At 49.1% G+C, this 70,004-nt stretch overlaps 3 protein-coding genes across 5 annotated transcripts in view; 2 read left to right on the top strand and 1 right to left on the bottom strand.

Annotated features, from left to right (window-relative positions):
- Positions 1-8,071: 8,071 nt before the first annotated feature.
- Positions 8,072-53,595, bottom strand: IQGAP3 (IQ motif containing GTPase activating protein 3). Of its 2 annotated transcripts, none has more exons than XM_070367356.1 (39): positions 53,490-53,595; positions 51,180-51,267; positions 47,232-47,388; positions 46,519-46,596; positions 45,176-45,252; positions 44,358-44,425; positions 44,154-44,267; positions 43,735-43,913; positions 43,204-43,282; positions 42,484-42,647; positions 41,661-41,748; positions 39,934-40,097; positions 38,334-38,491; positions 36,567-36,688; positions 36,301-36,464; positions 34,887-34,977; positions 33,604-33,771; positions 33,371-33,510; positions 33,092-33,262; positions 29,632-29,715; positions 29,396-29,467; positions 29,225-29,294; positions 26,221-26,429; positions 25,335-25,487; positions 24,879-25,042; positions 24,321-24,545; positions 23,331-23,471; positions 21,811-21,895; positions 21,154-21,386; positions 20,658-20,790; positions 20,454-20,556; positions 19,754-19,880; positions 18,426-18,513; positions 17,451-17,663; positions 16,839-17,005; positions 16,445-16,546; positions 15,926-16,034; positions 15,198-15,257; positions 8,072-8,577 (listed from the first exon to the last, which is right to left on the bottom strand). In XM_070367356.1, the coding sequence occupies exons 1-39, from the start codon at positions 53,524-53,526 to the stop codon at positions 8,122-8,124; spliced, it is 5,301 nt and encodes a 1,766-aa protein (XP_070223457.1). In that variant the 5' UTR covers positions 53,527-53,595; the 3' UTR covers positions 8,072-8,121. The 2 variants fall into 2 exon arrangements, with proteins under 2 accessions (XP_070223457.1, XP_070223456.1); XM_070367355.1 differs by having other exon boundaries at positions 43,204-43,291.
- Positions 53,596-58,186: 4,591 nt separating this feature from the next.
- On the top strand, positions 58,187-63,893 carry TTC24 (tetratricopeptide repeat domain 24). The gene is made up of 8 exons (XM_070361758.1): positions 58,187-58,892; positions 59,085-59,288; positions 59,886-60,014; positions 60,150-60,262; positions 60,602-60,700; positions 63,407-63,504; positions 63,640-63,737; positions 63,838-63,893. The coding sequence occupies exons 1-8, from the start codon at positions 58,187-58,189 to the stop codon at positions 63,891-63,893; spliced, it is 1,503 nt and encodes a 500-aa protein (XP_070217859.1).
- Positions 63,894-69,464: 5,571 nt separating this feature from the next.
- Positions 69,465-70,004, top strand: part of NAXE (NAD(P)HX epimerase) — a 6,271-nt gene continuing 5,731 nt past the window's right edge. For both annotated transcript variants that reach the window (XM_070367361.1, XM_005898740.3), the window contains exons 1-2: positions 69,465-69,694; positions 69,829-69,937. In XM_070367361.1, coding sequence (XP_070223462.1) covers positions 69,513-69,694; positions 69,829-69,937 — 291 coding nt within the window. In that variant the 5' untranslated portion in view covers positions 69,465-69,512. The remainder of the gene's footprint in view (positions 69,695-69,828; positions 69,938-70,004) is intronic.

The following is a 70,004-nucleotide window of genomic DNA, read 5'->3' on the forward strand; positions in this document are numbered from 1 at the left end:
TTCAGTAATTATCAAAGAAATGAAGACTAAACAATCATGCTTGAATTTCTAAAGAAACAATGGAGTCAGTTAACCCAAAGCCAAGTCCTTCCATGTCAGGCCAGACGGGCTAAGATGTGGTGCAGTGACGACTACTCCCCAAATCTCAGTAGCTTAACATAATGAGTCTCGGTGCCTGCGCCCGGCTATCTCTCCAGGTTGCCACCAACTGGTGACTCAGCTCATGACACTGGTTAGTTAGTAGGGGGAGGTTCTGCTCTATGCAGTCACTCAAGAGTGATCCAGGCTGATGAAGGCTCTAGCATCTTGTCGCGGCACTATCTGGACTGCAGATAGTGGGAAATGAGGGAAAGAAAGACCAGAGAATCACATGTGGGATTTTTATTTCCTCAACCTGGAAGTGACACATTACACGTCCACTCATGTTTCATCGGTCCAAACTGTTCTTACAGTCCTGTCTAGCTGCAAGGGGCTGGGGAATGCAGCAGAGGAGTTGAGGATTGGGGTGAGCTTGGTCCCTGTCACATCTTGTACAGCCCCAACAAGGCCATATGCGATCCGTCCTTCCACTGTATCTCTCAGACCCTTCCTCCAGACATCCGCATGGCTCACCTCTTCACCTCCTTCAGGTCATTGCTGTGACGTCACCTCCTCAATGAAGCCTCTCTAGATCACCCTGTTGAAAATCGTAGCCCACCCCTTATTCTCTCTTCACCTGTGTTGTTCCTTATTCTACTTTTTCCAAAGTAGAATTACTTCTTTTTCTCTCTTTTCTAAAAAAAATATCTATTTAATTTAATTTATTTATTTGAAGTGTGCTGGGTCTTATTTGCAGCATGTGGGACCTTCAATCTTGGTTGCAGCTTGCGAACCCTCAGTTATGATGTGAGATCTAGTGCCCTGACCAGGGATCAAACCTGAGCCCCCTACGTTGGGAACTTGGAGTTCTAGTCACTGGACCACCAGGGAAGTCCTTACTTCTTTTTTTTTTAACAAGTATAGCTGATTTACGTATTTTGTTAATTTCAGATGTATAGCAAATTACTCAAGTTTTATATATGTATATTCTTTTTTCAATTCTTTTCCATTATAGTTTATGACAAGCAACCGAGTATAGCTCCCTGTGCTATACAGTAAATCCTTGTTCAAAGCACTTTTTGCTTCTAACAGACCAAAATATCTGTCTTTTTTGCTACAATGTCAACACCATGAGGGCATCAATCTATGTCTGCTTTGTTTAAAGATGTCCCGAGAACCTAGGATAGTGCCTGGCACATAGACGGTACTTAATAAATATTTGCTGAAAGACTGAATTTTTAAAAATACTTGCTGTTGGCAAGGTTGTGGTAAGACTAACATTTCTATGCCCTCTTAGTGGGACTCTAAATTGGTGTGATACAGTTTTAAATAAACTTTTAATTTTGGAATAGTTTTAAATGTACAGAAAAGTTGCAGAAGCAGTACAGAGAGTTCCTGTCTATCCCTACGGTTAACCGTTTACATTGCTATGGTACATTTGTTAAAACTAAGAAACCAATATTAACATATTATTATTAACTGAACTCTAGACTTTATTCAGTTTCACCAGTTTTCCCATTAATGTCTTATTTTCTATTCCCGGATCCAGTCCAGGGTACCCACTGCATTTGGAAATCTGTATTTTTTATTTTCATTTATTTTTTTAAGTTCTTTTATTTATTTGTTTCCCTCAGGTTGAAGCACACAGGCTTAGTTGCTGGGAGGCATGTGGGGATCTGAGTTCCCCAACCAGGGTTCGAACCCGCATCCCCTGCATTGCAAGGCAGATTTTTAACCCCTGGACCACCCGGGAAGTCTTGGCAACCTGTATTTTTTAAATGTGTGTTCCTTGCAGAGGAAGGGGCCACCTATGCTGCACTGATGGTGGTAGAAAGGCAACTGAGGGGTCTCACAGTCCCGTGAAGGCAGGTTTAGGTTGACTGGCAAGTCATGCTGGGCTTCATGCTGGACCCAGGACTCCTGGCCCCAGCAAGCTGCACCAGTTTGCTCTCACGTTCCGTGTCCCCTTTCTTTGTTAACTGATACTGATTTTCTGGAAGTCGTTAGGTCACATACAAAAAGTGCCTACCCTTCAACACGGCATCTTTTTTTCTAGGAATATAGTCTGAGAACATAAATCCAGGCATAAAGATTAGGTACTAAGATGAATCAGGAGGGAATCTTTGTAAATAATAAAACATGGCACTGAAGAACTTGAGCAAGCAGGGATTGGCTGGGAGATGCTGAGGGGCACTCAGGGTTGTAAGGGGTTAGGTGACTTGTGCTGGGAAAGGTGACACACTGACCCTTCTGGGGATCTCAGTGCCAGAAACTGGGTGGCTGTCTCTTTACCGTGCTGCCAGCTGTTGACTCAGCTACCACTGGCTTCCCTTCCTGGGTGCCGCCCTCAGAATTCAAATTCTCGTGGCAGACGGGAAGAGAGTCTGTGTCTATTCTAGAACCTGGAGTCCAGTGTCCTGGTCAGTGGGAGGCAGATTCTGCAAATCATTAACCCCATCAGTCATTTGGAGGAAGGGAGGATCAATTCAGTAAAGGAAAAGATCCAGGACTTCTGTGCTAGTCCACTAGTTAAGACTCTGTGTTTCCACTGCAGGGGACACAGGTTTGATCCTTGGTGAGGTAACTAAGATACTAAAAAAAGGAAAAAAAAGACCCAGGGAGAACAATGTCAACAGAGCCCCCTACAAGGAGTTTGCAACATAGCATTCTTTTATATATCAAAACTTAACCCTCTAAATGGTTATTTAATAGTGGGTAGATTAAGTAAATTAGGGTATATCCCATTTAATATGGTGATATGTTTACAGTGTTAAATGGAACAAGCAGTTAATGAAATAAGATGCATAGTGTGATTCTAATTACAAATATGATGCATCAAAATGTTACAAGTAGCTATCATTTAGTGATGGTATCATGAATTATTTTAACCTTTTTTTCTTTTTAAAAAAGATTTATGTATTTATTTTATTTTTTGTCTCTGGTGGGTCTTTGTCGTTGCTCTTTCTATAGTCGCAGCCCAGGGGCTACTCTCCAGGCGCAGTGTGCCAGCTTCTGACTGCGATGGCTTCTCTTCTGGGGAGCACAGGCTCCAGGGGCCGGCTTCAGTAGTCACGGCACGTGGGCGCAGTGGGTTCAGTAGTTGAGGTGCATGGGCTCAGTTGCTCTGTGGCATGTGGGATCCTCTCAGACCAAGGACTGAACTAGTGTCCCCTACTTTGCAAGGAGGACTCTTAACCACTGGACCACCAAGGAAGCCCCCCTTTGTTTTTTGCCTTGTAAATATTTTCTAAATTTTCCAGAAGAACTATATAAAAAAAGATTTTCATAACCCAGATAACCACGATGGTGTGATCACTCACCTAGAGCCAGACAGCCTGGAATGTGAAGTCAAGTGGGCCTTAGGAAGCATCACTATGAACAAAGCTAGTGGAGGTGATGGAATTCCAGTTGAGCTTTTTCAAATCCTAAAAGATGATGCTGTGAAAGTGCTGCATTCAATAGGCCAACAAATTTGGAAAACTCAGCAGTGGCCACAGGACTAGAAGAGGTCAGTTTTCATTCCAATCCCAAAGAAACGCAGTGCCAAAGAATGTTCAAACTACACAAATGCACTCATCTCACACGCTGGCTAAGTAATGCTCAAAATTCTGCAAGGCAGGACTTCAACAGTACGTGAACCATGAACTTCCAGTTGTTCAAGCTGGATTTAGAAAAGGCAAGGGAACCAGAGATCAAACTGCCAACACCCGTTGGATCATCAAAAAAGCAAGATAGTTCCAGAAAAACATCTTCAGTTCAGTTCAATTCAGTCGCTCAGTCATGTCCAACTCTTTGCAACCACATGAATCGCAGCACGACAAGCCTCCCTGTCCATTACCAACTCCCGGAGTTCACTCAAACTCATGTCCATCGAGTCGGTGATGCCATCCAGCCATCTCATCCTCTGTTGTCCCCTTCTCCTCCTGCCCCCAATCCCTCCCAGCATCAGAGTCTTTTCCAATGAGTCAACTCTTCTCATGAGGTGGCCAAAGTACTGGAGTTTCAGCCTCAGCATCAGTCCTTCCAATGAACACGCAATACTGATTTCTTTTAGAATGGACTGGTTGGATCTCCTTGCAGTCCAAGGGACTTTCAAGAGTCTTCTCCAACACCACAGTTCAAAAGCATCAATTCTTCGGCACTCAGCTTTCTTCACAGTCCAACGCTCACATCCATAAATGACGACTGGAAAAACCATAGTCTTGACTAGATGGACCTTTGTTGGCAAAGTAATGTCTCTGCTTTTTAATATGCTGTCTAGGTTGGTCATAACTTTCCTTCCAAGGAGTAAGTGTCTTTTAATTTCATGGCTGCATGAAATTAATCACCATCTGCAGTGATTTTGGAGCACAAACAAATAAAGTCTGACACTATTTCCACTGTTTCCCCATCTATTTCCCATGAAGTGATGGGACCGGATGCCATGATCTTAGTTTTCTGAATGTTGAGCTTTAAAGCCAACTTTCTCACTCTCCTCTTTCACTTTCATCAAGAGGCTTTTTAGTTCCTCTTCATTTTCTGCCATAAGGGTGGTGTCATCCGCATATCTGAGGTTATTGATATTTCTCCCGGCAATCTTGATTCCAGCTTGTGCTTCTTCCAGCTCAGCATTACTCATGATGTACTCTGCATAGAAGTTAAATATGTGAACCATGAACTTCCTGATGTTCAAGCTGGTTTTAGAAAAGGCAGAGGAACCAGAGATCAAATTGCCAACATCCGCTGGATCATGGAAAAAGCAAGAGAGTTCCAGAAAAACATCTATTTCTGCTTTATTGACTATGCCGAAGCCTTTGACTGTGTGGATCACAATAAACTGTGGAAAATTCTGAAAGAGATGGGAATACCAGACCACCTGATCTGCCTCTTGAGAAATTTGTATGCAGGTCAGGAAGCAACAGTTAGAACTGGATGTGGAACAACAGACTGGTTCCAAATAGGAAAAGGAGTTCGTCAAGGCTGTATATTGTCACCTTTTTTATTTAACTTCTATGCAGAGTACATCATGAGTAACGCTGAGCTGGAAGAAGCACAAGCTGGAATCAAGATTGCCAGGAGAAATATCAATAACCTCAGATATGCAGAGGACACCACCCTTATGGCAGAAAGTGAAGAGGAACTAAAAAGCCTCTTGATGAAAATGAAAGTGGAGAGTGAAAAAGTTGGCTTAAAGCTCAACATTCAGAAAACTAAGATCATGGCATCCGGTCCCATCACTTCATGGCAAATAGATGGGGAAACAGTGGAAACAGTGTTAGACTTTATTTTTCTGGGCTCCGAAATCACTACAGATGGTGACTGCAGCCATGAAATTAAAAGACGCTTATTCCTTGGAAGGAAAGTTATGACTAACCTAGATAGCATATTAAAAAGCAGAGACATTACTTTGCCAACAAAGGTCCATCTAGTCAAGGCTATGGTTTTTCCTGTGGTCATGTATGGATGTGAGAGAGTTGGACTGTGAAGAAGGCTGAGCGCGCCGAAGAATTGTTGCTTTTGAACTGTGGTGTTGGAGAAGACTCTTGAAAGTCCCTTGGACTGCAAGGAGATCCAACCAGTCCATTCTAAAGGAGATCAGCCCTGGGATCTCTTTGGAAGGAATGATGCTAAAGCTGAAACTCCAGTACTTTGGCCACCTTATGAGAAGAGTTGACTCATTGGAAAAGACCCTGATGCTGGGAGGGATTGGGGGCAGGAGGAGAAGGGGACAACAGAGGATGAGATGGCTGGATGGCATCACTGACTGGATGGACGTGAGTCTGAGTGAACTCCGGGAGTTGGTGATGGACAGGGAGGCCTGGCGTGCTGCGATTCATGGGGTTGCAAAGAGTTGGACACGACTGAGCAACTGATCTGATCTGGTCTGATCTGAAGCAGGGTGACAGCCTTGACGTACTCCTTTACCTATTTGGAACCAGTCTGTTGTTCCATGTCCAGTTCTAACTGTTGCTTCCTGACCTGCATATAGGTTTCTCAAGAGGCAGGTCAGGTAGTCTGGTATTCTCATCTCCTTCAGAGTTTTCCACAGTTTATTGTGGTCCACACAGTCAAAGGCTTTGGCATAGTCAATAAAGTAGAAATAAATATTTTTCTGGAACTCTCTTGCTTTTTTGATGATCCAGCAGTTGTGACAATTTGATCTCTGTTCCTCTGCCTTTTCTAAAACCAGCTTGAACATCTGGAAGTTCACGGTTCACGTACTACTGAAGCCTGGATTGGAGATTTTTGAGTATTACTTTACTAGCGTGTGAGATGAGTGCAATTATGCGGTAGTTTGAGCATTCTTTGGCATTGCCTTTCTTTGGGATTGGAATGAAAGGAGCTGACTGTGGCTCAGATCATGAGCTCCTTATTGCCAAATTCAGACTTAAATTGAAGGAAGTAGGGAAAACCACTAGACCATTCAGGTATGACCTAAATCAAATCCCTTATTCAGTGGAAGTGAGAAATAGATTTAAGGGACTAGATCTGCTAGATACAGTGCCTGATGAACTATGGATGGAGGTTCGTGACATTGTACAGGAGACAGGGATCAAGACCATCCCCATGGAAAAGAAACACAAAAAAGTAAAATGGCTGTCTTGGGAGGCCTTACGAATAGTGGAGAAAAGAAGAGAAGTGAAAAGCAAAGGAGAAAAGGAAATATATAAGCATCTGAATGCAGAGTTCCAAAGAATAGCAAGGAGAGATAAGAAAGCCTTCCTCAGCGATCAATGCAAAGAAATAGAGGAAAACAACAGAATGGGAAAGACTAGAGAAAAACATCTACTTCTGCTTTATTGACTAAAAGCCAAAGCCTTTGACTGTGTGGATCACAACAAACTATGAAAAATTCTTTAAGAGATGGGAATACCAGACTACCTTACCTGCCTCCTGAGAAATCTGTATGCAGGTCAAGAAGCAACAGTTAGAACTGGACATGGAACAAAAGACTGGTTCCAAATTGGGAAAGGAGTACGTCAAGGCTGTATATTGTCACTCTGCTTATTTAACTTCTATGCAGAGAACATCATGCGAAATGCAGGGGCTGGATGAAGCACAAGCTGGAATTAAGTTTGCTGGGAGAAACATCAATAACTTCAGATACGCACATGACACCACCCTTATGGCAGAAATGAAAGAAGAACTAAAGAACCTCTTGATGAAAGTGGAAAAGGAGAGAGAAAAAGCTGGCTTAAAACTCAACATTCAAAAAACTAAGGTCATGGCATCTGGTCCCATCACTTCATGGCAAATAAATTGGGAAACAATGGAAATAGTGAGAGACTATTTTCTTGGGCTCCAAAATACTGCAGATGGTGACTGCAGCCATGAAATTAAAAGACACTTGCTCCTTGGAAGTAAAGCTATGACCAACCTAGACAGCATATTAAAAAGCAGAGACATTACTTTGCTAACAAAGGTCCATCTAGCCAAAGCTATGGTTTTTCCAGTAGTCATGTATGGATGTGAGAGTTGGACCGTAAAGAAAACTGAGTGCGGAAGAAATGATGCACTTGAACTGTGGTGTTGGAGAAGACTCCTGAGAGTCCCTGGAGTGCAAGGAGATCAAAACAGTCAATTATAAAGGAAATCAATCCTGAATATTCATTGAAAGGACTGATGCTGAAGCTGAAGCTCCAATACTTTGGCCACCTGATGCGAAGAACTGACTCATTGAAAAAGACCCTGATGCTGGGAGGGATTGGGTGCAGGAGGAGAAGGGGAAGACAGAGGATGAGATGGTTGGATGGCATCCCGGACTCGATGGACATGAGTTTGAGTAAGCTCCGGGAGTTGGTGATGGACAGGGAAGCCTGGCGTGCTGCAGTCTATGTGGTAGCAAAGAGTCGGACACGACTGAGCAGCTGAACTGAACTGAAATTTTCTACAATGAATAAGTATTATAATATGGAAAAACCTAATTTTTAAAAATGTTCATAATCTTTGATCTAGCAATTTCTGTCCTAGTATTCTAGGGAGATATTTAGAAATATAAATAAAAATCTTTTTTTTTTTTTTAGAAAAGCACTTAACATTTAATGAATTTCCCAGCATGTGGCTTCAAGCCACCAGGACACAAGCCCCACCTACACCCTTAGTCTTCTCCTCAGCTCTTCTGCTGAAGAATTTGGCCTTCACGATGACAGGCTGCTTTGGGAGCTTTCCTTTGCCCAGAACTTTGTAGTAACCTGATCGCACCACATCAATGATAGGAGCAGCTCCTGTCTTGTTCTTGGCAGCATTTACTTGTGTCTGCTCACTAACCAAGGTCCACAATTTGTCAAGGTTGACAGTCGGGCAGAAACTCTGGTTCCTCTTTAAGTGGTAATGCCTCATACCAACTTTCCCAAAGTATCCTGGGTGATATTTGTCGAAGTTGATCCTGTGATGATGCATGCCACCAGCATTACCTCGGCCTCCGGGGTGTTTCCGGTGTTTGCCGATGCGGCCGTGGCCGTGGCTCACGTGGCCCCTAAGTTTCCGGGTCTTCCTTAGTCTGGATGGCACGTTGGCGGCCTAGACGAAAGAGCAATAAAAATCTTATATTCAAAAACATCCTGGAATGTGAAGTCAAGTGGGCCTTAGAAAGTATCACTACGAACAAAGCTAGTGGAGGTGATCACATTCCAGTGGAGCTATTTCAAATCCTGAAAGATGATGCTGTGAAAGTGCTGCACTCAATATGCCAGCAAATTTGGAAAACTCAGCAGTGGCCACAGGACTGGAAAAGGTCAATTTTCATTCCAGTCCCAAAGAAAGGCAATGCCAAAGAATGCTCAAACTACCGCACAATTGCACTCATCTCACATGCTAGTAAAGTAACGCTCAAAATTCTCCAAGCCAGGCTTCAGCAATACGTGAACTGTGAACTGCCTGATGTTCAAGCTGGTTTTAGAAAAGGCAGAGGAACCAGAGATCAAATTGCCAACATCCTCTGGATCATGGAAAAAGCAAGAGAGTTCCAGAAAAACATCTATTTCTGCTTTATTGACTATGCCGAAGCCTTTGACTGTGTGGATCACAATAAACTGTGGAAAATTCTGAAAGAGATGGGAATACCAGACCACCTGATCTGCCTCTTGAGAAATTTGTATGCAGGTCAGGAAGCAACAGTTAGAACTGGATGTGGAACAACAGACTGGTTCCAAATAGGAAAAGGAGTTCGTCAAGGCTGTATATTGTCACCCTGTTTATTTAACTTCTATGCAGAGTACATCATGAGAAATGCTGGACTGGAAGAAGCACAAGCTGGAATCAAGATTGCCAGGAGAAATATTAATAACCTCAGATATGCAGATGACACCACCCTTATGGCAGAAAGTGAGGAGGAATTGAAGAGTCTCTTGATGAAAGTGAAAGAGGAGAGTGAGAAAGTTGGCTTAAAACTCAACATTCAGAAAACTAAGATCATGGCATCCAGTCCCATTGCTTCATGGCAGATAGATGGGGAAACAGTATCAGACTTTGTTTTTGAGGGCTCCAAAAATTACTGCAGATGGTGATTGCAGCCATGAAATTAAGAGACGCTTACTCCTTGGAAGGAAAGTTATGACCAACCTGCTGCTGCTGCTGCTGCTAAGTCACTTCAGTCATGTCCGACTCTATGCGACCCCATAGACGGCAGCCCACCAGGCTCCCCCATCCCTGGGATTCTCCAGGCAAGAACACTGGAGTGGGTTGCCATTTCCTTCTCCAATGCATGAAAGTGAAAAGTGAAAGTGAAGTCGCTCAGTCATGTCCAACTCTTAGCGACCCCATGGACCGCAGCCTACCAGGCTCCTCCGTCCATGGGATTTTCAGGCAGGAGTACTGGAGTGGGGTGCCATTGCCTTCTCCGATGACCAACCTAGATAGCATATTAAAAAGCAGAGACATTACTTTGTCCACAAAGGTCCATCTAGTCAAGGCTATGGTTTTTCCAGTCGTCATTTATGGATGTGAGAGTTGAGCTATAAAGAAAGCTGAGTGCCGAAGAATTGATGCTTTTGAACTGTGGTGTTGGAGAAGACCCTTGAGAGTCCCTTGGACTGCAAGGAGATCCAACCAGTCCATCCTAAAGGAGATCAGTCCTGGGTATTCATTGGAAGGTCTGATGTTGAAGTTGAAACTGCAGTACTTTGGCCACCTGATGCAAAGAGCTGACTCATTTGAAAAGAGCCTGATGCTGGGAAAGATTGAGGGCAGGAGGAGAAGGGGACGACAGAGGATGAGATGGTTGGATGGCATCAGTGACTCAGTGCACATGGGTTTGGGTGGACTCTGGCAGTTGATCATGGACAGGGAGGCCTGGCGTTCTGTGGTTCATGGGTCGCAAAGAGTCGGACACGACTGAGTGACTGAACTGAACTCAAAAATATTCATTGCAGAATTATATGTTATTGATAATGGAAAACTAACTGATATTGTAGGAATGTTAAATACATGAACTATATGGCCTACATAATGTTTTGAAGAAATTTTAAAGAAATGGAGAATGTTTTTCATGGCTCAAAGAATATAGCAAAATCCAAAATTGCATATATAGTGTGAACTCAGCTACTCCATTCAGTCCCTCTGGTTTAATTCATCAGTGCTAATGCATTCTATGTCAGTTGACTAGAAGTATGCCCTGTAGAACAGTTCTTCTCAAACAGTCTGTAGTAAAGGGCAACTCCTTAAAATTTTCAATCTGTTATCGACTAGTATTTTCATGAAATACGAAAAAACCTAGTTACTAGAAAAATGAAATGAAGAGACCTATAAAATATAATCTCAGTTTTTTATCATTAGAATCACGGGTCAAACTGCAAGCTGTGAGTTTCTAAGTGCTTGCTGTCGATTTCTGCATGTGTCCTAGTACTGACCAGGCACAGGCTGTAGCACCTAGTTGGAGCATCACTGCTCTAGAACAAGGGCCACGCCACTCCTCTGTGTTGCTCACCCCTCAGTTCTAGACGCATAGTGTGTGCTGGCCTTCTTTTCTATAAGACTAGGATAAGCTCACTGTAATAACAGCACAGAAAGATACTTCCTACTCCCCAAAGGTGGACCACTGCCACGTTTCTCATGTCTCATTCCAAATAACATATGTACCATTGACAGCTTTTTACATCAGTACACTCAGAACTAGCTCACCGTTTCTTGTTTTCCTTCTTTTAAAAAAATGTAATTATTTTTGCCTGTGCAGGATCTTCATTGCTGCACGTGGACCTTCCCTAGTTGCGGCGAGCAGGGCTACCCTCCAGTTGCAGCGTGTGGGCCAGTCCTTGCAGTGGCTTCTTTTGTCGCAGAGCAGGGGCTCTAGCACACGAGCTTCAGTGGGTGCAGCACAAGGGCTTCAGGGGTTGAGGCTCGTGGGCTCTAGGGCGTGGGCTCGGTAGTTGTGCTGCATAAACTTAGGTGCCCCCACAGCATGTGGGATCTTCCTGGACCAGGGATCAAACTGGAGTCTCCCACATTGGCAGGCAGATTCTTTACCACTGAGCCACCAGGGAAGCCTGTGTTTGACTTTCACTTAGCATGTTTCCAAGGTGCTTCCATTGTACCTTATATCAGTATTTCCTTCTGATGGCTGAATATTCCATTGTGTGGATATATCGCCTTTTGTTTATCCACTTGTTAGCTGATGAGCAGTGGGATTATTTCCACTTTTTGGCTATTAAGAATCATGATGCTATAAACATTTGTATACAGATTTTTGTGCAGACATATGCTCTCAATTTTCTTGGGATTTATACCTAGGAGTGAAATTGCTGACTCATATGGTAACTCTGTGTTTAGCAAGGAACTGCCAAATTGTTTTCCGAAGTGGCTCCACTATTTTATAGCCTCCTTAGCAATACATGACTTGTAATTTCTCCACAGCCTCACCAACACTTGTTATTCCCTATTGTACTTTAGCTATCCTAGTGGGGGTGAAGTGGTATCTCATGATTTTGATTTGCAATTTTCCTAATGACTAATGATGTTGGATATCATTTTTTCTAATCATCTTGGGACTTTACAGTCTTTTTTTAATACAAAGATTTTATTTGTTTTTGGGTGTGCTGGAGCTTCGCTGTTGCACGGGGGCTCTCTCCAGGTGCGGCGAGCAGGGGCTGCTCTAGTTGCGGTGCCTGGGCCTCTCACTGCAGTGGCTTCTCTTGTCATGGAGCACAGGCTCAGTAATTGTGGTCCAGGAGCTTAGTCGCCTCAGGGCATGTGGGATCTTTCCAGACCAGGGATCGAACCCACGTTTATTGGCAGGCAGATTCTTAACCACTGGACCACCAGGGGAGCCCTGAGCATCACTTCATGTGCTTATTAGCCATCCATATATCTTCTTTGGAGAAATGGCTTTTCAAATTCTTTGCCCATTTAATTGGGCTATCTTTTTGAGTTGTGTAAGAGTTCTTTATACATTGCAGATATAAATCCTTTGTCAGATATATGATTTGAAAACATCTCCCACTTTTGTGGGTTGTTTTTTTTAATTTCCTTGAAGATGTCCTTTGAAGCACAAGAGTTTTGAATTTTGATGAAGTTCAATTTATCTACTTTTGTGGCTTGTGCTTTCAGTATCTAAAGAAGCCACTGCCAAATCCAAAGTCATGAAAATTTATATCTATGCTTCTTCTACGAGTTTTATAGTTTTCGCTTTTATATCTAGGTCTGTGATGTTTTAATTTTTGTTTATGGTGTGAGGTACAGGTCCAACTTCATTCTTTTGAATGTGGATATCCAGCGTCCCGGCACCATTTGTTGAAAAGACTACTCTTTCCCCATTGAATCGTCCTGGTACCCTGCACTTAAATATGCATCTATTTAAAATATTTATTTATTTGGCTGCACCAGGTCTTAATTGCAGCATGCAGGATCTAATTCTCTGACTAGGGATCAAACCCAGGCCTCCTGCACTGGGAGCACAGAGGCTTAGCCACTGGACCACCAGAGAGGTCCCTGCTCTTGTTATTTCTGATGTTGCAAAATTGTCCACTGAAGAGGTTGTACTGGTATCTAGTCCCACCCATTGGAACTAAGTGCCTGTATCTCAGACTGGGCACCAATAGTTAGGAAAAGAGGACCTTGAAGCGCCTCAGGGACCAACACCAGGGTGGAGTGGGGTGGGCTTGAAAGACAAGAGTGGCATGAGAGTGTGGGGTGATGGAAGCGGCAATGTTTCAGAGAAGAGAAAAGAACAGGGGAATATAAATCCGAGCAGACGGACCTGAGTTTAAAGATTTTCTTCCCCTTATAGCGGTGGAGCTTTGTGCAGTTATCTGACCCTTTGAACTGCAGTTTCATCATCTATTGAATGAAAATGGTGACTGCTTCCCTTTGTAGTTGTTGTGAGTACTGCGTGTGTGTAAATATCCCACAAGCACAGTAGCTATTGGGACTTTTCTATACCTGGTGTATGTGGCGGAGATCCTATGATTGTGGGGGAGCATCACAGTGGGATAGTGTTGGAATCATTTGGTGAATCTAAGTCTTTTAATGATGACCGATCATGTGTGGAAACTTGGATCCACTGGTACATGTCACCGTCACCCAGAGCGAGGCGGTACTTGAAGTCTTTGCTGTGGCATGTTAAGCGACGGGGGGAGGGTGTGACTGATACTGAATGTGACAGCAAGACAGATCCTGAGCGACAGAATGGAAAGGGGTGCAGGGAGACAGGCTGCACTGCGCAGACCCGTGTGTGCCTGCCCAGCAGGAGCTGCCCGGGAGTTCCGAGGGCAGGATAGGTGTCCATCTAGACTGTCCCCTCCTCCCAACTTCCTGAAACCCAGGGGGAAAAGAGTGGGGGCTTTCCTCCTGGACAGGGGATTTGGGTCAGAGTGTAGAGCCCACGATACCAAGAAGCTGTGGCTCAGGCAAAGAACCTGCTGCAAATGTGTGCAAAACGAGTGGAGTAGAGCCTGGACTGGTTTCCCCTCCTCTTGGCTTTAGTCTTCAGAGTGGCCAATAAAAATGGAATCGAAATCTAAGCATTTCTTCCTCCTTTCTGTCCCCTGGGGGAGGGAAGAGAGGAATAAACACCACATCTCATTAAGAACCAATGAGCTCAGGTAGGCAGGGTCCACAGCAGACGCCTGCAGAAAGGTGAGGGGGGCGCTGCAGGAAAGACTCCCCCGCTCACCAGGGCGGATTTATCCCAGAGCTCAGGGGCCTGCTCTGCAGGAGATGAAATAAGGCGTTAACAACAGATGCGGAGGTAACAGCTGTTTATATTAAAGTGAAATCAGAGGGGCCACAAGGACAGGAAGTTAGCTCTCAGATGCAAGAATCCTGTTGGGTGAGAGAGAAAAGGGAAAGACTGCTTTTTGTACCGTATGAGGCTGAAATAATGAGATTTTAAACACGAGGGACCCAAGGTGACTTTATATACAAGGTATAAAAGATTGGCATGAGTATTAGTTTGAATAGGGAAATGGGAACTCTTTCTCTGAGCTCAGGAAGAAAGAATAAAAACCATGATTACGGTTGCACAGGAGAGAATAAATACCCTGGTGACCCACATGTAAAACAGACTGTAAACAAGAGAGTGAGATTTGAGGTTAATGGAGGGTCATCTGGCCCAGGCCACCGTGTGTCACAAGGCCGAGTGGGCATTAACAAGCGCTGTCCACCCGGGGGTGAGGGTCAGGGGTGGGAGGGTGGGAGGCGTCGCTGCAGCAGAGTGGCCTGGGCCTCAGCAGGACAGAACATAAGCTGCTGCTGAAGTGGGGTGGGACAGGGAGCCAGCCCTGGCTTGGGCCTGCAGAGAGAAGGGAGGCAGCAGGAATCAGGCCGCTGGGACAGTGTTTGTCGTACAGGGAGGGCAGCAGCAGACACTAGAGCAGTAGCCTTCGCAGGGCAGGTCCTGAGTTCATTCCTTCCCATCAGGCTAGAAAATCATGGGATTCTGTGGCTTATAAGCCACATGGCCAGACTGAAGCCAATTAGAGACCCTGCCTGTGGGCCAGGGAGCCAGACTCCTCCCAGCTGGGGAAAGGGCGAGACTCCTTGAGCCTTGCCTGGGCCTGAGTTCTGGGTGTCTGCAGGAAAGTGGAGCAGTGCGTTAGTGTTCAGAAAAGCATCCAGTGAGGTAAGAAGGGCTTGGGGAGCACCGCCTGCCTCAGTCACTTCCGCAAGAATTTCTTGTTGAGAAGGAAAATGAGAAGGTTGACGTTGACCTTGGCCTTGTTGAAGAGTTTCATGACAGCCACACCCTCGTACTGGAGCTGCAGGAGGTCCTAGGAGGGAGGGAAGGGGCAGGGAGGAGAGTTGGAGGGGCTCACCGTGGCCCACAGAGTCTACAAAACACTAACATCTTGGAGCCATCCACGGTCATCCAGTGGCACTGGCCGCCGAAGCGGGCGTGGAAACCCCCTTCACGGATGAGGAAACCACGACCAAGAGACAGGTGCAGTGACCTGACCAAATGTCAGCTCAAGCAGAGCCAGGGCTTGAAATCATTTAAAAGGCAAAGTAGCAGAGCGGCAAGATTTGGATTTAAAATCACTGCTTTCCTGAACACTGGCCTATGACTTAGGCCAGCTTCTTAACCTTTTAGCCTCAGAGCCTATAAAACAGGGATAATGCTGGAGAGCTTTGGAGAGGATTAAATGAGGTAATGTGTAAAGCCCCTGACATGGGATAGGGCGTCAAGTATTAATCTGCTCTGACACCGCCAGCCCACTCCACTCTCCTGTTGCTTGGCTGTGAGGTCTGTGTCAGGGCACGGGGGAGGCTTGGACTACACAGACCATCACTCTTGTCTTCAGGAACAGACAATGTAGACTGGATAGGGAACAAAGCTGATACCGTCCAAGGCCCAGGGAAGCCAGGCCAGCCTTCCGTCTTCAGGCTAGCACCTAAAGCCCGCCGGGTATCTGGAGGGCTCATGGGAGTGTCCCCTCACCTGGTAGTGGAGCTGAAACCGTTCCATGTCCACACCCAGGAACTTGGCGTTTACTTCAAACCTTCCCGCCTCCTCTCCAGGGGTGATGTCAAAGATCACATTTCTGAAACTATCAAGAATAGGATTCAAAACAGGGGCCACACCTGACTCTTCCACGCAGGGCTGCTCAACCCAGGCAGCGCCGTGCGCCACCCAGAGCCAGGCTTCCCTTGTGTTGCGCCCCCTCTCTCTTTTCCTCCTTCTGATTCTACTTCTGCTCAGCACACCTCAGCCCTTTGCTCTGGCTGTTTTCTCTTCCAGGATGCTTTCCCAGCATCCTGTGCCTTGGGGTGTCTAGAACTGTGCCAGGCCACGCCCACTGCCCTTCGCTCTCTGTCTGGAGCTGCCTGTCTTCCCCGTCGTAACAGCTCCTTCAGGGCAGGGACCACGCTTCTTCCCTCCCAGCCTGTGCCCAGCCCAGAGTTCCCCCATCCGCCTCCCAGGTTAGGGCCTGACATTCTGCCCTCCAAAGACACATACTGAGAGGTGGGAAGATCTTCAATTTCCACCAAGACACCCTTCTCCAGGAGCTGGGCAGCCGTGTAGTGGAGAGATACCTGCTTCTTCCCTTTCCCAGAACTCCTGATGAAGAAAAGGCCCAGACAGTTCATTTAACAAACTCTTCAACACCAAAGACACTAATTCTCTCGGTGGCTGGTAGAAGGAAATTAGAGCCTGAGGAAGACTTCTCACTGGTGGAAGACACTAGAGCCCAAGACTTTATGAGGGAGACTCGAAGACAGTGTCGGGAAGGGACCACGCTGTGCTGGGGGAAGATGTCTGTTCCAAAGCTGGTAAACAGTGGGGCAAAGGTCAACATGGGTGAGAGGAGAGGTCACCGGTCACCTTCAGACTGCAGGAAGGGAGCACCTACTTGGAGCTGGGGGCCAGGTGGTCCAGGCAGGCCCGGATGTACTGACTGTAGTAGTCGCCCTGCTCCTCATAAAAGGTGGTCTTGGTGCTCAGGCCCTGGAGCGTGGCCTGGAGCTTCAGCAGCTCTGCTTTCCTCCGTTGCTGGCGCTTGCGCTGGTTGCGGACGTCCTGGGGGTGGGGGGACCAAGGCAGGGGTGAGTCGACCCTTCCTGGCAGGAGAGCCTCAGGGCCTGACTCAGGCCCAAGAACAACTTACTGTGAGGATCTTCAGGACAAGCCGGAAGAGGAAGACTTCAAGGCAGTTTCTCTAGGAGGCAAACAACCTCAAGGACCCCACCCCAAACCCTCAAAGGATGTTTCAGGGCCTCCCTCCTACTGAGCAGTAACAGGATCAAAGCTTGCTTTTTAGTAAAAGAGCATTTTAAGAATACTCCCTTCCCTGACTAATTTTGAGACCTTTCCTTCAAAAGGGCCCTTGGAGGTCGCTTGGCCTTCCCCTGGCTGGTGACAATCTTGGGTGGGCACTTCCCAGGGAGAGGCCTGCCCTTGAAGTGTCAACACTATGAACATGTTTACACACACATACAATCTCTCCCTCCCTCCAGACCATTACCTTGGCCAGTTCATCCACCAGCCCCTGGTAGCCATCCCTGGCACTGACCAACCCCAGGCCCTCGAGTCGGCGCAGGTTCCGCAGGACACGCCGCTGTTTCTCTGCCAGCGGCAGGAGGGAGTGGGCCGTCAGTGAGCGGTGTCGTCGCAGCGGCTCCGGGGTCTGGGCTTCACAGGCCTGGCGTCGGCACATCAGCCGCTTGTGGGCTGCTTCCTGGGGGGCAGAGAGGCTAGAGGGGTCTAGCGGGTGCTGACATGCTGCCCCATCCATGGGTCCCCACCCTAGGGGTGGTGAAGAACATCACAGTGTACAACTTCATAGACACTGAAGGGCCCCGTGGGCCAGGACAGAGGACGAGTGGCCCAGGAGACCCAGCAGAAGGACGGCATAAAAAGTCCGGTGGACACTGGCTGCGACTCCCCAATAGTGGAGATTTGTGATGGCTCCAGGGGACCTGGGGGCATCTCCCTCCTTCTGTCTCATGTTTTGGGTCAGGCCTATACTGGCTGTCCCCACCTGTGCTCTGGGAAGACCCTGGCTGAGCCTGTGATCCAGCTGGTCCAGCTTGCCCCTGGCCTCCCACCCTTAACCACCTTCTCCTGCCTTCAGGCCCTCAAGCGGCCCATTCCCTATGCTGAGCGCCAGCTCCTTGGTGCTCTTCAAGGGAGTCTGCCCAGTCTGCCTCTCTGCACCCCCGACCCCTCCTCCCACTGACAGCAGGGCTGCAGCAGGACCGGTTTTCCTGCAGGGCTCACTCTTGTTTCAGTGGGGAGTAGGGAGGAGCTGCAGTCGTAGGACTCTGCAGCCTGAGGGTCTCTTGGGGTTAAGGGCAGAGGCCTCAGCCCTCCAGAGCTCACATGACTGGTGAGCAAGGTGTCTGCTTGGAGCCAACTGTGGGCAGGGCCCCAGGAAAGGAGCCAGCTATGCTGGAGTGGGGTGGACGAGACAGGACCTGGCAGCCAGGATGCCACTCACCTCCTCCCTGGAAGCTGAAACGGATAGGATATCCTGGAGGGAGTCTCCCGAGTGGAACTGCATGATGTCAGCTAGCATCTGCTTGGTGCTGCAGAAGGAGGGGAGCGATGGGGGAAGAGGTGAAGGACGGGGGAGGGTCTGGACTGGGGCTGGCGAGGGAGCTGCCAGTAAGTAGCCCTGCCCTGCATGATGGCTGCCCGGCATGGCTGGAGGTAAGGAAAGAGAGGACGTAACAAGGAGGAAGACCCAGGGGGACCGATGGCCTGTGACACCGAACCACCACGTCTGAACACACTGTACTCTCTTATGCCTCTGTGTCCTCTGCCTACAGTGCCTCCCACAAATGGCCTTCTTTTGGGTCCTTTGGCTGAAGGATGCAGTTCCTCCTCTGTGAAACGCTTTCCCATCCAGGGGCCCCTCTGAGCTCTCAAGCACCCGACACCTGCCTCCCTCTCGGTGTCCTCTGACATGTGTTGGCCTCTAGCCTGGCCCCGCTGTGAGGCCTTCCGTGGCAAGACAGAGCTGAACACCCAGCTCATTGGTTTATTCAGTGAATGGATGAGTGGAGAGGCCGTCTTGTTGGCAGGGGAGTCAAAGTGGTGACCTGGCTCCTCTCTTGCCTAGATGACCAGCCCAGGCCTGCTGGGGGTCCTGCATCACATTTGTAGACTTGGGGATGAAGAGGTCCACACCCATCTCCTGACCACGGTTCACAAGGCCAGGGGATTGATTAGAACACGAGTTCCTTCACCTCCTGGCTGTGGGACTTCAGGCAAGTCACTTAGCTTGAGTTTCTTTCCTCCACTGGAAGGCAGGGAAACCATCATCTACCTCATTGGTTGTCCCTTACATTAAATGAAGTGTAAGAAAGCATTTGGGGGACTTCCCTGATGGTGCAGTGGCTAAGACTTTGTGCTCCCAATGCAGGGGGACCAGGTTCAATCCCTGGTCGGGGAACTAGATCTCGCACGCCACAGCTAAAGATCCCACATGCCTCGGAGATTTCGCATGGTGCAGCTAAGATCTGGCACAGCCAGATAAATAAACAAACAATAAAAAAAGCAAGCACTTGGTAGACAGCACAACAACACGCAAATAACCATGCTGCCAATGTCCCAACTAGTCCTTTGCCTTCGGCCACAACGCGGAGCCAAAAGCTGAGGCCGCCAGAAGGAAAACAGCTGAGGCCGCAGGAAGGGGAAGGCCAGTTAGGCTTGGGGGAGAACTTCTGGAGGGTAAGAGAGTCTGGGAGGAAGGCGGGATGGCCACTCCAGAGCAGCCAGCTTGCTGGCCCGGGGAGTCCTAGGGGGCCAAGGCTGTGCTCCCACCTCAGGAGCAGGCTCTGGCTGTTGGTGTCATCAGCATCTGTCTCCAGTCCTTCAAACTTGTTGGTGAGAGTCAGGGACACTTCTAGCTTGCTCAGATCCACGTTCCCATCCATAGCTACATTCTCCCCTGAGGCAGGTGAGGAAGGAGAGAGATTAGCACACGCACAGATGGGGCCATGGTGAACATGCTGCTCCACGTGCCCCTCTGCCTCTTCCCACTCTGTCCCTCTGACCACCCTGTACCCTCAGGCCCTGAGCACCAACAGAAGGGCTGTCACCCGCATAGCTAACCCTCGTGTCTTTGCGGCTGTGCCTCTCTAGGCCAGGAGCTCTTCCTGGCTTTCTTCTATCTGTCCCCCGCCCTGCCCTGCCCTTCTGCCTCTGGAAGCCAACTTCCTTCCATTTCACAGCTCTTGAAATCTACCCTCAACAGAGATGCATTTTGGGACCCAAAACAGGCCATTATCCCTCTGTCCTATCTCATGTGATTTAACATCACATTTATATGATGGTACAGGGTTCCATCAGTCTGTGTCCATCTCAGGACCAGAGGGAAAGAGGGAGTGTGTAGCCAGCCTCCTGGCACATGTCCCAGACTGAACAAAAACTCGAGAGGGCACGTTCCAAGGCCCTGCTCACCTGCCGACCCGCCCCTCCTGCAGGCCCCACCGCCCGCCCCAGTGTCAAGGAGGGCACGCACCGATGAGGTCAGGGACAGTGGGCAGCTCCCCAAGGTCCTCCAGGAGCTCATGCAGGGGGTCTCGGTGATCAGGGGCGATCCAGTCCTGGTGTTCCAGCAACAGCTGCAGGATGGGGGGAGTAAAGGAGACACAGAGTTTGAGCCACGCCTTCCTTCCAGGGCCAGCCCACCCACCCATTGCCCCAAGCTTGCACAGGCCCTCACCCTGTGCGTGTTGACGAGCTCCCCCATGGTGATGTACACCATGGGCTTGGCCACAGCCACCATGTCTGAGTACTCATCCATTGCAAAACGCTCCTCTGGCTCCAGCACCTGGCAGGCTCGGCAGATGAACCTCCTAGCTCCAGAGGGAAAGCATGTGAGGGTGGGGTGGTCCGGCACGCCCCTCACGTTCTGTGTCCATCAGCCTTTCTCCCGTCTTGCCGGTGACTGCTCAGCCAACTCTGCCTCTGTGCCCCCGTCCACTGCCTCACCTCTGCCAGTGGCCCCCTCAAACCAGCTTCCCTCTATAGCCCTCTCTCCTCTTCACTGGGAGTCCCTCCAACAATCTATCCTCCAGCCCACTAACGATCCTCCCCGCCTCCCTCCCTCACGGATTTGAGAAAGTAAGTTGTGCGTGAAAGGAAGTGGTCTGTGAAAAGAAGATGGGAAGAGGAGGAGAAAAAGGAAACAGAGAGGAACAGGAAGCTGGGGCCAAGACCTGAACTTGAGGTGCGTCTCTTCCAGATAGTCATTCAAGACGCGCAGGTGCTGGCTCTCCCTGGGGAAGGCCTTGCCGGCCGCAGCGTGCTGCAGGACCTGAGCCACAGCCCCCAGGGCGTGGCGCTGGGGGGCCGCCAGCGCGCCACCTGCTGCCATGGCCACGATGTCGAAGGCGTCGGGGGCCACCACAGCCGGGTTCAGGAAGCGGTAGTATAGGAGGTTCCCCACCACCTGCGGGCAGAGGAGACTATCGTAGAAGCGCCTGTGGCCCACCTCCACAGCCCCAGCCCCGTTCTCTCAGCTCAGCTAGTTGGAAGGAGCCCCTGGGTCAATCCCATCCTTGTATAGAAAACAGACCCAGAGCAGAGCAGCAACTTGCTCAGGTCACGCAGCAAACGTTAGCCATAGCTGGAACTAGAACCCTCCCTGACAAGCCCAGGGTTGTATACTGGGAACTGCTGTCCTGGATGCCTTCCCACCTGCCACCTGAGCCCTGCTGGTGAGCCAGGCTTGACTGACGGGGTGGAGAATATTCGCCTTCTTGGCTTTTTATAGCATAGGTGTTTTTTTTTTGGTGCTTTGGTCTCATTCTGGGGGTTCACAGCCACCATCAGGGCAAAGCAGAGCTCTCAGGGTGGGGATGGGCGACACTTGCCTTATGGATCTCGCTCTCTGTGGCATCGGGGAACTTCTCTGCCAGAGTTGTCTTCAGGACCTTGGCCACGTATCGTATCCCGTACCTGGGGCCAGGCAATAGGTGCACTATGGCCCTGCCCCCATCCCAGCGCGAGGGCCTGAGTGCCCGCCTCTCCTTCCCTGGGCATAGCCACACCAGAACTGACCCTCCACTTCCCATAGCCAGCTCCCTGCGGCTTCCTCCAAACATCTCTGGGCCTTGTCCCTCCCTCATGCCCTTGTGTCAGCACCCAGGACCAGGGCCCAGCCAGCTCTCCTGGAGCCTCCAGCCTGTCTCCAGAGCCTCTTCTTTGGCCCCCTTTAGTCTCTCCTGGGGACACCCCAGATCCCAGTGTCCATCCTGCCTTCCCCACAGAAGCACCTTGAGCCTGTATGTTCGGTGTCTGACACCTACAGCCAGAACCCCATCCCAGGACAGCCCGGGAGGCTCTGTTATCACAGAGCATCTGTGCGGGCCTGGTCTGGGCTAGAGGCAGGCCCAGGAGGACAATGAACTGGAGTAGAAGCATCTGGTCCTGAATCCACCACTAACCAGAGATGTCAGCTCAGGCTATTGCACTCCCCTTACAAGTTTGTTTCCTGGTCTGGAAAATGGGACTGCTCATTCTTGCCCTCTCTATCTCCTAGGGCTTCTGTGAGGATCAAGTAAAATTATTTTTGTGAAAGTAATGGTAGAGTGCAATTCAAACGGCCTCCCTGGTGGCTCAGATGGTAAAGAATCTGCCTGCAAGGTGGGAGACCTGGGTTTGATCCCTGGGACCTTATTATTATTATTCCTATTATGGATGTGCCACCTAAAAATTTAATTAAATACTTTAAAAAGCTATTGCCTCCTCCTGGGGTACCAGGGAGAGAAGTTCACAGCTCACTGTGTGCTTTCCTTTATCAGTCCTAGGACAATCTTTTCTGAATCCTAACTGTAAATCCTTAATCCAGTCTTCCAGGTCTGGGGAGCAGGGACATGAGCTCTGTGGGCTCTCCTCTCCCGCATCCCCACCTTGCCCCGGGCACCACTGAGCACCAGGAAGGCTGGTTGGATGAGTGAAGATCTAGAGGAGACCCACCTTGTCAATATTTTCAATCATTTGCTTTTCAGAAAATAATTATTGACTAAATTTTAAGAAAGGAAAAGACTTTTATAATGTGCTTTACTGGTGTGAAGTTTTCTTATTTTTGACTTTATAGACTGAAGAATTTTATATTTTCCACCACTTACATTCAGACAATCATATGTCCCCATAATCACTTGAGGTAACTTTCTCTGGCCCAGGGATGTCTTGACTGCCCACTAGATCCGTGTGTGCTATAATCCCGCACAAGTCTCTAGCAGGGGCTTCACACCTTCTCCACCCACCTCCTGGAAGCCTGTGAGCACCCCCAGCCCAGTTTCCCTTCCTGCCTGCCACCCTTCAGGACTGCTCTGCTCTCCCCACCATGCCCGAGCCCTCCGGAGATCCATGCCTAGGCTGTTGCACATACGGAATTTGGTCCACAGATGACATGATGGCTGCAAGAAACTTATCAGTCACGGTGAGGAGGTTGCGGAGGGAGATGTCCAGTCGTCTTTGGACTTCAGGGTGGCTCAAAGCCTGCTCTGGGGTGACATCATAGGGGAGGTGGCTGTGGGCAGAGAGAGACAAACTATCAGCCAGAAACCCCTCCCAAGGCCTCCCCTCCCTGAGGCTCCACCCCTTAAACTTATCTCACTACAAGATCTCATACATACATGCTGAGGGCAGCCCAGGGTTTAGGCCAGAATAAGAGAAAGGACTCAGAGAGGACTAGAGTGATGTGGGTGGAAGAAGAGATGAAGCACCTATGGGGAGGTAGAAGAGTGTAGGAGGAAATAGAGGGCCTGGGGTCTGTGGAAAGATCCCAGCGGGAACCAGAGGAGACCAGGCCTGCCCTGCAAGTCTCTGGTAGTTGTGGGGATGCTGAAGGCTGGGCCAGGGCCTTGCCGTCCCCCCACCTGGATGCCTGTGCGCCATCCAGAGAAGCCACTAGCACTGCCTACTCTCCTCTGTGGCTCCATCTCCCTAGTACCTATGCACCTCAGTTAATGCCTCCAATCTAGAAGGCCAATGTATTTCTTCCACTACCTCATTTGCCTATTCATCTATAAATCTGAATATTCAGCTATATGCCTATCGATAAGGAGTCCGATCCCAACTCCCAGTATATCTGACAAATCATTTGCAAGCACTGACACAGCAATTATACACATTTGCATATTCATCTGGGCTCACTCTATGTTAAGCGCACCAGGTCCGGTGTCATTTACATCAGTTCCATGTTAATTACCAGAGGGGGTCTAAAAGGCTACCTTATTTCATCCTATAGGGCTGGTGTCATATTTACATAAATCAGCAAGCTCATTTATATGCCACCTTCAAAGCGCACTCAAGCTTCCCCAGTGAGGCCCAAGACCAAGCTGATCAAAGAGAGCTCTCCCTCTGCCCATCTGCCCACCTGCGCTGCCCTGTCTGGGCCTCAGTCTGGTTGATCCAGCTCTTGTAGAGGTGGACAGGGTCTGTGTGGACACTGAGCATCTTGTCCTCCAGCACGTCCTGGATCACCTTGCCCAGGATCTCCCGGAGGGCACTCTGCCCCCGTCCGTTCCGATAGAATCTCACCACCAGCCTCACCACAGTCGGGTTGCCTGTCACCATATCCTGGGGCTTCTCCACCTTTGACCTGTGGATTAGGAGGTTATTGAAGCTGGTCTCCTGCCTTGGTATAGAAGAGCTGCTTTTCCTTTTGAGATTTTCTTTAAAGCCTGTGCTGGCATCCCTCCTCTTAAGGACAGTCCTGTTAGGTCTGTCTCAGCTGTGATGTTAACATGTCAGCACATGTCCTCCCCCCAGGCTGTCCCAAGAGATGCCCTGCCTCCCTGGGAGGCAGAAAAAAGAGGTCTTCTGAGTCCATTTCTACCTTCAAACCTCAATAAATTGTCACCTTGTGAAGGAGCCAACAGTGGCATTTCTTAACCCCTTCTCTTCCCATTCTTTTTGCTTCTGGAAAACCTACTTGATCTCCTCCTGGAGTGCTGCCTTGAACAGCTGGAGCAAGAGATAGGCCTCTCGGCTGTTGGAGGCATAGTTGTACAGACTGAAAATCACTGACTCCATGAATTTGGTGGTTTTGTTCTGAGGCATCTGAAAGATCAGCTTGGCCAGGTAGCTGGGTTGAGTCTGAAAGCAATGGGGAGATAGGAATGGCTGATAATGTACCTCAAGGACTAGTGATCAGATAAAGAAAGGCTTTGCTGACTGGAACTAGGAATAGAGAGCACTGCTACACTTTCTCAAGGGTCCTAGGAACATTCCAGACAAATGAAAGGAGGCAGTCTCTTTCCTGGGTACAAGATGTTAGGATGGCAGGAAAGGACTCCTGGTACGCAGGTGAGGGCTTAGACATGAAGGCCTCAGGTCCCAGGCCCTCAGGAGAGAATAGAGATGTCTCCTCCCAAAGCCCTCTGCTCACCTGGAGCAGGTAGAAGAGGTGTTGGTAAGCTTCTAGCTTCTGCCGTTTCTCTTTGCTCAGCGACTTTAATCCCTTCTGCTTATCCAGAACCATCATATCCGACAGCTGTTCCTTATTCTTCTTGGTCAGCTTCTTGCAGTGGGAGACCACTTCCTGCCGGGACGGGGGAGCAGGTGATACAACCCATCCAGGCCAGCACAGAGCACAGAACATATGGTCTAGAGTCAGTGCTTTGAAGAGCCTGGGCTTTCTGCTGTGCAAGGTATTCAAGCCATGAGCCAGGGGGAGACAAACGGTTCTAGGATGAGGAAGGGCCTCCTGCTGTCCTGAGACTCCACCTGGCACCTCTGCTCTCACCAGGTGAGTCTCCAAAGAGAGCTGGGTTGCGGGACTGAGGCGCCAGGTCTGTCCATTTCTGCTCTGACTTCTCATTAGCCTGTTGTACAGAGTTGAGGTGGAGATACTGCTGCATCACTTCTGCCTCATCACAGCATATATGTATGGTAACTGACAGGTTAAGGAGCTCTCATATCTATTTTCACATCTGCCCTGGTGAGCACTCTCATTATTCCCACTTTACTAATGAGGAAACAGACTGAGAGGTTAAACAACCAGCCTCCAGTTGGTTGTTTAACCTCCATCACTAGGAGTTAATCCTCCATCACTAGGAGTCAGCAGAGCCGGGCATTACAGTTTTATGTCCAGTGCTCTTTCCATTATATCATGTGCCCCCAACAAATGACTAGAAGGGCAGAGGACCGCTGGAACAAGGAACTAAACCAGATGATAAAATCTAGATATTTAGAAAATATCTGATTAGCAACCAGAGAATGGCCAGCATCACCTCTCCAGAGGCCACTAGCTAGATTTCGGGTGGGCCCCTCACCTGCAGGGTAATTCGATTCTTCACCAGCAGGCCAATCTTAATATCCATGAGATTGAGGTCCTGTTCCAGCTGCTGATTGGACCGGATCTTCCTGACCACCTCCTCCTGGAGCTTCAGCAGCTCTGCCTCAGCCAAGAAGTCCTCCTGGCTTTGATTCAAGAGGTGGACAAATCTGCGTACCACACTGAGTGGGGGGTGGGGTGTGTGGACTGGCAGGAAGAGATGAGGTACCAGGATTAGACATGTCCTCACCAGACACCTCCTCGCCGCCCTCTTCCCCAGTAACCCCACCCTCAGTGTCCATGCTGCTTGAAGCCAGCAGGTACCCAACTCCAGTTCTTTTCTAATGGTTCTGCCTGCAGCTGGAGGGCAGTGGGCAGCCTCCCAGCCAGTCCTGTCTCTGAACTCCTTGTCTTATAACCAGGGATGACACAAAAGCTGCTTTCCTCTGCCTGTGTTCCCCCTAACCTGGGCCTATCTCAGTGTCATCCCGCCCTAAAGTCAGAGCCCTAGCAGCTTCTGATGATCCCCTAGGGCCCCCCCATTCTGATTCATTCCCACCTCGTGCCAGGTTGACTTACTCATCCTTCATCCCGAGTCTACTTCCACCTAACAGCCTCCACGCGGCCCTGCCTGACCCTCATACAACAATGGGTTTTATAATATAGGGAGATCAGAGCTAGATGGATTCTCCTTGAATCTCTTTTGGAATGAGCATTTGAGCAAAGAAGAGTCTCAGGGCTGAGCTACAGGGAATAACAAGAAATATCCTGAATATTTATTGGAAGGACTGATGCTGAAGCTGAAATTCCAATACTTTGGCCCCCTGATGAAAAGAACTGACTCATTGGAAAAGATCCTGATGCTGGGAAAGACTGAAGGCAGGAGGAGAAGAGGATGACAGAGGATGAGATAGTTGGATGGCGTCACCAACTCAATGGACATGAGTTTGGGTAAACTCTGGGAGTTGGTAATGGACTGGGAGGCCTGGCGTGCTGCAGTCCATGGGAGTCGCAAAGAATTGGACATGACTGAGCGGCTGAACTGAACTGACTGAACTGAAGACATACAATTTTCACTATGGAACAGAAACTGCTCTAAGTGCTTTACATACTTTATACACTGTAACTTACTGATGAGATCACTCAGGCACAGAGAGAGTAAGTAACTTGCCCTAGGCTACACAGCTAGTAAGAAATAAAAGGGTCAGTTATGGAAGATGAACAAAACTAGGCCTGGTCCTTAAAGGCTATTCAGTAAAGGAAGCAGACAATTAAACAACTCACTACAGTATGGTTTAGTGCTCTGAGAGGGGCAAGCATGGGGGCCTTTGGGGAAGTAAAAGTGTGCCACCAAAGGCCGTGTCTGGAGCATGGAGTGGAGGGTGCAGGTAGGGGGGGGACAGGGCGGGGGCTAGTGAGGCCAGAGCTGCAGGAGAGGCTGGGTCAGAGAGTTTCAGAAGCTGCACTTAGGAGGCTGGACTTTATCCCCAGGGCGGTGAGGCATCCTGACATGTTTTAAGAAGGAGAGTGATAAGATCACAAGGTTTAATAAACTAATTTGGCTACTGCACGGAGGACAGATCTTTGAGGAGTGAAGAGTCGTGGAACCAAAGTCAACTGATGGCATCTTGGATTCAACAAGATTCAGCACTTAACTCATTTGATCCTCACAACAACTCGACCTGATCCTTATCTCCATTTTATAAGTGAGAAGGTGGAGGCAATAAAGAAATTCAGTAACTTGCCTAGGGCCACATGGCTAGTAAGTGGCAGTTCCCTACGTGGAGTGGGACTAATGAAGTTGGGAGACACACCAGGAAAAAACAAATTCTTCCAGAAAAAACTATAAACTAAGGAAGAAAAAGAAGATAAAGGATGCCCCAGGGCACTGGTGTTAATGTAACAGCAAGAAAGAAAACAGAAATGGCCAAGCTGGGGAGAGGTAAGGAGGGAAAAGCAGCTAGTTGCCCAGAAGCAAATGGGCTGAGTTTCTGTGGTCAGAGAGGGGCAGGGGCACCCCTGCCACAGGACAGGGTGGGAAGAGGGACTGAAGAGGTGAAGGAGACGATTCCTGGACACTGTACTCAACCTTGAAGCCCAGAAGCGTGGTCTCGGGCCCAGGAAGGAAAGGGGCCCACCTCTTCAGGAAACCCAGGGCTGGAGGCCAACCTGGAGATGGACCACTAGTCCACTTCACCAAAAGGAGGCAGACTTCCAAGGCTGGGTTTCTGGGCTTTAACACAGGAATCAAGAGGGCTCTGAAGGACCTCTGTAAGCCTTTAGGGAGATGTTCAACTATTGGGAACCATGGGGCAGGAAGATGGAACCCCCGCAAGTTCCCCAGGACCACAGAAAGGACTCCAGGTCTGCCTTCCTGTGGGTTGGGCCACTAATGGGGTTAGAGTCATGGGTCAGGGAAGAGGGCAAAGAGGGGGAAGGCTGGAACTATAGGGAAAAGAGCCTTTCCTTCCCTTTTTCCTTCCCTTTCCCCTTCTCTCTCTCTCTCTTTTTTTTTTTTGCTTTTTTGACTTGTGTCATAGTAAGAGGAAGAAAATCAAAGCCTGGTACAGACAGTAGCTGGTTTGAGGGACTTTTCCTGTGATGAGGTTATCTGTTGCTGGGGTGGGGCGGGGGGCTTTTGTCACCAGCCCTGTCCCACATTCCTGCACTTGTACCTTCCCCTAACCTGCTGTGTGGCTCCAGGAGGGATACCTAGACCTGCCTGACTCTCAGGGGACTCCTATCATTCCCACCAAACTGGGGGATTGGCAAAGGCAGGAGCACACCTCCTCACTCCTCAGCCCACTTTGGGTCCTATGGTGCATGCTCAAGGTTGTAGGCGTTAGCTGTTGGTGAGAGAAAGGCTCAGGAAGGTCAGACCACTTCTCCAAGGCCCCTGTTTACGGGGTGGTATGGCTTTCTGCCTCGTTCGCTGTTGAAAGCCAGGAAGCTCACAAGGACAGTCACTTGCACAGACAGAGGAGGGAAACCAGGCACTTTACCTAACATCCTGTAGTCATCCCGGGCTTTTCTGGCTCGGAAAAATGCCTGGATCTTCACAATGGAGCTAACCTGTCATGAATGCAGATGGAAAAAGGACTGTTGGTGGCCCCTGCCCTGGTCTCATGGATAAAGGTGGGGTATGGGGACAAGGGAAGCAGAATGACACTCACATTCTTCTGGAAGTAGCCCAGACGCTTCCGGTATCGCCTCCGAGCTGCCCACATCCGGGCCCAAGCCTGGATCTGGGGGCAGAGACAGACTGACTCAGAGCTCCAGGCTCAGGGCCCACCCTTAGACCCAGGCCAATTCAGCCTTCTCCAGAGGTCATGGGAGGTGAGAAGACTACAAATGGCTTTCAGAGGGTCCTTTAAGAGAGCCAGAAACCCACCCAAATCATGGGAGCTACCTTGATTACGGCATTTGTGTTCGCTTTTAAATACTGCAACCGTTCCAGGTAAATCTTCCGCTGTCTGTAACCACGCCAATGAGCCTGCAGATCAGAAGCGGGAGAAAGATGATCCCAGCTGGTCCCGATGGCCCTGAAAAGCTTGTGGGAAAAGCTTCGTTCTGGACTCTCCAGAAAAGGGTGGTGGGGAGGCAGGAAAGGAGAGTGGAGAGGCAAATTTGGCTCTGTCCTCAAAGAACTGCCAACTTCATGGGGAAGACTAAACATCTGCATGTAGCCACTCAGGCCCTCTGCCACACTCCCTGGACCCAGCAAACACATACTCACGCACACAAACTCTGACGCATGCACTATGCAATCAAACATACATTTATAACCAACACCTCCTCACAGAAACAAGAGTTAAGACACAAGCTTAAAAGATATTAGTAAAGCATACACTTACCGACTTCACCACAGCATGTACCATATCCCCTACAACATACTCATCCACCCATAAAACCACTACCCATAGGACTTCGCTGGTAGTCCAGTAGTTAAGAATTTGCCTTGCAATGCAGGGAATGTGGGTTTGATTCCTGGTCAGGCAACTAACATCTCACATGCCATGGCGCAACTAAGCCTTCGTGCTACAACTGGAGAGTCTGTGATCCGCAATGAAAGACCTTGCGTGACACAGCGAAGATCCTGCGTGCTGCAATTAAGATCCAATGTAGCCAAACAGATACATATTAAAAAAAAAACTACCCACACACCATCACACAATCCAAAGTCTGGAGACGTGCATGGTGCAATGGCTGGAAAGTGTGTGCAGGCACAGAGCTGTGTGCCCACCATCTCTGCCAACGGCCCTCTGGGCAGCGGGTCATTCATGTTCTCATAACTCACACTTCTCTTTACAACTCTACCACTTAGCTCTGAACCTCAGCTCTGAGCAAATTTTCCCTCCAAGGTCCCTAGTAATTCAGCTGTCAGGCTGATGGCCTTTCCTCGCTGACTAGTCTGCTGCAAAGGTGTCTAAATGACCCTCTCCTTAATAATCACACCTGCTTTGGTCTCTAAGACACAAATCCCATGACTCCCTTCTGTTTTGGTGTCCTTCCTGTGGGCCTTTCCCCCTTCACCCCAAGCTTGTGTGAATTTTCCTAAAACACTACTTGGATCATGCTTCTCATAGCCCCAGTTTCCAGGACATCTCAACCATCTGATCCCACACTCCTGTCTGACTGTCTACTGGTTCCTACATCCTTAAGAAGTCTAGCCACCTCAGACATTTCACTTTCTTTCAAACATGCTTTATGATCTGCTGCCCCAAACCTTTGTCCATCTATGCCCTTACCCCAGCCCTATCTCTACCTACTGATACCTGTGTTTTAGGGCACATATTAAACTCCTCCTGGGCACTCAGACCCTGGAGGACACTCTGCCGCTGAAGATGTCATGGTTTAGTGTGTTAAGTGCATTGACTTTCAGGGACTTCCCTGGTGATCCCGTGGTTAAGACTCTGTGCTTCCAGTGCAGGGGGTATGTGTTCAATCTCTGGTCGAGGAACAAAGATCCCAGATGCCACATGGCACAGCCAAAACATTTTTTAAAAGAGCACCCCCTTTCAGCCAACTGCTCTTCCAGCCTTTCCTAAAGCCAACTCTCCTGGGCAGGCTTTCCACCTAAGACTCACACCGTCCTTCTGTTGGGAAAGATATAAAACAGGCAGCTTGGTCCCATGGTACCAGCTGTCTATTTTGGAGCCTAGAGGCCAGGGAGCCCCAAGTCTATGTCCCTTCTCAGCACTCCTTCCCCTCCCACTCCAGGTACTGCCTGACACACTGTTAGTTGTTATAGGAAAAGGCGGAGGGGTCTCCTCTCTGCTTTTACCACCCACCCATCCCCACATGGCTTCTCCTTCAAGAGAGAAGGCCTCTCAGTCTGGATTGGTGAGAATTTTGACCCTGACTGGAGTCCTGGCCAGGGTTAGAGCTCTCAGGAGACCCAAGCTGCTTCGTTTCTGACTCTCACTCTCCCTAGCTGGAGGGCAGGTGGCCTGGGGTTCCGGCCCCCTCTCCCTTCTCTGCCTCCCAGACCCAGGCCAGAGTCAGCACAGCTCTAGGATGGGTGGCGAACTCACTTTCTAACTCTGTCCCCTCTCCCACTGTTGGTGTGGCTTCTCTGCTCCTTAGCTGGTGTGAAATCCCAGGCTGTGTTCAGGAGGATTGATTGAGACACTAAATGCTGATGGCTAAGGTTCTGAGTTCTGGGATCAATGCCCCCAAATTTAACATCTCATAACGGCTTTCACCAATAGAGCATGTCCCCACACTAAGTGCTACATGTAATTTTCCTGCTTTACCCTCACAACCAGCATGAGGCAAGCACCATATGAATAAGGAAACCGAGGGCTGGCAAGGGCTCGGTAGGCGCCCACAAGTAACAGGACCAAAACGCAAACTGCAGCCTCAGGACCTAAAGCCTGCGCGCTCAGTGCCCACGTATTCCATATCACCATCGAGGGCATTTGCCCGGCTCTGTGCCTCCGGCTCCCTCAGGGTTCTCTGCTATTATCCGTGTGTCCCCACTATCACAACATCTAACACCCACTGTATTCCAGTTCCTGCAATGGAAGACACGTGAGCACGCATCTGTGTCTCACACACCATCTCTCACCCTTGCCCAGTGCCAAGTGGTATCCTTTGCAGATACTGGGCATTTGGAGGTGTTCATTAAATAAAGTCTCTTTACACTGCCCACCTTGCCATGAGACCCTCCAGAGCATGTCTGCCTGAGGAGGCCTCTGTTTGCTCAGCTCCCACCGTTCCTGGCTTGGAAAGCACCTCAGCCCAACGCCTCGTGCCTGAGTGACTTATGGGTCGGTCTCAGAGGCCACACTGAACCACCCAAAGGGTGGAAGAATAAAAATGGAAAGGGCTGGCTGGAGAGAAAGGTAGAAGTGCTTTCCCCAAGGGAGTCCATCCCTTTTCTGTTTAACAATCACCACTACCACCTCTTCACTACTCCTTTCTAGTCCTCCTGGTGTCTAAACCCTGATGTCATGCTAAATCTTATTCCGCTCTCTCTGTGGGGAAGCTAAAAAGCAGCTCTCATACCCTCTGGATGGTGATGATGAGGACAACAGTAACTAGCATTTGCCTGTGTTCTTGCCTATCTGCCAGGTACTGTTCAAATGTACTTTAGATATCACCTCATAACACCCTAGAAGAGGGGTTCTACAACTTTCAGATGACTAGTTTTCAGATGAGGAAACTGGGAGAGAGTAAGTAATTAGTTAACATGGTGGAGAGGGGATTCAAACCCAAGTAGTCTGGGCTCCAGCATCCATCCCTTACTACTACTGCACAGAGGCCAAAAGATCTCCCCAACTCCACTCAGCAAAGAAGCAGCAGGAGGAACCTCTGAAATTCAGGGAAGCCCAGCTGTGCCACCTCAGAAGGGCAGAGTCCGCTACCTGGATCTTGACAACTGCTGGAAGCCAGGTCCTCAGAAAGTGGGAATGTTTCGCAAACTTCTGCCGGACCAGGAAGCCGCGGAGGCGGGCCTGGAGCCGGATGATGAAGCCCACGTTGGCCTTCCAGAGCTGCTGGCGGTCATGGGCAGTGGTGACCTTGGTGACAGCTGACTGCAGAAGTGGAAGAAGAGAGGGCCTGTGGTGTCCTGGTGGGTGGGAGCCTCTCCCACAGGAAACCTCCCAACCACGAGCCCCCTCTCTCACAGGGGCTCCACCAACCTGGATCTCCTTCCAAGTTAGGTGGGAGGTGTTGAGGCGGCAGCCAGGGGGTGGCTCCCAGGTCCCCTGGAAGGTCTGCAGGTGAAAGTAGTAGGCAGTGCCATCCTTCATGGCATGTTGAACCCAGAGTGCTGTATCTCCTAAGCAGAAGCCAAATAGGCAAAGAAGGCTCAGAGGTGGTGAGAGGTAGCTGGGGCCGGCCAAGAAGGGGAGAGGTAAGGTGAGGCCACTACCTGGGCGCTGCTTCTTTGCCATGGCATCTTCCAGGAGCCGCTGGTAGCCATCGGCACAGTCGGGAACCACTCCTCGGAGGCCCACGGAAGGGTTCCTTAATACCCGTTCTGTCTGGGCTGCTTTGCCCTCCTTGATGGCTTGATTGATGGCAGCCACACCAAGAGCCACTAACAAGGGTATAGAGAGGAAGTGGTCAACTTTTCCTTGAGCCCGTTCCACAGGCTCTGTCCTGTCTATTGTGAAGGAATCCAGAGAAGGAGGACTCAAAATCACGCTGTGTGATGGAAGGGACAAGGACATCCCAGGATGGACAGATGAAAAGAAGCAGCATGCAGCTGTGCTTAAAGGGAAAGGTAGCAGTCAAGGAAGGCTTCCTGGAAGAAAGCAGTGTAGGGCTGGGCTGTTGTTTAGTCACTAGTCATGTCTGACTCTTTTGCAACCCCATGGACTGTAGCCTATCCAGCTCCTCTGTCTATGGAATTTCCAAGGTAAGAATACTAGAGTGGGTTGCCATTTCCTCCTCCAGGGGATTTTCCCAACCCAGGGATCAGACCTGTGTCCCCTGTATGGACAGGCGGATTCTTTACCACTGAGCCACGAGCGAACGCAGGGCTGGACTAGGGCTTGGTAAAAGGAAGGCTTGTACAGAAGTTCTGGGGCAAGACATGGTCAGAGACACCACAGGACAGTTTCATAGGAGGAGAATAAAGTCCAAGAAGTGGGGGGAACTGATGTAGCCCTTGCCTTCCAGTCACTAACAGACATACAGATGGATTCCAGACACTGAGAACTAACATCATCAGCATCCCACACAAGAAGGCCAGTGTCTGTGCTGACTCGGCCTTTACTTTTCCTCAAAGCCAACCCCTCTTTGCCAACTTCAAGACTAAACATTCTCTAACCAGAGCTAACTGTTGAAACCCAAACTCAAGCTATCAGTAGAAAATGGGATGAGTTTTTGGCCCCCACCTGTTTCACATGCTCACACTGCAGGAGGAAAGCGCACACAGGAAGGCATAGAAGGAGGCAGTGGGTGGACCAGGGGCTCTCGACTCCAGAGGATTTCCTGCCCAGCTGACTGCTAGGAAATCCATCCTATGGTCAAAGCAGCAGCCCTCCTGTTCTCTTTCTGGCCTGCCTCCCCAAATCAGTTGAAATGGAGAAGGAGGTGACTGGGGAGGCTACCTGACTGTCTAGGCTCCCACTGAGCCCACATCTCCTCACCTCCCCCAAACCCTCTCCCCTCCAGTACTGCCCCCCACCTCCACCCCGGCCCGTTTACTTCTCTGAGCTGCATCTGTATCCTGGTTGGCTCTAACCACTTCCTGGCGGATCTCTTCCAGCCACAGCACAGCTTCAGGATCCCCTGTCACCTGATAAATTGAGAACAATGGGATATGATGAGAGTTCAGGCTGGTCTCCCCAGGTTCCCAAGCCCAGGTGCCCAGGGGAGCCAAACTGCAGGCTGACTTGGGGAGCCACAGGGATAAGCAGTCTCTGTGCCCCTCTGCCAACCCTGCATGGGCACAGCCATGTGGCTCCCTTGGATTGCTGCCAGGCTCACAGGGTTCTTCCCCACCCTGCTTTCAGGCCATGTGTCAACTCGGCTGGGCCGTAGCACCCCAGAACCCTCTGAAACCTTCAGCATCCACCACGCTCTCAATAGTTCCCTTTCCTGCCCTTGTGCCTCAGCCATGTCCAGGGAGAGCCCACGTCGGAGGGTGACGGGCTCTCCCCACTCCTCCTCCCTGTTCCCTTATGCCTCAACGCACAGCTTCTCAGGCCAGTGCTGACCCTGACCTCCACCTTCCCCTTCCTCCCCAGGCTTCTCTGCCCACAGGTCAAGGTAGCCTGTGCGCACCTCGCTGTCAGGCTTGTTCCCTCCCTAGATTTACCCAACCCCAACCCCAGAATCCGCTCCCTCCCCACTCTCCTCATTCATAGAGGAACTTTCTGAACTAACATTTTATTGAGCCCTGGTGTTCCAGGCAGTGTTCTAAAGCACTTATGAACTAACATTTGTAAAGCACATAAGACAATATTTGGCACAGGGTGAGAACTCGATCAACATTAGCTGGTGTCCCTGCCTTATTATTTCACTTAAACCTTGTATCTCTGAGGTAAGTTTATGATTATAACAAGCTTGTAGGTGAGGAAACTGAGGCCCAGAGATGGTGAGTAACATGTGCAGGGTCAGATGCCAGGATCCAAACTCAGCTAGTGTGGCTCAGGACTAGTAGCCCTCAGCCACTCTCTATGCTGCCACCGACTCGGGCATTACAGGCTCAAAACCCTGCCACATCCGTCAGCTCACTTGGTTTCTACCCGCATTCCAGTGGGGAGATAGGACCAGGGCATGTAGTGTTTTACATAGTGTATAAGGAGAGCTCAGGGACGTTAGGGATTTGCTGTAAGTCACATGGCCACTGAGCGTCAGAGCAGGGAATGCAGCCTGGGTTCTCAGCCCCCCAGACCTGTGCTCTTCCCACACACAAGGTGCCCACAGGCCACTCTGTGCTGTCAACTGGACCTCTGCCCTTCTTCCCCAAGGCCAGATCAGAAGCCCCCTGCCTCCCATCCCCAGAAGGGACCATGTCCATCAGACTGGCTTTCCCAGGGTGCATACTGGGCACAGCTCTACGCACAGGCGATATTCTTCCTGTGCTTGTGACCAACCCAGCCAGCCCAAACCTCACCTGGGCCTTTCGCCTTTTGGCCGCCATGAGGAGGAGATGGTACCGAGGGGCAACGGGAAGGCTGATATCATCCAGGCTGGCAGCAGGAAGCAGAAGGGAGGAGAGGGTCTTCTCAGGGTTGTCCTGGTCCAGAGCCTCATTGATGAGGCTGACCGCAAGGACCTCTGGGAAAGGGAGATGGAGGTGGGCGGAGGGCACAGGCTTATGGCTAAAGGACGGGGCTGTCCGAGTTGGGCCGTCATCCCCCTGTCCTGGACTCCACTCACGATCAGTCTCTTCCTGGACCTGGGCGTTGACCTGGCTCACTGCAGCCTGTAGGTCATTCCAGCTCAGGAAGGCCCCATCCACTCCACGTATCTGTCGCAGCTTCACCAGAGCATCAAAGTACCTGGCAGCCAGGTGAGTGAGGATGAGGGGGGAGCGTGTGCATCACCAGCCAGAGGTCAGGGGAAACTTCTGGACTTTCCACGCTTGACCTCCAGGACATCACATCAACCTCACAGGCTGTCCTTTCTGAGTCTCCTCTGCCAGTTCCTCCTTCACCTCTAAGCAGAGCACCCCAAGACTCAGTCTTCAAGCCTTTCTCTCTCCATGCTCACATTCTAAGTGATCTCACCTAACCTCATGGCTTGACGCACCATGTGCTAATGACTCCCCAAAGTACACCTGCAACCCATTCATGAATGCCAGCTGCCTGCTCAGCATCTCCACATGAATGTCTGACACTCACCTCATGTTGAACTCACATCTTAACTCCTGATTCCCCCACTTGCTCTGCATCTTCCACAGTCTTCTCCATCTTGGTAAATATCCACTCCAACTTCCCAGGCCAAAAATCTTGAGGTCACACCTGACTCTCTCTCATACTCCATATCCACCACATAACCAAATCCTGTCAGTTCAGCTTTCAGAATATATCCAAAATATGGCTCCTTTTCACCACCTCCACTACCGTGGCCCTAGGCCAAGCCTCCATCAACTTGTGCCTGCATTACTCTGACATTTAACAGGTCTCCTTACTTTTCCCTTTTAACCTATAGTCGAGATTCTTGGCACAGCAGCCAGAGCGATCCTGTTAAAAGTAGATTGCATCACCTCCCTCATCACTCAGATCCCTCCCATGGCTTCCTCCTCACCTGGAGTAAAAGCCAGAGGCCTACATGGTCAGGTATCTGAGATTTCACCTCCCATTATTCTCCTCCCCTCCTTCCACCCCACCTCATGGTCTCCCAGTGTTCTGTGAACACACCAAGGACACTTCTTTTTCAGAGTCTGTGCTACAGCTAGCTCATGGCAATCACGTATGCCATTTAGGTCTCCCTCAAAATGACACTCTTACCAAAGAGGCCGTCTATAACCATGCCAAGTAGCAGACACAAACCACGCTTACCAGGCCCACATCCTTTATCCTCTCTGCCCTGTTTTATTTATCACCCTGTATGCTGTGCTTAGTCGCTTAGTTGTCTGACTTTTTGCGACCTCATGAACTGCAGCCCACCAGGCTCCTCTGTCCATGGGATTCTCCAGGCAAAAATACTGGAGCGGGTTGCTATGCCCTCCTCCAGGGGATCTTCCCAACCCAGGGATCAAACCCAGGTCTCCCCAATTACAGGAGGATTCTTTACCGACTGAGCCACCAGGGAAGCCCATTTATCACCATAGCTCTCCTTATCATTTAACGTATTTGTTTTTTGCCTCTCTTCCTCTGCTAGCACAAAGTCAGATGACAGCAGAATCTGTGTTTTGTTCGCTATTGTCCCCAGCACCTAGATTAGTATCTGGCACGTGAGTGGGTACTCAAACATTAGCAATGAAAGATTAAATAAATGGAGGAAAGGGGAATGACTGTGAACCCAACCATTCCCAGAAGAAACACAGGTCAGGGAACTGCAAAAAGACCCAGAGACCGGGCCTGGGCCCAGAAACAGGACATCATGCAGAAGGCTAGCCTCCGAGCACAAGAACTTGGGGTCTTGGCTACACTCTCTCCATCACCCATCCCCTCCCTCAGCATGCTGCTACACCTTTCTTACCGCTGAGCGTTCTCCCTGTCCACCTCAGCCAGGCCCGTGGCGGGGTTCACCAGACTGCTCCAGAAGCCACTAGCATCCTTGGCTTCCAGAGCCCAGTTGATCAGGACCACGGCTGAGAGCATCTCCACAGCCACAAAGAGCTCCTCCTGGGCCAGCTCCTGCAACACAGGGAGGGCTGAGTCTCCACGGGCTGGTGAAGGGCTGGGGGCCCAGCTGCCCTCCTGCCCCCAAGCCTCTCCCACATCCCAGAGTCTACATCTCAAAACCCCTACGGCCTAATCCACTCACTAATAATTAAACTTAATAATGCTTACTACGTATTCAATGTATAAGTACTTAGCGCACACTATCACTTAAGTTTTCTAACAAGCCAAAGAAGTAAGTACCATTGATATCCCCATTTCACAGATGAGACCATAGTTAAGTAACATAAGTTAAACCTAACTGCCAGACACCAGAGCCCACACTCAACCAGTGAGTTCTACTGGTCCCTACCACACACTAAGAACTGCACTCAGCCCTGGGCACACAGAGAGGAAGAGAAAGTAGGCCCCTCTGTGCTATACCACACACCAAAGGGCCCCTTTCCTGCCCAGTCTTCACCCTGTGCTTGGCCCTGTCTGGAGCACCCTTCCTGTCTTCTACAAACAGAATGCTGCAAATAATTAATAATAATAATGGCTAAAACTTTCAGGCCAGGCTCATTTCTAAGCACAGATGTTAACTCATTTAATCCTTACAACAATCCTATGAGATAAACATATTATTGTTCTGATTTTATACATGAATCGAGGGGCAGAGGAGGTAAATAGTTGGCTCAAGGTCACATAGCTGGGAAGTAGCAGAGCTGAAATTTAACTCAGGCGGTCTGGCTCTAAAGTCCACATTAGTGGCTATATCTTACTTCTTAGGACTTATTTTTTGCTTCCTTGTCATAGACTTCCTCACATTCACTGAGACCAGCCCCTTCCCAGGTGCTGTGCCTGGACTTGAGGCTCTGTAAATGCCTGCTGTGGGGAGGATTCTCTGTTGAGTCTCCTCTCTTCCAAGACTTCCCAGATTTACCCCAAGCTCTGCCCCCTCCATTCTCCTACTGTGAAACTGTCTTCATTCGCATCATCTACACCTCCCTCCCTGTCTCTGCTTGGACCCTCGGATGTGTTCTAACTTCTCCAGCAGGCTGGGAAGGCCCTATCACTTCACCATCAGAGAAGCTGTATGGACGAGGGGAGGCGGGATAGCAGAGTGGTAAAAAGCATAGGCTTCAAGTATACTCGGCTTTGCATGCACTCCCAGCACTGCCAGCTATAGCCATTTGGGGCAAATTACTTAACCTCAGCATCTGTTTCTTCATCTCTAAAATGGAAATACTACTTATCCTATAGGGTTCTTTTAGCATTAAATGAGTGTTTAAAGCAGCGTTTGCTCAAAGGTATTTGCTATTATAATATACCCAGGATGGCAAGGATGGCAGCCCCCCTCCCACCCCTAGTCACTTGTCAGCATTTAACAGTGCTCTCATGGGTGCTCTGGACTGACTGCTCTGATCCCTCCAGCTGCTTGGGAACCCGAGAGCTGGACCCTCACTTCTAGGGCTTACCCCCTGCTGCTGCTGCTGGAGCACTGCCAGCTCCTGCTGGTACACAGCCGAGGCAAAGGGGTACACTGGAGGCAGCTGGGCTTCTGGGCACATCAGCTCCTTCACAGTGTCAGCTGCCACTCCCCTCCGGATAGCTTTGTTGATCCTCTGCACAGCCCGGAGCACTGCAGGGGAGGAGAGAGAGGCTGTGGAGGCTGGGCATCCAGTGCCATTTCCATTCTCCTAGCTAAATAGATTCTGCTGGCAATCTCTGAGTGGAAATGGTTTTGAACCTCTGCTAGGTTCCAAATGTATTTCTAAATGTTCAGGAGGAAAAGGGGCTGGGTCGCTTTAAGAAGAGGTTCTGGAAGAAGCAATTTGTCAGGCCTAGAAGTGGAGTAGCTTAGCAGGTAACAAGGAGTGGCTGTCATAGCCGAGGTGAGTTCCTAAGGTGGTGAGCGCAAGACTGACAGGAGGTTATGGGGCGCAGCTAAGATGAGGTTGGTCAACCTCCAGAGACCAAATCTTGATGACAGGGCACAGGAATAGGGAACCTGCTTCAAGGCGGAGCCATTTGGGCTGCAAAGGGGCCATGGTACATCAATGTAGTTTTAGTTTTCAAATGCTGGGGCTTATAAAATGCCAGGCAGATATGGGCATTGCCATCAAGGAGCACAAAATCTACTGGAAAAAAATAAGGATACAGAATTACTACATGGCATTGCTGTCACGGCTATGAAAGGTATTTCCTTTCCCCACTAGTACCCTGGCAGTGCAGGGGAGGGGAGACTTCAGGGGAGAGAGGAGGACGATTTCACAGAGGAGGAAGCTGTGAGGCAGCTCTGTGGGACATTTTTATCTGGTTCCCACCGGTGACAATGTGGGGGAACTGTAATCTAGAGGACAGAGCCTGGCAGTGGGCAAGGCTGCGGCCATCAAGCAAGAACAAGTTGTCTGACCCGGCTAGGCTGGTGGGATGTGAAGAGAAGGGTCGGAGAGATATTCGGAAGGTCTCACATACCAGGAGGAGGAGGAAAAGGGACTCAAGTCTTGAAGAAATACGGAAGAACCCGTGAAGGTCTGAAGGTGCGCAACAAAGATCAGATCAGATTTGTCAGATTACTCTGGCACGAGGAAAGAACTGAGTGATAAGCAGACCATTAGCCAAGAGTGACCTGGGGGCTCCGCAGAGCCTGCCAGACAAAGGTGAAAGGTGACCGAGCAAGTCCAGACAGAGGCAAGCATTCGCGCCAGGTATGGTGACCACAGGCCTCTGCAGGACGCTTGGGGCTCTGTTTTCCTTCATGCTTGCTCTCCAGGTTGATCCCCTGGGAGGGAGACAATCACTAACTCACATTCTTTTACTGAAGAATTCTATCTGTATAGCATAATTTTAAGGGAAACTTAGCTGCATCACGAGTTTCTCTCTCATCTGGGCCATCACTATATTTTGGAAGCCAAAGGAACCCAAGCAGGTTGAAACGGTCAAAATACAGGGCAAGTGCTTACAAGGAAACTGCCTGCCCCAGGAGTTCAGCCTGGTGCAGAACTGACTGTCATTATCTCCAAGGCCTTAATGAATTTAACTGTAGCATCCCTCTAGGGAGCCAAGAATAGGGCATACTAGGTGGCAGCTGGGAAATGGAGCAGCAGTCTGCACTGCTCTGTACAGAAGCCAGCCAAGGAATTACACTCTTCCAAGAACCAGGGATACAGCCAGACCAGGTCTCAGCCTGGAGGTGACTTACTGGCTTGTTCCTGATCACCCTTTATGTTGGCCGCAGCCACACCAGCTTGGACCTCCTCCTTTTCCAGAAGCTCCATCAGGCCCAGCTCCTGGAAGAGGGAAGAGATGCAGTAGAAGAGAGTCCTCCTGGGGCCGTGAATGTGCTTCAGGAGCAGCCAGCAAGCGCCCCAGGTCCACCCAGTCGCCTACCCTCAAGCCCACCTCCCCCCTCTTTTGGCAGACTAGCCTGGCCCGCCCAGCCCTAGGAACTCATCTCTAACCTCTGGCTTTTTCTTACCCAGCAAACATCGGAAGTAACAACACAGGCAACACAAATATAGTGTCTGGGAGAAAGTCAACAGCATTGAAAATAAGATTGCTAACTTGAAGCCTCAACTCAGCAATGGCGGAGCATATCACTGCCTATCAGGATGCTCCCCGGGGCCCCCTGGTCAGCATGAGAGGTGCTCAGAGGGCAGAAGCTGACCAATCTGGTCCATTAGACTCTGGGGTAATTTAACCATTTAAATAGGCTTCCCTGGTGGCTCAGATGGTAAAAAATCTGCCTGCAATGCAGGAGATCTGGGTTCGATTCATAGGTGGGAAAAGATACCCTGGAGAAGGGAATGGCTACCCACTCCAGTACTCTTGACTGGGAAATGTCATGAATAGAGGAGCCTGGCTACAGTCCATGGGGTCGCAAACAATTGGACACAACTGAGCGACTAACACACACACACAGCATGTAGTCAGCATGTACTAGATACAAAGAATTGACGGTGGTGAGGCTCTCCACCATCCCATAGTCAGATAGAGAAGGTAGCAAGTCATAGACAGAGCCTGACCTGCGCTTTCTGCTCTCTGTCTGAGCTCAGCTGTTCCAGGTACCAGTCCGCAAAGTCTCTCTTCACTCCTTGCAGGGTCAGGACAGGGTCTTGAAGAGCGTCAAGCAAGGCCTCGGGGCTCTGTCTTTCCAGGGCATCATCAACAACTTCTAGGGCCCCATGGACTGAAAAGACCAAGACTCCATAATGGAAAGCCAACCCCTCGTCATTCCCAGCTCAGCCCGCTTCTTTTCTGCCCAGGGTTACCTCCACCCCTGCCCCCTGGGCTCCTAGGACCCAGCCTAAATTCTTTAGCTTGATCCTCATGGTCTTCCCAGCTCATCACTCCAGAACCTGAGGATACCCTTACCCAAACAGGCAGGTACAGACTCCATCCTGGGCCTTCAAGCAGCCTCTCCTGCCCTGATCCCCCATCTCCATTCATCCATCCTCCAAACTCTCTTCTTGAAGGACCCCACACCAACTGCCCCCAGCGCCAAGGGCTGAATGGCCTTCCCCTTTGTCTCTGTCCTCTCCATGGCTCTCCATTCAAACAGAAGCCCCCTTGACAGAGACTGCTTCTCCAGACACTGACAGATGTAAAGAACACATATAGCCTTGACTTTGAAATAAAGGTTGACCCAAGTGAGGTCATGGGCCTTCTGGCCTGAGAGAAGCTAACCTCAAAACTCCCTGGGTGGGGGCTAATCCCTCAAACCTGTCCTGGCCTGTCCCTCTTACCATTGACATGGTTGATGTTGCCTTGGATTTCTGCTTGAGTTAGGTAGCAGTCATAGATGTCCTGGCTTTCTCCATCATTCTGCAAAAACTACATTGAGAGGGGAACCTGGGAAAACCAGTTCAATCTTTCTTACTCCTCCCTCCCTGTATAACTATTTGGACCTCTGGGGGTCTTCTCAAAGCCAAAGATCAGTCTGGTTAGAAGGAATCTGGGGAAATTGTATGACCTAACCCCCTCCCCCGCCAGCCAGTACTAACACAGTTAAGCTGAACTAACCTTGGGAATCTCCAGTCCAGTCTCATCCAGTTCTACATTCCAATCTCTTAGCCCTGCCCCAGAACCTTTTCCCCCATTGTCTCTTCTGAATTCTTATCATTCTCCTCAGTTCCTCTCCTATTTCTCTATAGTAACTGACAAGTTAGTTTCTCCAGGCAACTTTACTCAGAGACAGGACAGACAGGAGTCCTGGTTTCACTAGAGACTTTCCAGGCCACCCAGCTTTTTGGCCCTTGCCAGCCAAGTCTCCTTACGCGGTTCCTGGAGTTGGCAGCCTTTTCCATCTTGGCCTGAGCCAGAAGCTCCTGGTAGATGGCTGCCAGAGGCTCTCGAAGATTCTCCAGCAGAGCATTGGGATTCTGCAAGGCCGCCAGGGTGTCTCTGACCACCCCTCGCTCCACTGCCTCATTGATGGCAAGAACAGCCGCATGGACTAGGAGGGGACATGAAAACAAGGTCAGGAGGCCAGAGCAAACCCCAGTCCAGCTACAGCATAATCAGCTGCAGACCACTCTGACATTACCCTTTTTTCTATCCACGAGGCCAGGCAAGTCAGGTAGCCATCATATGGCCCTGCCTATGATGAGAGGTAACCAAAGTTTATGTGGGGGCATAAGGCTCAGAGTCCTCCCATACCCACTGAGTGACACCAACAGGTGAGCCTGATCTCTACCTGCAGCCTCATCCACTGAGAGTTCATTGGCCAGGATGCCCCCGATCTTGCTGAAGGCAGGCAGCTGGAGGTCATACTTAGCCAGTTCAGAGGCCATGTTGCTGAGTTCCTCAGCTGCAATGATAGGACAGGTGCCCTTCATCAGGCCCCGAACCCCCAAGACCCCACCCAGACTGTGGAGGTTAGGGGAGGAGATGGGCTTACCTGTGAATTTCACCTTCCCATATAGATCATGTATCTGAGGAGCCAATCCCAGCCGGAAGAGGAAGAGACTGGGAAAGAATGGAAGGCATTGGGGTCTATTCATTTTGACAGGCTGCCTAGAATAGGTTTGCAGGAGATACTACGGGAATTTAGAGATGAAGACCATTCAGCACCTGCCCACAACTCATCCCCCATTTACAGGGAGATAGGCAATGTAAGTCGGCCCAAGGCAATGCTGGAGCAGATAAGTAAGATGCTATAGGAGGTCTGTGGGGATTGGGAAGGCTTTACAGAGAAGGACACATTGCAGCAGCAGGTCATTGGATGGAGATGTAGGATGCAAAGGGCATAGCAAGCAGAGACCCACTGAGCTAAGGCATGGCCACGTGAAAGGATGCGGGAAATGAAGCCAGGAGGAGATGACGTGGTGGACACAGAAACAGGTCAATCACTTTCTGTGACTTAGCCAACTGGTTGCTGATGGCTGGCTGTAAGCAGGACTAAACAGCCGTCTCTCTTCACACTGACTGTGACAGCATGTGACCCTCCTGATACATCCTAATCGGACTTCTCTGCACCCTAGTCACAAGCTGAAGACTCTTCGCTGCCTGCCCTTTCCCTTCACCCACAGAGGTCACACGTAAAGGTGCCCTCCAGCACACACACAAATCTAAACCAAACTAGGTAGATGGAAAACGTCAGTCCGAGGAGTGCTCCCCGTGGTCCACCCTCCGTCCTTCCTGTGTCGGTGTCTGTTGCTGTTGGCTCTTGGTTGCATCCACCCATGGAACCCAGATGACAAAGTCATGGTCTCTCACCTGAGTGCATGGATGCAGTAGACCACCCGTGGCATGTTCTTCTTGTCATAAATGTCCGTGGTCTCTGGGAAGAAGGTCTGGAGGGGAAACCACCCAATTACTGCCACTGGAGACTTCTAAGCAGCACCAGATATGGAAAGAGGGGCTGAGGAATGGGTCTTCCTATCTGACCTGGGATGCGTGTTCCTTTGTTGCCTGGGGCTTCTGGGTCAATTTCCCCAACTCTTTACAGCCAGCACTCATCCACATACTCAGTGTAAAAGAAAGGCACTGGGACACACTCCAGCTGAGGCCCAGCCACAGACACACAGCCAAACCAAACATTAACCCAACATCAGACGAGACTATCAAGTCTACAGGATGCAGGCCACACGCTCCAGGAGAAATAGGTGCCTCCAGTCATCCTACAGACACAGCCAGCCTCTATCCCTCGCCTTGGACTCTCACCAGAGGCGGCATGCTGGGAGCTGGCCATGACCCCAAAAAGGGCCCAGTGAGACACACACTGCCAAGGACCACACAGGATCAGGATGTGCCATCACTGTGTCCAAGCCAGAGGTCTCTAACCAGTGGGGACCCCTCTAAGAGCTAAGTCACCCCTGGCATGATTTCCCATGCCACCTGATGACAGTAATGAGCTTTAACCTCAATACATCTCGGTTACCTTAGATACATAAGAAAGGACCAAATCTCGGGACTTAAAAGCATTCTAGCCTCATCAAGGACACATGTTTCTATTGTTTCTGCCTCTCACTAAAGCTTCTTTCTTAACTGCCACTTCCTTGTCTTATAGTTCTCTCCTATAGTGCAGAAAAACACAGCATAGTCTTACCATGCCTTAATATGTATAGTCTTTACAATCTGCAAAAAGAGATCAAACAGACCATGTGATCTTCCTAACAACCTTGTATGGTAGATAGTGAGGGATCACTATCCCCATTTTACAGGGGAGAGACAGACCGGGAGTCAAAGAGCCGGAGGACACACGGCATGTGTCCAGCTGGGGTCCTGGCCCAGGCTTCCAAGCCTGTCACCTAGGAGTGTGGTGCGTCCTCACTTCACACTATGAAATTCTGGTGGAAAGACAGCCCGTCAACACAAGGCCCACCTCCTGCATTATACAGGGGCCTCACTGACTAATGGGAACAATGCATCCTGGGCCAGGGAGCCTCCACCTCCCTTCACTTGACATACCCACAGGGAAACAGAGGCAGAGACCAAGTAACAAGGTTCAAAGACACATGGAGATGAACACTGAAGGGTCCCAGGGAGATAAAGCATGTGTATGGTGGGGGTACTGGTAAAGAGCAAAGATGAACCCCAATCTTAAGGCCCAGTGTTACCGAAGGCAGACCGATGTGGGCTATTGCAGACAGCCAAAAGTTGATGTTGTCTGTGTGACGGAAATGCAAGCCAGTTGCCTGAAAGGGAAGGAAAGAGAAGAGAATCTATTTCCACAGTTCTTGGGGTTTGCTATGGGTAGAGTCCAGACCGGAATTTGAAGATTCAAGGGGTGAGGGCAGAGGACCCTGCCCTATGGATTTCCCATGCCCCCAGGATGGAGACACACAGACAGACAGAAACCACCAGGTATGGATGCCCCAGCGGGGCATTTGGGAAGGATGGCACAGGGATGGGATTAGCAAGCTAGTATGGCTTCCAAGAAAAGGGGAGTCCAGAGCTGGGATGGGAAGGAGAGGCAGGCTGGGCTGGCTAGAACACAGGGAAGGGGAAGCGTGCCCTGGAAGTACCTTCAAGGAAGTAGAGCCCACAGCCTCTGCGTGTAGACTGTAGGTAGAAAAGCCTGCTTGGAGGTTCTCATATTAGGGCCTCTCAAAACCCACCTAGCAAATGCCTGTTAAGGGTGATACACATTGCCTGGCTGGCAGATACCCATTGAAACCTGTTGTTCTAGTGCAAAGATTAATAGCATCCTTTTCATCCTCAACAGTAACCAGGTCTGGACAATAAATTGTATGGTCATCCCACTCTAACAGCTTTGAGAAGAGGGAGTTTGAGAGGAAGAATGTAGAGGGTAGAGACCTCTGCTCCCCACCTGGTACCGCAGCTGCTCCGCATCATAGATCTTCTTCAAGGGAACCACAGAGGGTGCGAAACAGTGGCCCAGCTTGGCCAGCAGCACTCCGTTCCGGAGGCTCTCCTCCAGCTCCACCGGGGAAGGCAGCTCCTCCTTCAGGCAGGCCTCCATCCAGCTGAGAGCATGAGAGTAGTTGTGACCCGCTCGGGCAGGCCACAGCACTACATCCAATCCCAGGACCTTCCTCCCTCCCTCGCTCCCTTTAAGCAGCCTCTCGCTCTCTCCTGACTCCTGCTCCTGCCCTGCCCCCAACACCCACCTCTGCCCACTGCCTGGCTGTTTCCACAGTCTTCCAAGCTGCCTCAAACACCTGGATTGGCCAGTCCTCAGCCCCCATCTGCCCCATATATCTTCCATGACAGATACTGAAGCTGCCCATCTTCAGTGAGGCTTAAACAGTCTCTTACCTGTTACATGATATAACCTCTCACTCAGTCTGGTTATGCATTTGAGTGCTGAACCAAACCCGCTCACTTCTCTTATTCTGCATGTTCTCAGAACCCAGGCACACAAAGGTCATGTCTACACAGCTCAAAACCCAGTTTGATGGTTTTGATGACGAAGAGGAGAGTAGGATTGAAGCAAGGGGAGCAGCACAAACAGACAAAAAGGAATCAGGAGACCTGCTTTCCACACCCTCTCCCAAATTCACGTCTCTGAGCCTCCAGTTGCATAATCTGCAAAATGAAGATACCACCTGTACTTCCCACTTCAGCGGGCAGCTGCCATGATTAAATGAGATAATGAATGTGAAAACACCTTGAATGTAAATATTAAGTATTATTATGGTTGATGAGTATATAAGGGAGAGAATACGGGCTCCCATCTGAGAGGCCCAATATGTGGGCTCCTCCTCCACATTTTGGGATCTATAGGAAAGTATCTGTTTTCAAAGAAAGAGCAAGTCACATTTCATTTTATGCTTTCTCTACCACAGACACCTGATTTCCTATCTACCCCATCCTACCTACTTTTTGGGAGAACATTAAAATTACACTACTGATTGAAAGGAAAAAATTAAGCATTTATCCTTCCTTTAGAGCCAACATCCATTCATAGGAAATATGGGGTAGAGTGGAACAAGTTGAGTGAGACAGGAAATGAATAGAAAAAGCCAGAATGTAGGATGTTCTAAAGGACAAATGACTTGGTTTCTTCAACAAGTCAGTGACATAAAGAACTGAAAAGGGGAGGTGAGCTGTTTTAGATGAAAGAAGACTTAATAGGACATAATAACCAAATGTAATATATGAATTCTTTCAGATCCTTAACTGGATAAGTCAAGTGTAAAAATATGTGATTTTTTAGGCAATCAAGAAAATTTGAAAATGGCCTGAGTGTTGATCAAGGATTAATGGATAACTTAGGTAGATATTATAATGGCATTGTGGTTATGAAGGCAAATGTCCATATACAGAGATATATATTAAAGTATATAAGGGGGATAAAAGGATGTGATGTTGTATTTGTTCACAGATGGCACACTCGTCTTTGCAGAAAATCTGAAAGCATGACACCAAAAAACTCCTGGAGATAATAAGTGATTATAGCAAGGTTGTAGGAGACCAGGTTAATATATAACATTCCACTGCTTTCCTATATACCAGCAGTGAGCAAGTGGAATTTGAAATTAAAAACACAATACTGTTTATATCAGCACCCCCCTCCAAATGAAATTAGGTATAAATCTACATAAGGAAATCTACAAAACTGATGATGAAATCAAAGAACTAAATAAATGGAGAAACATTCCATATTCATGGATAGGAAGATTCAATATTGTCAAGACGTTAGTTCCTCCCAACTTGAGCTATAAGTCAATTCAATCCTAATAAAAATCTCAGCAAGTTATTTTGTGGCTGTCCATACAACATTTCTAAAGTTCACAAAAGGTGCGCCCAGCTAGCTTAGTTGGTAGAGCATGAGACTCTTAAAGTTTACATGGAGAGACAAAACACCCACACTAGCCAACATGATATTGAAGAACAACAACAAGTTGGAATACTAACACCACCTGACTTAGCCACAGTAATCAAGACAGTACAGTACTGCTGAATGAACAGACAAATAGATGACTGGAACCGAACAGAACCCCTGTAAATACAGTCACTCGATCTTTGACAAAGGAGCAAAGACATTCTTTTCAACAAATGGCACTGGAATAACTAGATATCCACATGCAGAAAATGAATCTAGACACAGACCTTACACTCTGCACAAAAATCAACTCAAAATGGAGCATCTACTCCAAAGTAAAATGCAAAACTGTAATAAATATCCTAGAAGTCAACATAGGAGGAAACCTAGATGACCTTTGGTATGGCAATGACTTTTTAGATACAACACCAAAGGCACAGTCCTTGAAAGAAATAATAAGCTAAATTTCACTAAAATTAAAACCTTCTGCTCGACAAAAGGCAATGTCAAGAAAATAATATGACAGTCACAGATTGGGATAAAATATTTGCAAAAGAAAACATTTACAAAAGACACATCTGAGGAAATTTCCTGGAGGTTCAGTGATTAAGACTTGGTGCTTTCACTGACAGGGCCCAGGTTTAATCCCTGGTCAGGAAATTAAGATCCCATAGCCAAAAATAAATAAATTAAATTAAATTCGTATTTTTAAAAAAGACATATCTGATAAAAGATTGTTACCCAAGATATACAAAAACTCTTAAAACTTAACAGTAAGAAAACAAACAACCTGACTGAAAAATGGGATAAAGATCTTAACAGACACCTCACCAAGAAAAATGTACAGGTTTGGCTCTCCCTTGAGCCAACCTGCTGTTCTAACAGCATCTCCCACTCTAATAAACTTTATTCTCCTCTCGTAAGAAAAAAGAAAAGAAAGAAAGATATACAAAGAAAACAAACATATGGCAAATAATCTGAAGAGATGCTGCACATCATATGTCATCAGGGAAATGCAAATTAAACCAATGATGAGATACCAATATGCACCTATTAGAATGGTCAAAGTCTGGAACACTGACAACATCAGTGCTGCTGAGGCAATGGAACAACAGGAACTCTCATTCATTGATGCGAAGCCACTTCGGGAAGCCATTTGGTGGTTAATGTACTTTTACCATGTGATCCAGCCATTGTGCTCTTTGGTATTTAACCAAAGGAGTTGAAAACCTACATCTGCAAAACATACTGTCAAAACTTAGAAGCAACCAAGATGACCTTCAATAGGTGAATGGATTAATAAACTGTGGTACATCTAGATAATGGAATATTATTCAGCACTAGTAACGAATGAGCTATGAGACCATGAAAAGACATGGAGGAAACTTAGATGTATATTACTAAGTACAAAGAAATCAATCCTAAAAGGCTACATATTGCATTATTCCAGGTAAGTAAAATTCTGGAAAAGACAAAACTATGGAGACAGCAAAAAGATGAGTCAGTGCCAGGAATTGGGGGTGGGGTGGGAGAGAGGGGGTGAATACGTGAAACAGAGACTTTTTAGGGCAGTGAAACTAATACTATAATTATGGAAGGATACATGTCATTATATATTTGTTCAAACTCATAGAACGCCTACAATTCAAAGAGTGAACTCTAAGGCAAACTATGGGCTTTGAGAGATTATGTGTCAAAGTAGGTTCATCAATTGTAACAAATGTACTACTCTTGTGGGGGATGTTGATGGTGGGGAGGCTATGTGTGTTACTAGGAAGGGGATATATGAAAAATCTCTGCATCTTTATCTTAATTTTGCTGTGAACCTAAATAGGCTCTATAAAGTCTTTAAAAAAATAAAAGCTGCTATTTCAACTCTCCCTTTCCCACAGAATGGACTCTTGTCTTTTTCCGTTTGCTTTGGGGGCAGATGCCTGGGGTGCGCAAGATGGGAAAAGGAGGCCAGAAAGAGGCAGCCCCTCTGCTCACCGCTTGGCTTCCTCCAGCCGGCACAGGTATTGGTAGGCGATGTTCTGCCGCCTCTGCTCATCCATTTCCTCCGCTGTGAGGCGTTCATCTGAGGAGTCAAAGGGAGCATTAGACAGAGGGCCATAGCCAGGTTCTTCTTAGTAGATTTTCTTAGGCAACTCTGCTCAGAGACTGGAGGCAGCTCCCACATGCCTGTCCCCCTATTCCCAGGACACTGGCTCCTGGGAGCTACCATTCTTCTGCTACCATTCAGTAAAAATATCCTAGTCAGCACCCTGTTAGAGGGAGGATCCTTCCTCTACTTGGAGGCATTCCTTCCCTTTCCAGCCATGTTCCTCTCCAGCCATCTTCCAGACCTCCTCCTTCCCGAAACTTCATAGCCCTTCCCTCAGTTACCTCCTTTCAGGGATGTCCAGATCCCTCCTTGGCTGGGAACTTAGCTCCTCATTTTATCCCTAATTAGGCTCTGAGTTCTCCAAGAACTGGACTTCTGTCATCCTCCTCATGTACTCTCCCAGAGACTAGGTTAACAGAACCAGCTAAGATGCATCAATCAGCAACCATTCATTCATTCAATACCTCCTGTATGTCGCACTAGACTAGTGGACCCCTACTCTCAAGAAGTTGTTATTTAGCTGCTCAGTCCTGTCTGACTCTTTTTGACCCCCAGGGACTGTAGCCTGCCAGCTCCTCTGTTCATGGGATTTTCCAGGCAAGAACACTGGAGTGGGTAGCCATTCCCTTCTCCAGGGGATCCCTGGGATCCCACCCAGGGATTGAACTCAGGTCTCCTGCTTTGCAAGTGGATTCTTTACCATCTTAGCCACCAGGGAAATCCAAGCAGAAAGGAAGGAAAAGCAACTCAACAGAGAGTACCATGTGAAAAAAAAGCCACTCAACTTGGGATTAAATGGAATGACAGAGAATTTTAAAAGATTACAAAGGTGTAACCTTTTGCTATAGGTCACCTGAGGAAGAAAATAATCTCCAAGCTAAATAAAATGCAGACAATAATTTGACTCCCAAACTCAAGAACAGGAAATCCCTTAAATGAGGCCGCATTCATATTCTGCCTTAGCCACAACCTCCTTTTATCCTTCCCCTAACTCTTCTCTCCCATCCGTCAGTCTCCTTAGGGAAGACAATACAAAATCAGACAAAATGAGAGAAAGCTACATATACACACCAAGAAAATAAAGTCAGAGAACTTGAAAAGAGAGTTTAGCAAATCTGTCTCTGACTCAGCACTTAATGCCATTCCGACTCTTTATCTCTTTTCCTTATATTGCTTATCCTATGATACGACTTGGGGGAGGGGCAGGGCTTCTTTGAATTGGCAGTTAAGCAAGTTAAAACACACACACACCCCCCTCCATGTTCAGATTTGAAAGCACTGGCCAACAGCAGGAAATCCACCAGTTCCTCTGAGGGGGTGTACAAGGAACAAGTGTTGGTTACTAAGCATGGAAAATAAACCGGTAAGTGAATGACCTCACTCCAGAATTATGAACTGAGGACTGTGAGAGATGGGCGGGACTTTGTACATACAAAGAGTCTTAAAAAAAAAAATCAGTTTTCCTGTTCTTTTCAGGTCTGAAACTAGCTTTCTTTCAACTGATTGGTAGACATGGACTTTGCTTTTTGAATCCAAATGGAGAAGAAGGGAAAGGAGTAGAAGATTTTGCTTTCACTCAGGTCAGATGAAAACCTTTCTGCACTTCCATTTTTCCGACCCCACTCTAAAGCAGTGTTTTGAAAGTGTGGTACATGGACTACCTGCATCACAATTAGGTGGGGTTATGGAAGAAGCCCAGTGGTGCCTGTTATAAATGCAGATTATGGACACAAGTTGAGACCTACTGTTGCTAACGCTCTGGGATAGAACAGACACCATAAAGTTTAAGAGGCATTATCTCAAAGAAGCACCAAAAAGTCAGGGAAGTCCCTCATGTCTTGTTAGGCGTTTCGTCCCCTGACAGTGCTTGGCAAGTATGAACTGCTGAATTTTTAAGGAGCCAACCAGACCACCTACATTCTCCCAGCCCCGGAGCCCCAGAATTTGGGAATAAGGGAGAAAACTCTTTGTAAGCTTTGAAACGCGACACAGAAGTCAGAGCATTTCGCAGCTCACAGCTTTACTCCTGCCCGCCAGAGTCTGAACTGGGTGCTCCCTCTCCACTGAACACAGTCCGGCCGCCCCTTGTCCAGCGGGTACCGCGCCCAGCCCCAGCCCCAATCTCTCCCAGGACTGCCGTGTCCCCAACCAGGGGCACCACAACCGGATCCTACTCGGCCCCTTCTAGCACTCACAGATCGCCCGGCCTGGGCCCGCTCCTCTCCGCTCCATGTTCCTCCTTCTTCCAGGTTTGAATCTCCCGCCGCCCAGCCACCGCCCCTCACCGTTGCCACAGGCGGACAGGATACTTCCGGTCTATGCCGCAGGGGGCTCTGGGATTTGTAGTACCAGGTTTCGGAGGCGTGACACCAGGTAGAAGGAAGGATACCACTCAAGGCTGGGAGGACCCTTCTTGCGGTACTTTGGGTCGCTATTTCTCCACGGCTTCTTCGCTGCTAAATCGTCTTATTTCGAGTAGCCTCTGCTCCTGTCCCTGCCACTTTCATTTCCCCCTAATAGTCCCATTAACCTCACTCCCGTTCCTATAGTGTTCTTTGGTCTAGCTAATTTGAGGGCCTATTTTGTGCCATGCGCTGATCAACGTGGTGCTGATGCAGAGATGCGTGCGCGCTAAGTCGCTTTAGTCGTGTCCAACTGTTTGCAACCCTATGGACTGTAGCCCGCCAGGCTCCTCTGTCCATGGGATTCTCCAGGCAGAAATACTAGAGTGGTTGTCATGCCCTCCTCCAGGGAATCTTCCCGACCCAGGGATCTAACCTGCATCTTTTATGTCTCCTGCATTGGCAGACGGGTTCTTTACCACTAGCACCACCAGGGAAGCCCAATGTAGAGATAAACAAACATAGCTAATGCCCTAAAGAAACTTGCTTGAGTGATAAACACATAATCAAGTAACTCAGAGGTCAGTGATACACAGAGGGAGCAGATAATTGCTGTTGTTAAGAGCAGTGAAATAATAATGCTTTGTGAAATAAGTCAAATAGAAAAAGGCAAAAACTATATGATATCACTTATATGTGGAATATAAAAAATAATACATGAATGTATATACAAAGAAGAAACAGACTGACAGACACGGAAAACAGACTTGTGGTTACCAAAGAGGAGAGGGACAAATTAAGTGTATGAGAGAAACAGATATAAACTACTATACATAAAATAGAAAAGCAACAAGGATTTACTGTATAGCACAGGAAATTATACCCAATATCTTATAATAGCCTATAATAGGATACATCCCCTGGAAGAGGCATAACCCACTCCAGTATTCTTGCCTGGAGAATCCCCATGGATAGAGGAGCCTGGTGGGCTACAGTCCAAAGGATCTCAAAGAGTCAGACATGACTGAGCCGCTAAGCACAGCACATAATAGGTAATAATCTGCAAAAATACTGAATCACAATGCTGTATACCTGAAACTAACATAGGTTTATAAATAAATGATACTTCAGTTAAAAAAATTCAGACGACTGGACGAAGTAAGTGTTTGAGGAAGAGTATGTAAAATAAGAAAGGAGCAAAGGGCGGAGTGTTGGGGAACACTGGTATTTTAGAGGTGGACAGCCTGGTGGTCCAGTGGCTAAGACTTCATGCTCTCAAAGTAGGGGCACGGGGCTTCCATCCCTGGTCAAGGAACTAGATCCCACATGCTGCAACTAAAGAGTCTGCATATTGCGACGAAAGGTCCCACATGCCACAACAAAGATTGAAGATCCTGCATGCCACAACTGAGACCTGGTGCAGCCAAATAAATAAAAATTAAAAAAAAAAAAAGTGGACAGAAGGCAAGCAAAGGAGATGGAGAAGGAGTTGTCAGCACAGGAGAAAGACAGCCAGGACACAGTGGCTCATGGACCCATGTAAGCAGAGATTTGCAAGGATATGTCAGATACAGCAGGGAATCAAACAAGAAAAATGATCCAGAAATGATCACTAGATTATTAAGAGGTCATTGGAACCTTGGTGAGATCAGTGTCAGTCCCTTCCCCCTTCCCAAATCATTTTTATTCCTTTAAGAGAGGCTGCTCAGTGAGCAACAGACTGAGCAGCATATTTGACTCTGGTTATGCTGTGGTAGCATCCTGAAGGCCCAGCCCATGGGCAGAAGCCGCAGGCAGCTAGGAGAGCCCACCTCGGGCATGGGCACTATCTGTGGCACACAGCACTAGGCTTGCACACAGCAGGCATTCAACCAAGTCTGCCTGGCAAATGCAGGTGAGCCCAACTACTTCCTTATAATTGTGTTTCTGGCCATGGCCTCTCTACTTAAAAGAGGCCTTTCTCCTAGATAAATGAGGACATTTGCTTTCTGATGCAGGCCACCCTTGGTGAGTTAGGGCAGGAGGTGCTGGTTTTCCTGGGTCCTGCTGTTCTCTCATTAAGCAGAACCTGGAGGTTGCAGATCAGTGGAGCTGGGAAAAGGAGTCCGGGGGCAGAGAGGCTCCTCTGATCTCCAGGCTTTTCCTGACCATCAACTTTTCACCCTCTTCCCAAATGTAAAACTACCACACAGAAGCACAGTGTATGAGTGTGTTCGTGTGTGTGTGAAAGGGTTCATTGCTGGGACAACCCACACCTCATTAAAACTTGCAATCACGGTTAGTGGAAAGGACCTTAGGCTAGTTAGCCCAGAATCAGAAAACCTGGGCTCTAATCTCAGCCTCATGACTGCTTTGTGACCTCAGGCACACCTGCTCTTCTGAGGTCCCTTCCTCTGTGAAATGAGGGAATGTGATAGATGATCTTTGAAGCTATAACTAGCAACAAGCCCTTGCTGCTTTGATTCTTGCTTGAAGTGAAGGACTTGAAGCATGTGTCTGCAAGAGTGGGGAGAGGTGAGGCAGGAAGGGCAAAGAAATCCAGGTATTCTGTGCCCAAGCACCAGCAGAGTTCAGCACTAAGATAGGATATTTGAGCTGTCAATCAAAGAATTCCCTAGGCATTGAGGGCGGTACCTGGTTGTCTGGTAACCCCAGGGGCTCTGAGCTAAGAGCTGAGAGAGGTAATCCTAGCCAGAGGGACCATTCCAGAAAGTCAGCTACAGAGAAGATCAAAGAAGGTAAGGCGCCTGTGCCTGGGGCCCCAAGGTCTGGTGTGGGGGTAGCCAGGAATGCCCAGGAAGGAGGGCCTCAAAGAGACAGAATTTCTGGGTGCTCTTAGGAGCAGGGGTAGTTTCTTTAAAAAGAGAATGTATCACGTTTGCTTGCTTCTCCTAAAAAAAAAAAAAAAAGCAGCAGGGAAGAAGAAGAAAATGGGAGGGACTGAGAACTGAGCTCTTGGGCCTTTTCCACTCCTTTTCCCATCTCTTGGGAGAAGAATTCAGGAAAAAGGCTTTGCCTTTCTTGGGGAGAGATACTAACGAGAAACACATGCTGACGCGAGAAATATACTTGGGTTTAACAGTGCCCCGGAGACAACAGCAGGATGTTAGGCGACCAAAACTAGCAAGCAGACAGAAAGTCAAGGAGGTAGCGGGGAGAGAGGTTCCCCTTGAGATAGGGAGTAGGCAGTAAACGGAGACACAGAAGCCTTGCTCCTGAAAGTTGGCTCGTCGCCAATTACATGGCCTAGTCAGCTTTGTGCCCCTAGTGCCTTGTATGGCACCTGGCATACAGCAGGAGTGCACTGAGCTTTTGTCGAACTGACTTGAACTCTACCTTGAGATTAGACAGCAGGAGTATGTAGATTATGAGTGGATGTCTTCGGATGCACCAAGTGAAGGAGATGGTGGAGCAGAGGCCCTGTATGTGCTCTGTTCGTTCATCCATTCATTTATTCATTCAGTATACCTTTTTTATTGTGGCAAAAATCTATATATAACATGAAATTCACCATTTTAAACCTTTTCTAAGCTTACAGTTCAGCAGCATTAAGTATACTCCCATTTTTGTGCAGCCTTCACCACCATCCATCTCCACAACTTTTTCGTCTCATTCGGGAAACATATTTTGAGAATCTACTGTTTTAGAACATTCAAGTTGCTCCAAATCTCGTAGGGGAAATGGTCAAGAAAGTCAACGACCCTAACCCGGTGTGAAAAATGCCATAAAAGACCTAAGGACAGATAAGCACTATGGGAGTACAGAAGAAGGACCCAGTTGGTTGAGGGGAGGGCCTTTCTGAAGGAAGCTGTTACTTGAAATTGTTGCAAGAAAGAGAGTGGTTCGAGAGAGGATGGTCACATCCCAGGTCCGAGTCCCTGGGGTGGATGCCAAGTATGTGTTCTTAGCCTCATGCAGGAAAGAATTCAATGTTGAGCCATAGTAAAGAGAAAGAAGGTTTATTCAGGGAAGAAACACCCTCCATAGACAGAGTGTGTGGGGTTGTCAATTTTTACATAGGCTCTTGGTGGGTATTGTTAGTATTGAGGTGATTACACAGGCTAATGATTGGGAGGAGTATTCCAGTTGTTTTGGAAAAGGGGTGGGGATTTCAAGGAATTGGGCCACACCCACTTTTTGACATTTCGTGGTCATCCTTAGAACCATCATGGCACCCGGGGTGTGTTACATTGAGAGTATACTGAGGCTCAAGGTCAAGTGGAAGTTGAGTCCGCCATCTTGGACCCAGTTGGTTCTAATCAGTTTATGTTGTGTCCTCAGGCTAAGTCACTTTTTTAAAGACTGTGCCCTGCCCCCTCCTTGTCTTAAAATGAGTCTTGGAGGATGAGCAATTAGTCAGGACATTGGAGTGAGAGTTGATGTGGTGTCCAATGGGATAGGTGGAGCAAAGTGAGATGGCAGAGAGAAATCCTTGAAACCCTGAGGGTCACACCAGGGCAGAAGTAGAGCTGAATTGCTATAGAGGGACAGTGGTCCTTTGGAAGACCAAAGATAACATACTGACTCCTCTGCTCCCTATTGTCAGCACTATGTCTTCCCTCAACACTGAGGATACCCCCCAAGAACCCTCACTCTCGTCCTCAAGCTCCAAGAAGAAAAAGAAGAAAAGAAAGTGGCCTCAGCAAGAGGCCACCATCCAAGCCCTCACCAGGGCTGGCCACAGGGCCCTATTGGCTGGCTGGAACCATGAGGCCTTGACCAGCTTCCGGAGGGCCTTCCTCCTGGCTTCCAAGTCACCACAAACCAGAGACACCCCTGTTCTCCGGGCCTGTGCCTTCAACCTGGGGGCTGCCTACGTGGAGACTGGGGACCCAGCCAGAGGCCTTGAGCTGCTCCTACGTGCTCAACCTCAAGAGACGGCCCAGGGCGGGTGTCATGGCGACCAGTGTTTCAATGTGGCTTTGGCCTACCATGCCCTGGGTGACCTGCCTCAAGCTTTGGCCTGGTACCACAAGGCCCTGTGCCACTACCAGCCACTAGGTGACCAGGGACAAGCCCAGGCAAAAATGGGAGCCTGCTACCGAGCTCTGGGACAGCCTGGGCTAGCAGCCCACTGCCTGCAAGAAGCGAGCCGGGCCTATGCCCAAGCAGGGCAGCCCCAGGCTGCAGCCCTGACATTGGGGGCTGCAGCGGGGTGTATGCTGAAGAGCGGGCAGCATGGGGCGGGTGAAGTCATGCAGGTGCTGGAGGAAAGTCGGAGGCTTGCTGAGAGAAGCACTGAGCAGGGACTGCTGGGTGAGGCCTTGGGGCTGAGAAGGTGTGGGATCTGGGGGATTTCTGACCGGGTGATACTCTGAGACATGGGGTGGAAGCAGAGGCCTTTCTGAGGGCTGGGAGGGGCTGGGAGAACCCTGGGAGAGTGGGACAGAGGCTGCACCAGTACAGCTTCAGCAGCATCTGGCCAGTGACCTTGGCCATGCCCTCTAGGGCAACTCTATAACGATCTAGGCCTGGGCTACTCCCAGCTCCAGCTGTTCCCGCTAGCAGTAGAGGCCTTCCTGCAAGCCCTGCCCCTGTGCCGGGAGCCAGGAGAGGAGGCCACGGTGCTAAGGAACCTTGGGATGGTCCACAATGCCCTCGGCAACTATCAGGAAGCCCGGGAGCTCCACCAGAAGGCTGCCGACCTGCACGGTGGGTACCAGGGACTGGGGAGTGAGACTGAGACCGAGGGGCTAAGAGGGGGGTTCCAGCTGGGGCCCCAAGGCTGGAACTCTAGAGCTAATTGTGGTTATACTTTAGAACTAATTAGACTGGGAAGTCCAGAACCAGGGAAGAGAGAGTGGGGGTGGTATAGCCAGGCAGGACAGAGGGTTATGGGCCCAGAGGCTGAAGCCTGGGGTTGGGAAGGCAGCAATGGGCAGAGAGAAGAACCTAGCTGGAAGGGGAGGCCTGAAATGGAGCCCAGTGCTTCTTCTAAATGATTGTGTGACTTTCAGCACATTACCTTCACTTTCTGAGCTTCAGGTTGCACGTGTATAAAAATGAAGCTATTAATACCTGCCTTGCCTGCCTCCCTGGGTTTTTATGTGGCTCAGAGTAGCCTGGGGAGGCATTCAGACCAAAACTCAGGCTGGGTTTCAAGAGTTCAAGCCTTCATGGTGCCTCTAGAGGTGTGCCAGGGTTGCACACCAGGACTCCTGGCAACCCTCCCTTCCTCGTTGGGGGGCAGGGTTCTGATGCCCCAGCAGGCCAAGTCCTCTCTTAGGATGGTGTGGGCTCTGTCCCCAGGCTCTGTGGGGCAGCGGAGGGAGCAGGGCTGGAGCTTTGGCAGCCTGGCATTTGCAGTGAGCCAGCTGGGAGACCACAAGGCCGCCAGAGACAACTACCTACATGCTCTGCAGGCTGCCCGGGACACTGGTGAGGGGAGCGGCTTGCAGGCGGCTTGGGGTGGGGCAAAGCCTGAGGATCCTTGGGGCTGGTGGGAGGACCTCTAGAGGGGAAGGTTGGTGGGGTTGGGAGCCAGGGGAGGACTTCTCAGACTGTCTTCCCCAGGGGACGTGAAGGGGCAGTGGCAGGCCTGTGAGGGTCTGGGGGCTGCTGCAGCCAGACTGGGACAGCATGACCAGGCTCTGAAGTACTATAAGGAAGCGCTGGCCCGGAGTCCGGTGAGACCCTCCATCCCAGAATCGAACTGTTTCCCAATAGCCCTCCAGTTGCTCTCCTGACATGCTTTCTCCAGCTAATATTCCTGTCTCTCCCCACCATCCATTCACCCACCAAATGTGCACTGGGCACACAGTGTGCTGGGTCCTGGGACACTATTGTGAGGAAGAACCCACCTCTGTCCATGGTTCTGGGTAGGCGGTGGCAGGATGCTGGCAAAGGCATGGGGATGGGCTAGAGAAGAGAAGAGACAAAGGCCCCTCCCCTCCTCCTCTTCTATTTCCTCCCCGGTCCTGAAGCCCAGGCTTTTCCCACTACCCCATTATCCACTCTCTCCCCAGAAGGAGTCAGATTCTGTGCGAGAGCGGCTGGTGGCCAAGCTGACAGATGCCATAAGGACCCACTTGGCCCGGGGTGGACTGCTTCCAACTCACACCCTGGTGAGATGACACCTGAGACAAGCAGTAGTGGGTGGGGGGGAGGTTACCCGGAGAAAGGGGTGGTGATAAGTGGAGCTGATGTCAAGGATGCTGCACTTGACTGCTCATCTGTGTTCATCTGCCCCAGGGCCTACGTGTGGGGCACATACCACTTTCCAGAGGCCACCTGGGGGTGGGGAGGTGGGTGGGGGATTGTGGCACGTCCCCAACACCAGGGCTGTGCTAGGGCTTTGGCTGATTGGTAACTAGCCCAGTGGGTGAAGGCCAAAGGCCCCATTGAAGATGGGGCTTCCCAGGTGGCTCAGTGGTAAGCAATCCACCTACCAATGCAGGAGCCCCATGAGACACAGGTTCCATCCCTGGGTTTGGAAGATCCCTTGGAGGAGAAAATAGCAACCCATTCAGTATTCTTGCTGGGATAATCCCATGGACAGAAGGAGCCTGGTGGGCTACAGTCCATCGAATCCCAAAGAGTCAGACATGACTGAGCACACTTGTATGCACGCACACCATCAAAGGTAACTGAGCCAGACTTGCAGGACGTGGTTTTGTCTCTAGCTGCAGTTCCCCAAAGAGCCACAGGATGGGAGCAGTGCTCCAAGGATGTGCTCTCTCTCCTCTCATTCTCTAGGGGACAGTTCTCTGTGGGTCTCTACCCGTGCGCCTCCTTCTCTGAACTCCTCCTCCCTCCCTGTCTACCTCCCATCCTCTCTCAACAGGTCAATGTCTCTTCAACTGCCTCTTCCCTCACACTTTGAGATTTCTCAGGCAACCTACTTACCCAAGGAATTGAAATTATGGTTGAATATTTGTTATATTTATTTGCTGGGTTTTATGTCTCCACCACACGATTGCACTCATCTCACATGCCAGCAAAGTAATGCTCAAAATTCTCCAAGCCAGGCTTCAGCAGTGCATGAACTTCTAGATGTTCAAGCTGGATTTAGAAAAGGCAGAGGAACCAGAGATCAAATTGCCAATATCCACTGGATCATCAAAAAAGCAAAGAGTTCCAGAAAAACATCCACTTTTGCTTTATTGATTACGCCAAAGCCTTTGACTGTGTCGATCACAACAAACTGTGGAAAATTCTTCAAGAGATGGGAATACCAGACCACCTTACTTGCCTTCTGAGAAATCTGTATGCAGATCAAGAAGCAACAGTTAGAACCGGACATGGAACAACAGACTGGTTCCAAATTGGGAAAGGATTACGTCAAGGCTGTATATTGTCACTCTGCTTATTTGACTTCTGTGCAGAATACATCATGCGAAATGCCAGGCTGGATGAAGCACAAGCTGGAATCAAGATTGCTGGGATAAATATCAATAACCTCAGATACACAGATGACACCACCCTTATGGCAGAAAGTGAAGAGGAACTAAAGAGCCTTTTGATGAAAGTGAAAGAGAAGAGTGAAAAAACTGACTTAAAACTCAACATTCAAAAAACTAAGATCATCTGGTCCCATCACTCCATGGCAAATAGATGGAGAAACAATGGAAACAGTGAGAGACTTTATTTTCTTGGGCTCCAAAATCACTGCAGATGGTGACTGCAGCCATGAAATTAAAAGATGCTTGCTCCTTGGAAGAAAAATTATGACCAACCTAGACAGCATTTTAAAGAACAGAGATGTTACTTTGCTGACAAAGGTCTGTCTAGCCAAAGCTATGGTTTTTCCAGTAGTTATGTATGGATGTGAGAGTTGGACTATAAAGAAAGCTGAGCGCTGAAGAATTGATGCTTTTGAACTGTGGTGTTGGAGAAGAAAGACTCTTGAGAGTCCCTTGGACTGCAAGGAGATCCAACCAGTCAATCCTAAAGGAAATCAGTCCTGAATAGTCATTGGAAGGATTGATGCTAAAGCTGAAGCTCCAATACTTGGCCACCTGATGCGAAGAACTGACTCATTGGAAAATACCCTGATGCTGGGAAAGATTGAAGGAAGGAGGAGAAGGGGACGACAGAGGATGAGATGGTTGGATGGCATCACGGACTTGATGGACATGAGTTTGAGTAAGCTCCAGGAGTTGGTGATGGACAGGGAAGCCTGGTGTGCTGCAGTCCATGGGGTCTCAAAGAGTCAGATACGACTTAGTGACTGAACTGAACTGATGTCCTCTCTTGGGAAGATCCCCTAGAGAAGGAAATGGCTACCCACTCCAGTATTCTTGCCTGGAGAATTCCATGGACAAAGGAACCTAGTGGGCTACAGTCCATGGGATTGCAAAGAGTTGGACACAACTGAGTGATTAACACTTGCACTTTTTCATCCATGTCCTCTCTTATTTGAAAGACTAGGATATCATATTTATAGTTTGCAGGTAAAATTATCTTTGTATAAGCAGTTGACTGGATTAGGCATCAGAAAACCTGGGTTCTATCCGAAGTTGGCCACCAACTTTCTATGACTTTGTTCCTGGAGGCCCCAGGAAGGATGAGGTGGTCATCAAGCTCTGGCTGGGTCTGATAGTCCATGAGCTTGAGTTCTAACTTGAGAGTTACTCCTGGGGACCTTAACAGAACAAAGGGCCTTGCCCTGTAGTTTCATCCTTAGACACAAGGCACAGCCCAGCTGTCTCTAGCACTTCTCTGTCTCTCTGGGGCCATTGTGTGTGGAAGGAACGTACATTCACACCACAACCACAGCTGGGATAGCCATTTTTCTCAAACTGATCCCATTTACCCCTCTTTATTCCTAGACCTCAGCTCCAGAGAGATCCCTGGCTCCAGGTGGAGGCGGCCTGGTGGAAGGGACCCCAGCCAGGGTAGGCAGGGGCACACCAGGAGTGCAGCATAGGTAAGCAGGGCGGAAGCAGAGCTTCAGGGATGGATGTGGTCTCAGGGTGTGTTGGGAGGTGTCACAGCCTGGCACAGTGGGTAGGAAGGGAGCTGGCCAGAGTACCACTCTGCCCCCTGTTTCCTGCCTCTACAGATCTCCTGGTGGGTGGGAAGATGAGTTAGAGGAAGACCACGAGGGGAAAGAGGAAGAATCCGCGAATGTTCCCACATCTCGGGCACCAAGGCTGGAGGGTGAGTCTAAGGAAGCTGCTTCTAGCATCGCCGCCCCCCAAATGCGAGTGCTCTTACTTCCTTTACCCCACCCTCCCACTCGTTGTATTCCCAAGGCCAGGACCAGCCCTCCCCGCTTTCTGCTCCTCTCTCAAGGCCCTGGACCATTTTGCCTAAACCCCTTTCCTGAATCTGCCTCTTCCCACCTGCTCCTGAGGCTTTTCTAACATCTAGAACTCTGTATCTTGGAGCACCAAGGTTTCCACACCTACTGCATGCCAGGCACTGGATGCTTTTCTCACCTTAGCTTACTAGGCTCTTCCCCCAAAGGCTTTGCACTCTGAGGACAGAGTTCCTTGCTTCTTGGTGACTTGAATTCACTGATGTCTTCTTTTCAGTGTGTTTTCTTCCAGGCACCAGGCTCACTGGTGAATCATTCCCATCCAGTCAGTCCAAGTTTGCTAAGCACCTGCCCTATACAGGGGGATCCTCTGCATACAGTGACCAAAACATCCCCTGACACCCACCCTCCTGGTTCTTCTCCCAAAGATGTCTCTTTCCCCCCATGATGGTTCTTGGGGCAGCGAGGCCCGTGATGAATGTGTTTGTCTCTCCATCCAGACCCAAGACCCAAGGCTCATCTCTCATTTGGAGGCCAAGGCCCCCTCAGAATGGAGAACCCTGGCCTTCTGGTACCCAACGTGCCCCGTGGCAATAGGTAGGTACCTGGGAGGAGGGATGAAGCCTGGAGAATGGATAAAAGAAGTAGGAGAGGATGTGAATTTGGATGACTTTAATGGAACATGATCTCTTAAAGTTGGGGGAAGAGGTGGTCTGTTGCTTGGGGACATGGTGCTTTGAGCCTCTCTGACTTTGCCCTTTAGCAGTCTGCATAACCTTCACTCAGCTCTGGAGGTCCGGAGTGTCCCCCGCCTCCTGCATGGCCTGAGTGTAGGCCTCGGTGAAAGGGAGAATCCTGCTGAATGGGGGAACGCATGGCTTAAGCATACTCCCCACTGCCCTGGAGCCCACCAGCAGAGGTAGGGCCAGAAAGGGTTACAGAAGTTGGAGCCAGAGCAAGCTCCCTTCTCTTCTCTCCCTAGTCACTCTCACTGGCAAGCCCCTCTCTGCCTCCTTCAGGTCATTCAAACAGCCCAGGGAACCCCCTGGCAGGAACCCTCAGAGGAGATCCATGGAGTCTGGCTTCTGCATAATCATGTGACCATCCCCGGCTAGCCACAGCATGGCCTCTGCAGTACCCTCCCAACATGCACACTTCAGGGACTTCTAGGGCTGAACCCCTTCCCCGTCATTTCTAGTGAGCACTGCATGGGCATGGAATGCAATGTCTGCAAGTAGGCCCCCGAGCAGGCTGCACGAGGGCTTGCCGGTCTTAGCACCAAGGCGTTCTGGGTGCTTCTCATTGGGATTTTTGGATTCAATAGGGAAAAGAAAAAAGGAAAACGGATGGTACATTTCTCCCCTGTCTTTTTGGCATCAAACCTCACAATCTGGCCTTGCCAGTTCTTAAAAGCATGACATCTTGTTTAAGACACTTTAGGGTCACTGACTCCATTTTCTCATATGGGAAATGTGTATCTCATGCTACAGAAGATACACCTTAACGGAGCTTTTGATGTACTCCTCTTCCTCCACAAAATAAAAGCAGATGCTGTCTGCGGGGCCCCTCGGGCCTCTAGCAGCTTTACTGCTGCTGCTGCAACAACAGTATTTTGTAACATTGCTAACTTGGCACATGCCACACCCTGTTGTAAGTGCTTCACAAGTGTCTTCTTTAATCCTCACAGCAGATGAATCCCCTTTCACACGTGAGGAAAAGTAGGCACAAAGGTTAAGTGGTCTACCTGCCAGGTCACACAACTAGTAAGTGAAGCTGAGATTCATACCTAGGCAGTGAGTACCTTGTAGGATGCTGTGCAGTTCAACTCCCCCAGTTAAGCCATTGCTTACCAACAGTTGTTCGTGTTTGATACCAAATGTGTTTATTCCAATTGTATGTGTTATCGTTGTTCGTAATTAAACTGATGAACTAAGAGTGTGGAAACAAGCTGTTTCTATGACAACTAAGTTGAATCTTTAGAAGACACAATTCAGGTGAGTGACTTTAAAAACTGCTGTTGAATTAGATATGAGTGGAGAGACTATTACAAATTGGGGGAAATCATAAAAATCTAGGTGAATTTTGCACTCAGATTGCTTTAAATATACCATCAATTTTTTGTTCCACCTTAAGGAAGCAAACTTCAAACTGTTAGGTGATATGTAAGTGGTGAAGTTTATGCAAGAAAGAAGATGGATAACTACAATCTTTGTTCTTATCCTCAAAGGCAAGACCCTGGTCACACTTTGACAGATGGCAAATGAACGTTTGTTGAAATAAAATAATCTAGTCCCAGTCGTGTCAGATAAGAGGCATTCTACTGCACTGTGAATTACTTCACAGTGAGATTTTAAGGATTCATTAAAATACTTGTAGATAGAGGACCTACTAGGTTTCAGGCACAAAACCAGGTTTTGTTAATCTTCCTTATCTCAATGGAGCTTATTATCTTGTCAGGCATTGGAAATGTCTTGACTGAGATGTAGATTACATGACTGTAACAAAGCCAATCAAACTGCCTTTAAATGAAGAAAGAAGAAAGGAGAATGATTTTGAGGGACAAGTAGCAGCATCTGCCACACTGTCAGGATCAAGCATCACTGGCTGTACCATTTTATAGCTATATTACCTTAGGGAAATTACTTTACTTCCCTCTGCTACTCAACTTCTCATCTATAACATAAGGACAAAAATACATCATAGGATAGACAGGATCAAATTACATAATATAGGCAGAGCATCTGGAACTTAGCAAATACTCAATCCTCATGCCCCCTTTCTTTAAAAATTTTTCATTTATTTTTTTACTGTGCTGGGTCTTCATTGCTGCACAGGCTTTTCTCTAGTTGCGGTGAGCAGGGGCTACGCTCTAGTTGTGGTACTCAGGCTTCTTATGGCAATGGATTCTCCTCTTGGCGCAGAGCACAGGTTGTCTAGGCACATGGGCTTCGGTAGTTGCAGCCCCTGGGCTCTAGAGCACAGGCTCAGTAGTTGTGGCACACGGACTTAGTTGCTCCTCTGCACGTGGAATCTTCCCAGACCAGGGATTGAACCTGGGTCTCCCACACTGGAGATAGATTCTTTACCACTGAGCACCAGGGAAGCCCGACATGCCCTTCTTAAATTGATTCTGAAAGCATTTTCTAGAGTACACTCCAAAATGTGAAAGGCAGCAAGGTGGAGTAGGTTGGGCACTGCCTTCCTGAAGATAGCCTTCATTGGTTGTTTCATAAATTCTAAGTGTGTATGGTGGGATATATTTTGTGTTATTATTTTACAGTTACATCTCATCTGAATGAAGTCAGCAGTTGATAACTGCTGACTTCAGATATATAGCTTCAGATATATAGCTCTGCATTTGGAGAGGCATTTAAGCATAGAATAATGCTTAAGACTTCAGACTTTAGGTCAAGCTGCTTGGGTCCTATCTCCACTGACAGCTATCAGTGTATCATTGGACATATCATTCAACATCTTTGAGCCTCAGTTTCCTAATCCGCCTTCAGTGCAGGAGACCCAGGCTTAATTCCTGGGTCAGGAAGATGCCCTGGGGAGGGGAATGGCATCTATTCCAATATTCTTGCCTGGAGAATTCCATGGACAGAGGAACCTGGCCGGCTACAGTCCATGGGGTTGCAAAGAATCGGACACTACTGAGTGACTAACACTCTCACTTCCTCATCTGTAAAATAGGGATAATAACAGTTGTTGTAAGGATAAAATGAGAAGACTCACGTCAGCACTGGGTACATATACTCAAAATGTTATCTATGTCAAAGACACATTCTTCACATTGTGTTTTGGAAATGAATCTTCAGAATTGACCAATTTTCTCAAGTTGGCCTGTAGGGAGTCTTGTTGTTCAGTCACTAAGTCATGACTAATATATAAAAGTGAAGCTACTTATATACTGGTGAAGCCATAAAACAAAATTAGTGAAGTCTTAGATAAGATTATGCAATTATAATGTAAACTCTATTTCAATTAAGATGAATAAACTAAAAAACAAGAATGAGTAAACCACAAACATAGTCTAACCAAAGCAATTTTCCACCACAATCACAGTCTGATACATTCAATTTTCCACATCAGACATGTAAAATAAACATAGGCAAGGTACAACCCATAGACGATCATAAGCCTCTTATAATAAAAAAAGGAGACTATCAGAGGAATGGGCTTCCCAGATGGCTCAGTGGATAACTAAATAATCTGCTTGTGATGCAGGAGACACAGGAGACACTGGTTCGATCCCTGGGTTGGGAAGATCCCCTGGAGAAGGAAAATGGCCTCCCATTCCAGTATTCTTGCCTGAAAAATCCCATTGACAGAGGAGCCTGGTGGGCTACAATCCATGGGGTTGCAGAGTCAGACACGACTGAGCACAGCACTCACTACACAGCATCAGAGGAATACTTAAAAGTAAGAGGGGTTCTGGCTTCTCTTGAGGCTCAGTGGTAAAGAATCTGCCTGCCAATGCAGAAGACATGGGTTCGATCCCTGGTCCAGAAAGATCCCACATGCCGCAGAGTAACTCAGCCCACGTGCCGAAACTACTGAGCCTGTGCTCTAGAGCTGGGGAACCGCAACTACTGAGCCCAGGAATCGCAAACCACTGAAGCCTGAGTGCCCTAAAGCCCGGACTCTGAAACGAGAGAAGCAACCGCAATGAAAAGTCCAACTAGAGTAGCACCCCCCCCGCAGCCCCCCGCTGTGAATAAGGAAAAACCCTTATTCAGACTCAGCAATGAAGACTCAGCACAGCCGAAATAAATAATTTTTTCTTTTAAAGTAGGAGGGATTTTTGCTTTTCTCAGTAAACTAGCCAGGAATGGAATTCATGTTACAGAAAAAGAATAAACTAGCATAAAAACACCCCCCTCGATCCTGTTGTTGTTTAGTCGCTAAGTCGTGTCTGACTCTGTGACCCCATGGACTGTGGCCTGCCAGGCTCCTCTGTCCGTGGGATTCAAGAATACTGGAGTAGGTTGCCATTTCCTTCTCCAGGAGATCTTCCCCATCCAGGGATCCAATTCGCCTCTCTTCTCCTGCATTCTTTACCTGGTTCTTTACCTGGGAAGCCAGGTAAGCAGAGATAGGCGAGGCTAATTGAGTGGGGAGACGGGTCCCAAGTTATATGAAACGCTTAGTAGTGTTAATAAGAACATTCACTTATTGAGCCCTATGTGCCTGACGCTGTCTACGGCTTTGCATGGAATACAGCCCCATATGTACTCGTATCCCATTTTATAGACAGGCAACAAATCTGGAGAGCCAAGTTCACTCAGTAAGTGGTAGGGCAGGAACCCGGGTTAACTGCTGTGCTGTACAGCTTAGCAGTAACAGAACTGCTACACAAAAACATGAAGAAATGACGAATTATTACCGACGGGCGCTTGAGAGCAAAGCACTTCGGGTCATTTGTGAGGCAATATGAAAATGCTTCGGCGATGGGCAGGGACCCAGACCGTAAGACCGGACGCCCTGACGGAGGCGGGGCCGGGGTGGGAAGGCACCCGGGCGTTGGCGCACACGGTAACACGAGGAGAAGCGGCGGAGTTGCCAGTCCTAGGTCCACTTCCGGCAAGGGTGAGTGCGGGCCCGGCCCCTCGGGGGCAGGGCTAAGTGCTGCGCATGCGCCGGGCGGGTCGGAGGGCTCCCTCCTGGCTAGCTGGATGTCCGGTTTGCGGGCGCTTCTGGGGCTCGGGCTGCTGGTTGCAGGCTCGCGCCTGTCACGCGTCAGAGTCCAGGCCGGCTCCTGTCGCGCAGGAGCCACCTGGTGGGTACCGCAGCGACTGATCTCGGGTGGCCGCGGGGACTCAGAAGTCATGGCGAGTTCAGCAGTGAAGTACCTGAGGTAGGCGAGGTTCTCAGCGGGCAAGCGGGGCGTAGGACTTGGGTGGAACCCAAGGGGGCGGGACCTGGGGCGGCAGCGCCGCCCGCGCGAGGGAGCACCTGAGGGGTGGGGACTCAGGCCGTGGGTTTCCTCAGCCAGGAGGAGGCCCAAGCCGTGGACCAGGAGCTGTTTAATGAGTACCAGTTCAGCGTGGACCAACTTATGGAGCTGGCCGGTCTGAGCTGTGCCACAGCCATTGCCAAGGTCAGTGGCACAACTCTCGACCTTTGGGGCAAGCCATTGTACAAGCTCCCCTGGCCTAGGCACAACG

Source organism: Bos mutus, chromosome 3, assembly GCF_027580195.1.
Source record: "Bos mutus isolate GX-2022 chromosome 3, NWIPB_WYAK_1.1, whole genome shotgun sequence".
NCBI lineage: Eukaryota > Metazoa > Chordata > Mammalia > Artiodactyla > Bovidae > Bos > Bos mutus.

Coding starts and splice junctions, on each gene's coding strand:
- TTC24 (XM_070361758.1), top strand. CDS start 58,187: ATGTCTTCCCTCAACACTGAGGATACCCCCCAAGAACCCTCACTCTCG. Junction 60,015..60,149: donor GCAGGCTGCCCGGGACACTG/GTGAGGGGAGCG, acceptor TGTCTTCCCCAG/GGGACGTGAAGGGGCAGTGG. Junction 63,738..63,837: donor TCGGGCACCAAGGCTGGAGG/GTGAGTCTAAGG, acceptor TCCCAAGGCCAG/GACCAGCCCTCCCCGCTTTC.
- IQGAP3 (XM_070367355.1), bottom strand. CDS start 53,526: ATGGAGCGGAGAGGAGCGGGCCCAGGCCGGGCGATCT. Junction 21,387..21,810: donor CAGAGAGCGAGATCCATAAG/GCAAGTGTCGCC, acceptor CTCTGCCCGCAG/GTGGTGGGGAACCTCCTATA. Junction 19,881..20,453: donor CACTGTCCCTGACCTCATCG/GTGCGTGCCCTC, acceptor CACCTGCCTCAG/GGGAGAATGTAGCTATGGAT.